The following is a 72,089-nucleotide window of genomic DNA, read 5'->3' as shown; positions in this document are numbered from 1 at the left end:
GTTGTGCCCGTATATTCCTGACGCCCACCAGCTGTAAGTCTGAGGTTGCAGTCAGACCGGCCGAGATCTCCTGAAGTAGGGGAGTTGGCTCTATACGGCGATGGGCCGACCTGAGTTCATGTTTGAGCTGTCAGCGGGTTAACTTCAACAGTTCGTCCGAAATTCAGTCCGGATTAAAATAAGTGACTAAATAAATTGAAACTCGTAAAAACATGCTTTTGTGATTAGTTTACAAAGGAGCATTTGTGAGCTGCAATGAGGAATTGCCAACACTGACGTCACAACAGTGAACCACGTGGGAGCTTGCGGGGATTTGGTTGGACAAGAGCACAGATGTACAGCTCCAGATTGCACTGCAGACAGGGCTCACGGCCCTCAATATAGGGACCCAATCAGAAAGAAGTAATAAGTTCTTTACACTGTTCCCTATCTGATTTTTTTTTCTTTTAATTCCCGACCAAGAGATAGAGGACTTTAAATTATGAAGATATTTCGGAGAGATAGTTTGAAAACCCTCTGGACACTGACGGGGCGTTTTAGAACGTTACATCAACGCTTCTGGCCAATCAGCTACGAGGTTCTTGAGTGATGTTTTATTTACCGTGCGGGTGGAGGCGAAATGGTCATCTGACGTTTCTATTTAATATGATCTGATAATGGTCAATGGACCTGCTGCCCCAGTGACCCGCGACCGGCTGCACTGTGGTGGCCCACCTCAGAGGAAAAGGTTTTGAAATGCTTTCTGATACAAAGCACACAATCCACGACATAGTCAATTAGTCTAGCTTTCCTAATTTCATTTGTAGGCTCCTTCCTGGCATCCTTGTAATTTTCTAGAGCTCTGACAGCACCCCGTTTCCTTTACGCTCCCCTTTCTACGTCCTTTGTACATCATGGTTGTTTAGCTGGACCATCCGTTCCCTGGCTCAATGCAACACTCCTCTGCAGAGTAAATGTTTCTTGAACATTTGCCACATTTCTGCCATGGATTCCCCTGAGAACACCTGCTCCCAATTTATGCTCCCAGGTTCCTGCCTGATAGCATCATATTTACCCCCTATCCCAATTACAAGTTTTCCCAAATTGTCTGCTCCAATCCGTCTCGAGCACAATGTCAAAGAGACAGAATTGTGATCACTAGCTCTAAAATGGTCTCCAACCGAGGGGTCTGACACCTCACAGTGTTAATATTCCAATACCAGGTCAGGTACAGCCTCTCCCCCAGTTAGCCTATCTACATATTGCGTCAGGAAAACTTCCCCAGCACATCCAACACACTGCATCTCATCTAAATGCCTTGCTCGAAGGAGACGCCAGTCAATATTAGGAAAGTTAAAATCTCCCATCAAAACAACCCCATTATTATTTTACTGCTCCACAATTTGTTTCTCTATTTGCTCCTCGATGCCCCTGTTCCGATTGGGGTGGGGGGTCTACAATAACAGCCAGTAGGGCATTTACCTCCCTCCTGTTTCTGCTTTCCACCCACACTGACTCAGTGGATAACCCTTCCATGAATTCCTCCTTTTCTGCAACCTAGACAATATCCCTGATTAGCAATGCCACGCCCTCATCTCTGTTGTTTCTGCTTTCCACCCACACTGACTCAGTGGATAATCCTTCCATGAATTCCTCCTTTTCTGCAACCCAGACAATATCCCTGATTAGCAATGCCACGCCCTCACCTCTTTTGCCTCCTTCCGTTTCTTTTTTCAAATGTCTAAAGCCCGGCACGCTCCACATTCCGGCCACTGAGATATCGACGTCTCTGTGACGGCCACATCGTCATAGACCTACGTATTGATCCGCGCTCTAAGTACATTCGCCTTGTGTATGATACTCCGTGCATGAAAATAGACGCATCTCAGACCATTAGGCTGAGTGAATCCCTGTTCTGTCATCAGCCAGTCCTCCCTCACAAACTCCCTGCATACTGTCTCCAGTTGTGCGCCAACCGCCCGATCCTCTGCCTCTTCTCTTTGCTCCCCCGCCCCTGCAAATGTAGCTTAAACCCTCCCCAATAGCATTAACAAACCACCCCGCCAGGATATTCATTGTACATGGTAATCGTAATTTGGAGGATTTGGGGTTGGACCGACTGTTCCAAACAGATGGCGGCCATGGAAGCATAGTTTCCATTCTCTCCGACTGAGAATCAGGGGAATTTCTCAAAGAAAAGAAAAGAAAAAAAAAAACACAGAAAAAATATGGAGTTAAATTGATTTACGATTAAATCATGAATCCAGAAATAAGAGCATCAACTACACTAGTTTGCTACAGGTTTCATTCAATCTCATGAGAAAAATGTAAAATCGACCAGATACAGTGTTCAGATAAAGTATTCACCCGCTTTCATGATCTATTGCTGTACAGCATTGAATCACAGTGGATTTATTTCGGCATTTTTTGACACAGATCAACAACAGCAATATATAAACCGATCTCCACAAAGCGATATTAATTAACAAGAAAGAAAAACACAAAATAATTGATTGCATGATTATTTCCCTCCCCCACCGTTAATGCGGCACTCCAAACACGCCAGTTCGTTTCAGAAGTCACAGAATTAGTTAAACGGAGATAAGTTTTTGGAGACCTCCATACAGTCCAGTTGTTTCAATTAATCGCTGAACAAATACACCTGCATCAGGAAGGTCCAGCTGCTGTTAGAATGGACCCCGGCAAAAAATTACACCAGGAGGACAAATGAACACTCCAAACAGGTCCACGGAAAGGAGATGGAAAAGCACATGCCAGGAATGGGTTCCAAGTCACTGAATATTCCTTGGAGTGCCCTTAAGTCAAACATCACGAAGTGGAAAGAATATGGCACAGCTGTAAATCTGCCTAGATCAGGCCGTCCTTACAAACGCAGTGACCGCGCAAGAAGGGGACAAGGGAGAGACCACCAAGAAACATATGGCAAGTCTGGAGGAGTTGCATCCTTCAGTGTCTGAGATGGGAGAGAATGCTCACACAACAACTGTTACCCAGGTGCTTCACCGGTCGCAGCTCTATGGGGCAGAGACACAGAGAAAACCACTGTTGAAAAAGAAGACATAGCCACAGGAAATCGCACATAGAGCTGCCAGAAGGTATGTGGGAGACTCTAACGTCAGCTGGAGGAGGGTTCTATGGTCTGATGAAACCAAAACTGGGCTTTTTTGCCCATCAGACCTAATGCTGTGTTTTCCGAAAGCCAAACTCCGCACATCATCAAAAATGCACCATCCCTACCGTGAAGCATGGTGGTCGCTATATTACGCTGTTGGGATGTCTCTCTGCAGCGCGCCATGAAAGGCTTATGAAGTTAGTGGGTCAAATGAATGCAGGGAAATGCAGGGAGGTGTTGCCTCAGCGACACCTGCTGGTTGAGTGATGTCACAGCAGCAGTCTGGTACTTTGTGTCAGGAAGAACAAAAAGATTGCGGAATTCAGAAAGGGTAGGATGAGGGAACACGGGCCAATTCTCAGGGAGGGATCAGAAGTGGAGAGAGTCAGCAATTTCAAATCCCTTGGAGTCAACAAGTCTGTGGGTCTAACCTGGTCCCAACACATTGATGCGGCTATATTTTTATAAGGAGTTTGAGGATATTTGGTTTGTTGCATAAAACACTGGAAAAGTTCCACAGATGTGCCGTGGTGAGGATTCTGAAAGGCTGCAGTGCCATATCGGGGGTGGTGGAGGGATGATTGCAAACTGCGGAGGGTCGTAAGAAGGTACAGGAAGTTGTAAAATCATCATGGACACCAGCCTCCGCAGTCTCCAAGATATCTTCAAGGAGCGGTGCCGCAGAAAGGGGGCGCCCATCGGAAAGGAAACCAGGCCCAAGGACCCAAGGCATCCCCTCCTCTCACTGCTGTCATCTGTTAGGAGGTTCAGAAGCCTGAAGTCATACACTGATTCTTCCCCTCGGCAAGACAATTACTAATTGGACATTGAACCCATGAACATTACCTCACTTTTTAAATTATTTGTGTTTTTCTATAATTTTAATTTATATATATATATATATATAATGTCTGTAATTATTTATCTTCATGTATTTTTTTCTATATCATAATGCATTGCATTGTACTGCTGCCGCTAAGATACAAACTTTCACGACGTATGCTGGAGGGGTGTTTCTTTTCTGTAATTCTCAAAACAAAACACATGAGCTCCACCTGCAATCTGCTTCGGAGCTACCTAGAACCGCCTGCACACAGCAAACACTCCTCCCCTGTTACTAAGCTTAATTACCCTCCCGCCTGTGACTCCATCTTGCATTACACACACACACACACACACACTAAACCAAAGGTTCCACACATCCATTGTGATACATTGTGAAACGTCCTGTTGCAGATGTTCAGATCCAAGAGTCGAGCTTATAAACATATGTCAGTATCATTTAGACTCAGCTTTCTGTCCGCACCTGTTCCCCCATAAAGTTCCGCTTTCCACACAAGTACAAAATAATATGCGCCAACCTCCTCAGCTATTTGCCGCCTTCCTCATTTTACTGTTGTATTCTCTTTTAACCTTTGTCAGTCTTTTCTAAGCATTCACAATTGCAAACCTGGCTTTTGTTGAAGGCAGCACAGTTTATATAGATTGGTAATCTTTAGAACTTTATCTGCAGGGGAATTTTTTTTTCAGTGTGGTCTCTCTCAAACTAGAACATGGAAACTCTCTGAGTAAACAAGTTCTGGTTCACATCCAAGAGTCGTGCTTATAAATATATGTTAATTTCCTTCAGAGTCTGCTTTCTCTCCGCACCTGTTCTCCCACAAGTGCAAAATAATATTCGCCAACTTCCTGTGTCATTTGCTTTCTTCTTCAATTTACCTCTGTGAACTCGTTTAACCCTTGACAATGTCTTCTAAATATTCATATTTGCAAAGCTGCCTTTCATTGAATGCAAGCACTGATTACACAGATTGGGAATCTCAGAACAGATTTTTTTTTGTTTCAGTGTGGTGTCTCTTAGACGGGAGCAGAGAAACTCCACGTAAACGAGTTCTGGTTCACGTCTCCAATTCACTTCTGCAAGCTGCCAAAGATATGGCAGTTACGGTGTCAGTTATCACAGAGTGCAGTCGTGTCCGTCCGTTTCCGATGCCCACCAACTGTAAGTCTGAGGTTGCAGTCTGATCGGCCGAGATCTCCTGACGCAGGGGAACAGGCCCTATCTGCCGACTGGCCGACCTGAGTTCACTTTGGAAATGTAAGTCCGTTAACTTCAACAGTCCGCCCGATATCCTTTATGGATTAAAGTAAGTCATTAATGAAATTGCAACTCGTAAATACGTGTTTTGGGAACAATTAATTGATGAGTATTTGTCAGCTGCAGTTAGGATTTGCCAATGATGACGTCACCACAGTGAACCACGTGGTGACTTGCGGGGACTTGGTTGGACAAGAGCACAGATGGACAGGTCCTGATTGCACTGCAGACAGGGTTCACGGCTCTCAGCACAGGGAGTCAGTCAGAAAGAAGGAACACGTTCCTTAGACCGTCTGTTGCCAATCTTTTTTCTTTTAATTTCTGACGAAGAGATAGTGGGTTTGAAATTGAGACGATATTTAGGTCGGATAGTTTGAAAGAACTTTGGACACTAAGGGGAGAGGTTGGAAAATAGCATCGAAGCTTCGGGCCAATCAGGAACTTCTGGCGTGGTTTTTGAGTGGTGGGTTAGTCAAGGTGCGGGGGAAATGGTGATCTGAAGTTTCTGTTCAATATGATCTGACAATGGCCAGTTAACTGCGACCAGCTGCGCTATGGTGGAGCATCTGAGTTGCATAGGATTTAACATGTTTTCTGATGCAAAATATATAATCCAGGACAGAATCAATTGATCAGATAGCAACCATGAACGCGTAAAGGGAAGGCGATTCTAACTCGGAGCCATTTTACCTGAGTGCCCTTGACACATCCATTCACCAGCCGCTTATACTGCAAGAGAATAACAGCGTTGAAGAGACACGTGTTCAACAACAAAGGATGCACCTTCTGCAATCCCACCAGACATCCGCGCGTTTATTCAATCACCGACCGAGTGTTGCATTTTGTCAATATTTCAGACACCTCATACACGTCATCTTAGTATTAATGTTTTACTCACGGTCACGGTCTGGGTCAGGATTTGATAATTCACTGTGTATTGGTCACCACAATGTGTTATTATACTTCCCAAGACTCCCTGATTACGCTACATTGTTGTTTATTTCACAAACCCGACCGCTAATTCTGCACTTCCCAGTGACTGGAAAATCCCTTCTACAAGCCCATGTTTGAACCCCCCACACCCGCACCTCCCGCGCTGTCCAAATGCACCTTGTGCCTCTGTGACCGTGGTGTGCGGCGGAGGGCGAGAAAGTGGTTCCTGGCAACTGCTGGCTGTAGAAACGGGCATCGGGGTGGCCACTCCCGTCAAGGTGGGAAAATGTTCGCACCTCTTCTTCCCTGATTAGGGAGAGAACCTGTGGAATATCGAATACCGGGTGAAAGGCGAAGTCTTCGGGGTAACTGCAAGTCTGTGTCTTTGCTGTTGATCGGTGATCGGTGGGGGTGCCGATGGCATTTTTGCCGGTGGGGGCGGAGAGGGGATGGTTGCGCGCTGCCGCTTATGAGGGGGTGGGGGGGAGAGCTGGGGGAGGGGGCTTTGGAGTGCTAACATTTAACTCTCGTTCATTCTTTGTGGGCCGAAGGGCCTGCAATGCGCTGTAGGTTTTCTGTGTATCAATGTTTCTATATCGCAGGGCAAAGTTGAGAGGGCGAATGTGGGTGGAAGCATGAGGGTGGTGAACCCATGAGGGTGACGTCATTGGATGTAGCAGTCTGGATTGAGGTGAGAGAACTCAGCGGCTTCGATACAAAATGAGTCTCGATCTTCAGTGATATCCCGGAGTGAAGATGTGACACCTGGCAGACATGTGGGGGAGTCATGGACAACGGTTGTAAATGTAACCCTCACGCAATCGGCTGGTGTATGTCCCGGGGAAATTCCGTCCACCCACCAAAACGGGCCTCCCGTGTACGTGGATGCTGTGACGTGCACCTGAGCAAAATCTCGCACACACACTATCAAACCGCACACCAGGTACTTTCACAGAATACCCTTTATATATCTTACTAGGACCAAGTGTTTAATAGCGATACAATATATATCAAAGAGAAGAAAGGAAAGAAAAATGTGCCAGAACTTATCAGGGTTCAGTGCACAGTCGTTGGAGCTCAACCATCGAAGACTGCGGTCCGCTATTCGATCCTCTCTGACCTCCACGACCCGCGCGCCTGGGACCACCCGCAGTGATCGACCACAGCGCCTCCAGACCGTCCGCCTTCCTCCCGATCTCCTCTCCAACTCCCCAAATACCGCGAAACCACAGCTCGCAGACCCACAAGAAACAATAACAGATATCCCAATTGGTTAACAAATGGATACCAGTCTCATGGTCAGTAACTATAACCCAAACTAGCTGCCAGAGAAAGCTCGCTCTCTGCAGTTACATAACAAAGAAGCCATTTTGATTAACATACGCAGTGACACACGAAACCCTCTACACACATAAAAAGTAAGAGATGTTTTGAGAGGTGGCTTCTTCAACGATGGTTGTCCTTCTCATGTGTGAATTCCCTGTCAACCGTCCTCTTCTATTCACCAGTGACGTCATCTGAGGAAACAATACACAATTCATGTGGATTACCTTTGCAACCAGAAGGAAATAAAGTTGGTGAGACCGAATACGGGCGAGATTTACTTATTCGGCGTCAGACATCGTGTCAATGAGAATTTGTAGACTGTTTATCTGTTTCATAAGGCCACAGGCCCATGACAGTTGTTCCTCTGAATACAATGACTTGCTGAATGTCGACACCTGTTACGTGTCTCACATCTGTTAATCACCGGGTAATTTGGAATTACCTGACGAAGGGTCTCGGCCGGGAACGTCGACAGTGCTTCTCCCTATAGCGATCACATCTCCGCTGCTTCTGACATTTCAAATACCCTAGAATGGTTTTCCGATTTAGTCTGAAGGTTATGGTACATTCAACTCGTTTTCAGAACTGACAAAACATGTCTTCCCACTGCCAGACCATAAGACCTCCTTCTAATCAGGCACTGATTTATCCATGCTGGAATTCTTCCTGTAATACCATGGGCTCCTAGCTTGCTAAGCAGCCTCGAGTGTGGCACATTGTCAGAGGTCTTTCGAAAATCCAAGTACCTAACATCAACTTATTCACCTCTCTCTAACCCGACTGTTATTTCTTCAAATAAAAATAGCCCAATATCCTGCTATTAATTCAATATGCCAGCAACAACCTCTGACAAATAAGAGACCCAGCGAGTTTAATTTTTCGAGTTCTTCCATCACTCACTGATGAAAAACGGTTGCTGTATGTGTAAAGTAAATGCGATATCAGGCAAATTCACCAGCAGGAAATGGTCTAAATTTCATATGATGGCGCTGTGATCCTGCAATTTGTTTCCAGTGAGTGAACAATAAACTGAAGGAGAAGGGCATCCATATCTTCCTGTCGACTTTGACCGGTTGTTATCTCTGGGAGATGGTAATCTCGGCACAACCGCTCCCCAATTGCCCATTTCCCAAAGGTAACAACTGCGGGCAACTGCTAAAGATGGCTTTTAAATGGGCCAACTTAAAATCAGTGCAGGTCCAGGCTACGGGGGCACAGTTAAATCTGGAGAAAGAGAATGTCCGCTGAGTAAAAGAGAACATTATTCCAAATGCATAATATTCCATCAGAGTTGAGAGCGCCCTTGCTTCTGCTCACTCTGTGCAATAAACCCACAGCGATCTTTGCCCTGAGCTGTCGCTGGGGTTTATAATCTGACAATAAACTGGTCCCAAGGTGAACAATAACTCCAAGCGACGGCACCAACCGAACGGAACCAGGATGCGGGTTATGATTCCTCTCTGGAGGTGGTAAAATGTCGCGCACTGAAGTATTAATTCTAGTTCGGACCACAAGTTAGAAAGACTCATTCAAGCAAGGTGAGTCTTTGTGTGGTTTAACACAAGCGTTGTGGAACAGGGTGTGGCGTTACATGCTGAATAGACTGAAGTTCTGGTTTATGAGCGTGTTATCAACTGAACATTGCTCAGGGTGTGTTCACTTACTGTTAGGGACAATAAAATTCAAATACTCGGATTCGCTGGAAACAGAATCAGGAGTCCTGCATCAGGTAGGAACATGGACTGTATTCGGGAATGTTATGGTGTTTTAATAAGCCTACTTCTAACGGCAGTATTTCTAATATTTCTACCATATCAATATTCCCATTGAAATCGCGCGGTTTTACGGATCTGTGCGCTCGATTATTCTGTATGTGTTTTTTCAGCGAAGACGAGGTAGATCTGACAGTGGAATTTATATTAACAAATAATGTGATAAATCTCACTAACCGTAGACCAAAATAGCAAATTCTACACTCAGTGGGCGCTTTACTATGTACCTACTGTACCTAATAATGTGGCCACTGAGTGCATGTCCGGGAGCATCTGCTGCTGTTACCCGTCCGCTTCAATGCTGACCTCTACTCTGTGTTCGCTGGAACTCGATTAAGACGGGGAGTTGATTGTATTCGCTGTCATTTAGATGAAGGTGAGGAGATTTTATCCCCTGGTGGTTACATAAATGAATTAAGCTTATGCTGGAGACATCGAACATCACCTGGATTCCGAACAGGAATGTGGGGAACATGTTTGCTGCTGTAAGGGGAAACAGTTATTTTTTCCACTGAGGTGGAGCTAGTGTCTCTTTTCCTCAAAGGGAAAGAGAAGAAGAGTTTTCTTTCACTGTGGTTAATTCGGCAGCGCACAGATCCTCGACAGGCAACGGAGTGAAGTGTTGCAGCCGGTCGCAGGGATGTGTCACTGAGATCACGGTCCAGCTGTGATCATAGAGAATGGCGGAACAGGACTGACGGGACGAATGTCCTGTTACTACTTCAATAGACCAGTGGCACATTCTGACAAATAAGAGACCCGGTTTATTTAACATTTGAAGTTTTTCCTTCGATCTCAGACGAGGAACGGTAGATGTATTTGTAAAATAAGTGCAATGCCTGCCAAATTGGACGGCGGGATATGGTCATAATTTCATCTGATTCTAGGTTGACATGGTAACTTGTTTCCAGTAAGTGAGCAATAATCTGAAGGGGAAGGGCGTTCATATCTCTCTGTTGACTTTGACCGGTTGGTATCTCTGGGAGATGGTTATCTCGGCACAGTTGCTCCACAATCGGCCCATTATTGTAATGGACCAACTGCGGACTTCTGTTAAAAATGGTTCTTTCTGAACAGGCTGACCTTCAAGTCAGCTCCAGGCAGCCGGGGCAGACTCAGGGAATGCCCAGTGTTCAAAAGGAAAAAAAAATATATATATATAAATGAATCCAAATGCATAATATTTTACAATCGCCCTTCCTTCTGCTCTCTCTGTGCAATAAACCCACAGCGATCTTTGTCCTGAGCTGTACCTGGAGTTTATAACCCGACAATAAACTGCTCCCAAGGCGAACCATAAATCAAAGGGACGACACCAACAGAACCGAACCAGGATACGGGTTGTGTTCCCTCCCTGGAGCAGATCAAATTTTCGAGAGAAAGGTAATCATTGCATCAGGCAGTGAAGTCGTACTCTTGGCTCGAACCACATGTTAGAAACGAGTTTTTGCGTTTTTCACTACAGGCGTTGTGGAACAAGGTGTGGCGTTACATGCTGAATAGACTGAAGCTCAGGTTTATGAGCGTGTTATCAACCGAACATTGCTCAGGGTGTGTTCACTTACTGTTAGGGACATAAAATTCAGATACTCGGATTCACTGAAACCAGACTCAGGAGTCCAGCATCAGGTAAGAACAGGGACTGTACTGGGCTGTGTTATGGTGTTTCAATAAGCCCACTTGTCACGGCAGGTATTTCTAGTTTTTCTACCGTATCAATACTATCAGTTGCTGTTCCAGGGGAAGCTGAAACAGGTGAAGATAGATGAGGTTATTTTTATGAGGTGGAACTGTTTTCAAAGGAAAAGAGAACCGGGGTTTGGTTTTTTCAATGTTTTAAATTCCGCAGGGCACAGATTCTGGACAGGCAAGGGAGTGAAGTGTTGCAGACGGTCGCAGGGATGTGTCACTGAGATCTCAGTCCAGCTGTGATCATAGAGAATGGCGGAACAGGACTGAGGGGACGAATGTCCTGTTACTAATTCCACACTCTGTGGTGGAACTTGTGTGTGTTTGGAATTCTCTTCCTCAAAGGAAACGAGAAGCAGGGATTATTTTCAGTGAGTTTAATTCCGCAGCGGAGAGATTTTTGACAGGCAAAGGAGCGAAGTGTTGCAGCCGGTCGCAGGGATGGGTCACTGAGATCTCAGTCCAGCTGTGATCATAGAGAATGACGGAACAGGACTGAGGGGGCGAATGTCCTGTTACTAATTCAACAAACCAGCAGCACACTCTGACAGAGAAGAAACGCAGTGAAATTAATGTTTTTACCCATCGTTCTCTGACGAGGAACGGTACAAGTTCCTTTAAAATAAATGCGAGGCTGGTGGATGTATGTGTGAAGTAAACGGGTTGCCAGGCAAATTCGCCAGCGGGATATGATGATAATTTCATATGATTGCTACTCTGATGTGGTAACCTGTTTCCAGTAAGTGAGCAATAAGCTGAAGGAGAAGGGCGTCCATATCTTGCTGTCGACATTGACCGGTGGTTATCTCTGGGAGATGGTTATCTCGGGACAGCTGCTCTCCAGTCGGCCCATTACTGCAATGGTCCAACTGCGGACAACTGTTAAAGATGGATCGTTATTAACAGGGTGACCTTGAAGTCTGCTCCAGGCAGAGGGGTCACAGTAAAATCTGGAGAAAAGGAATTCCTCCTGTTCAAAAGAGAACATTATTCCAAATACATAATATTCCATCAGAGTTGAGAGCGCCCTTCCTTCTACTGTCTCTGTGCAATAAACCCACAGCGATCTTTGCCCTGAGCTGTCGCTGGAGTTTATTATCTGACAATAAACTGGCCCTAACTGGTACAATAAATTGAAGTGACGACGCCAACCCAACCGGAACAGGATGCGGGTTGTGATTCCTCTCCAGAGCAGATCAAGTATTCTGGAGAGAGGAAATTACTGCACCGCTTGCACTGTAGTATTAATTCTGGTTCAGACCGCTTGTAAGAGTGACTTGTTCCTGCAAATTAAGCTTTTATGTGGTTTAACACAAGCGTTGTGGAACAGAGTGTGGCGTTACATGCTGAATAGACTGAAGATCAGGTTTATGAGCGTGTTATCAATTGAACATTGCTCAGGGTGTGTCCACTTACTGGTAGAGCCATAAAATTCAGATGTTCGGATTCGGTGGAAACAGAATCAGGAGCCCAGCACCAGGTAAGGACAGGATCATAGGGGAAATGCTATGGTGCTTTATTACGCCCACTGGTCGCCCTAGTAATGCTATTGTTTCTATCAGTTCAATATTGTCCTTAGGGTTGCGTGGATTAACGGATATGTGTGTTTTATTCTGTTTAGCAAAAACATTGTATATCTGGCAGTGATATTTCTGATAAAAATTCCTGTAATAAATCTCACTGACAGTTGATAAAAGTATGGAAGTCTACACTCAGGGGCACGTTTTTATGTAGCCCTGTACCTAATGATGTGACACTGAGTGAATGCTCGGGGTTTACTGCGGCTGCACCCCGTCCACATTCAAGGTTATGCGTTCAGTGACGCTCTTCTGCACGCCGCTGTTGGAGCGCATGCTTACTGGATTTCTTGCTGCCTTCCTGTCAGATTTAATCAGTCTGGCCAATCTCACTGAGCTATCTCATTAACGGGGCCTTTAGCCGCTCGCTGGATGTTCCTTTGATTTGTTTCCGGTCCATTCTCTGCAAACCGAGAGTTTTATACGTGAAAATCCAAGTAGCTGATCAGTTTCCGTAACACTCAGACCACCCAGTCTGGCACCAGCAATCACTCCACGGTCAACAGACAATAGACAATAGGTGCAGGAGTAGGCCGTACGGCCCTTCGAACCAGCACTGCCCTTCAATGTGATCATGGCTGATAATCTACCATCAGTACCCTGTTCCTGCCTGCTACCCATATCCCTTACCTCCGCTATCTTTAAGAGCTCTATCTAACTCTTTCTTGAAAGCATCCAGATAATTGGCCTCGATTGCCTTCTGAGGCAGAGCATTCCATAGATCCACAACTCTCCGGGTGAAAAGGTTTTTCCTCAACTCTGTTCTAAATGGCCTACCCCTTATCCTTAAACTGTGGCCTCTGATTCTGGGCTCCCCCAACATCGGGAACAATTTTCCTGCCTCTGGCGTGTCCAATCCCTTAATAATCTTATATGTTTCAATCAGATCCCCTCTCATCCTTCTAAATTCCAGTGTATATTCCGGTCAACGTCATTTACATCGCGTTTATTTCCTATTCAGTTTTTTGGCCTGAATAACAAGTGAACTCGTTGACCGTACCTGCATGTGTTTATGCTTTGAGCTGCAGGCAGATGATTAACAGATTCGTATTAATGAGCTGGTATAGAGTTGTACCTAACAAAGAGGCCATTTAGTGCATTTCCCATTTAGGCAAACCCTCGCCCATCTCGAATATGAACACGGATGAGATCTGGGCCTGATTATTGACGATTTGCATGTTTGTAACAACAGGCTGTCGCTGTCAAGGCAGTGGACAAAACAATGTTATAAGGTGGGGGTAATCTGGAGATAGAGACACGTCACTGTTCCCTCTAAACTGCGCGTCTGCGGAACCAAAATGCTCCCGCGAACGGAGCCTTTGTTGCAGCGCAGATGGAATTAACCACTGCCAGAAAAACGTTTACGAAATCTGACAGTTTTTCTTTTTTGTACTGAATTTTAATCCTATCCTTTAATTAATCATTAAATCAAATTAATGTTTCTTTCTTGTCAGTCTTCATTCTAAATATTCTTAGATACACATTACAAAAAAGATATATCTACGATGTTGTTCTTTTTTTGAGGCTGTGTGAAAATAAAAAAATGTTTTTCTCTTGTATGTCTTCATCCTTAAATATTCATAGATGCATTTTACAAAAGAGGACACATCTACGATGTTGTGCTTTTCTCAGTCCATGTGAAAATTTCCGGCTCAGAGCAATGGTTGATCCATGTAGATGCAAAAATAGTAATTAGAGAGAACATTGGAGACCGAACCACGTTACATTCTATGCATATTAATCACGATTGAATATGGTACATTATCGTGCTTCCTGTTATAGAGGAGATGTTAAAAGTCAATAGAGTGGACAAAGCAGTTTCACCGGGAGCCTCTCTGGTATCCAGGAAATAGTAATGAATAACGCAAGAAAAATTAATAATAATTTCGCCTTGTCCGTGGGAGCGGTCTGTGAGGCAATGAGGCTCAAGTGCTTAACAATACAGAACTAACGTTGAGCAGCGAATACATAGAAGGTCCATTTACTATAAATTCAAGAGCTTTTCGTTTTCGTTTCTCGAAATATCACTATTAATGCCCCGATAATCACTTTTACTACCTTTTCTGAACACTGGGTGTAGTACCTCCCCCATTATAGGTATGAGAAAGGATGAGATCTGGGCCAAATTGCGCAATTAAGCGTTCAGCATATCACGCATCATCCTGGATAATCCCAGTTCTGATACTGGGTCTTCCACAGTGCCTTGTTCCACAGATCCAATCTGATGTACCGAGTTTCCAGCACTTTATAAGAGGACGCAGGAATATGGCATTGGGGCAGAAAAAAAATCAGCCATGATTGAATGATGGAGGAGACTCGATGGACTGAATCACTTCATTCTGCTCTGATATCTTATCATGACTGAATGATGAGTCCTTCATATCCCGTATGAGGATTTGTGACGTGTGAGGGACAATTACAGATTTGTTCAATGAGATCTTTTTATTTGTCTTCAGCGTTTAAATTTCAGTGAGATTCGCTTTTGAAAAAATTGAGCAGAAATATTTTTTTTCCCTTTGTATTGTTAAGGTGCTTCATTATCTCTCTGGTTAAAGTTAGACCTGCGGTGAGAGATTTATTGGAAGAAAAGCCCACAGCTGGAAAGAAGCCACGAATGAGAACGAGGGAACAGCGACAAGTGAACCAGCCCGAGGACTGAGAGTACCAACTGAAGAGAACCCTCTGACTCAGAGTTTTCATTGATTCAGTCAGGAGAAGGTTTGGTGAGTCTCATTCACTCGAACACTGGTCCTGTAAACATTACATATGTGTACAAAGGAAGGTACGAAATAGGTGGAATTCCTCTGTCAGTCCCAGTTGCAATCGCTCCAGGTCTGGCAATGTGCTTTCAGAAGCCCAGCTCTTTACAGTCACTCACATTCTCTGAGTGTTTGCTCATTTCAAGGTGCTGCATCATCTGAAGAAGCTTTTGGTGAGTTCTGATGTTTCCTTGTTACGTTATAATCATCTTAAAATGCTTTGACAATTTCCTCCCTTTATAAGAAGCCCCAAGTGTGTCGTGTTGTAGTGATTGTAGAAATGTGGAATTACCATGAACTGCAGCAACATGCCCTTGATCCCATTGGCTATTGCAATCTGCAGTGATATACTTACCCTCGAATATATCGTCGCGTAGGCCTCTGCTGAGAACAGACCATTTAAAAAGCAAAATATCCCAACACTGCATTTTATTCAGTCCTAACTAGCACATGGCAACCCATAATTTACATTGACATACCTTGGCCTCATCAAGTACGTTTCTGCTAATTACATTGTCAGAACCTGTGAAGGTGACATTAAGCAGAGGTGGAAATTCAAAGTTATGTTCCAATGGACGTTGTGCATGGGACTTCAGTAAAGCCTTTGACAAGGTGTCACGTGGCAGCTTGGTCTCGATGATTAGGTCCCTTGCTGTCCGGAGAGAGCAAATTGGATGTATTCAAAATTAGCTTCAAGGTAGCAAGCAAAGAGTGCTGGTTGAAGGTTTCTCCTCGCAATGGAGGTGAGTAATTAGCGATATGCCGTGAGGCTACAAATTGGGATCTTTGAGATTCGTTATTTTATGGCAATGATTTGGATGCAATTACACAAGGATTACTTGACAGGTAAGTTCGCAGAATGCACAACGTTAGTAGTTGCTGTTCACAGAGAAGATTATCGTAGCATCTAGGGGATCTAAATGGACAGGGGCTGGTAAAGAGATTGCAAAGCCAATCTGATCAGCAGCGGATTCATGCAGATGTTGGGGATCATGTGGAGGAAACAGCCAGAGGAAGTGGATGAGGCAGGTGCAGTTGCATAATTCAAAAAGCAGTTGGGGTGTGTAGATGGAGTGAAGAGGCCAGAAGGGAGATGGCCCCATCACAGGAAATTGTGACCATCTCAGTGGGCACTGTGGTTGGCATTGTCTCGTTGGGCTGAACGCTCTGAATTTGGATTGGATTGCTCTATGACTCTGTCAGTAGATGCCCCAGGTATCAGTGGACAGATATGGTGTGGAAGTGGTTACTAACAGGGAATGTTTGGTCCCCATGCCAAATGCTGCAGGGGATGGAAATACTGTCATATTTGCAAAGTAGTCGTACTCTCTGACTCACTGTCTGCTTGTTGTGAAATTTAGAGCCTCACCAGCAGGTGGAGCTGTCCTGCAGAGCGACCAAAGTGTTATCAGACGACGACAATCAACAATCGCCACTCAGACTCAGAATGGACAAAGGTATGATCACAGGGATCTTTGAATTAAACTTTTGTCGCGTTTGTACGCAATAGTTCAGTTAAAAAAGCTGACATAGGTGTTAACAGGGCATAGAAATGTTTCATCCAGCAGTGTCATTTATCCCACTGGTAAAGCGGCCTTGAGCAATTGATCAACCCAACAGTTCCAGCGCAGGGACCTGACACCAGTAATGGTCGAATCACTCCGCTGATCATACAAAGCTTCAGTTTGGTGAAAGGAGCAGGGACTCCTGAGTCAGGTGGTCGTGAGTGAAACACAGACAGGAATGTGACAGCGAACTTGTCGTTTATGTGAATGTTCATGGACAGGGTCCGTTTCACCTCCAGACAGGCCCTGAGGAGTAAGACATCTTCAACTTTCATTGATAAAATTCAGAAGCAGATGATAGGAGCATTTCCGGGATTTCCGAGATTCTGTGATAACACAACATTTCAGGTTTTGGAAGGAAAGCTACCAACTCCCCCCCTGGTTTTTCTTGCCTGCTACGCAAAGGAGGAGGGGTGTCACCGAAATCTGTTTTCTGTAGCGGAGCGGAGATCATTGCCGGTGCTGGGAATGGCTGAGGATCAGGAGGCAGCTCATTGTAGATACATTTGTGATCTGCTTCGGAGTTTTAACACACCAGTGAATGTCTGGACTGTGGAGAAATGGTGAACCTGAGTTTCTAAATATTTCCCTCTTGATATGATCTTCCACATGAATTTAAATTCCTAGGATCTTGGCTGGGAAACCCGGCATAACCAATGACCAAATGTCTCTGTCACCTGTAGACATTGTGATTGTGCTCAAATTTGAGATTCCAGCTGGAATAAAAACGATGCTCCAGCCTGGAAACGGGTCCTTCGGCCCATATAATTCATGCTGATCTAAACGTCCCATTTTCCTGCCGTTTTCCCAAATTTCCCTCGTAAACGTCTTCTCCCCTTTTTCCTGCCCACATGCTCTCAATTTTGTAATTGTATTTGTGTTTGCGGCCTCCTCTGGATGCATGTAATTTATACCCATCAGCCACCACGTGAAAGAATGCCCCTTTGGTCCCTTTTAAATCTCTGCCCTCGAGTCCCAGACTCCCCTACCCGGGGAAAAAGACTATGACCATCTATCCTATCTGCGCCCCTGATTACTGTGTGTGTGTGTGTGTGTGTGTGTGTGTGTGTGTGTGTGTGTGTGTGTGTGTGTGTGTGTGTGTGTGTGTGTGTGTGTGTGTGTGTGTGTGTGTGTGTGTGTGTGTGTGTAAGGTTTCCCTTCAAGCTCCTGAGCTCCAGGGCAAGCTGTCCCAGCCCAACCATATAACACAAAAAACAACACCCTAGCCCAGTACCGTAGTGTTCATTCTTCACTACACACTTTCCAGCTTCATCACCTCCATCCTATAGATTAGCAACTGCAACTACACACAAAGCTCTATAACCAAGACTTTGCCAATGACATGCATAGTTGTTACATGATGATCAGCAGGTGGGGGATAAGAGGGGAACCAGGGGAGAGGTCAGCATTGATCTCAAGGGAATGCTCAGCCTGCGACCCAGGGGACTGGAGAAAGCAACTCCAGTCCCCTTGTCCAGTCTCCAGCCCCTCGTGTGACAAAGCAACTGGAGAATGTGTGATCCCGTTGTTGGTCTTTGTGTGACACAGACTACTGGACAGTTAGTGACCGAGGGAGATTTTAACTTGTGGAAGATAATCACAGTGATATTTCCCAGTATCACCGGACACCGGTGCATTATGATCCCGTGGTCATCCGTGCGTTCAACTGCTGTGATTAGTATTACTGTGCCGATCGTGCTATTTTACTGGGAGTAAATGTGTCCAGGCACCGGCTTATCGGGATGATCACCTGACAGGATGTACGGTTCACATTAACCAGCACAGTTCCACTCCAAATCTGGTCAGCCAGAGTATCGGCTCCATTGCAATCTGAATCAGTTTTGCTCAGGTCTAAATCATACTTGTATAACCTGCAACTCATCACTTATTTCAGGTGGGAAATTGAAACGAGCAGTGAAAAGACTGAAGAGGTTTTTAACAGGCGGATCATCGAGGGAAGATGATCTGGACAAGGCAAGCAAGGTACGAAAGCAGGGTCAGATTGAGAGCGATGTCCCAATGGAATGCGGTCCGGCCGCAGAGGAGGAGGAGCAAATTCAGCCCAGAGACAGTGACGTCAGAGACACTGATCCGGACCCTGGAACCAGCACAAGTGAGGCGACTGCCTGTCGGCTCGGAAGCTCATTGAACACAGAACTGTCAAATCCCCAAGAAGGAGCGGGTGAGTGAAATATGAGCGTGATGTGCTCACAGAATGCGGCAGGGTGGAGGGTAAAGGTGAGGCCTTGTTGGAGGGTTGGTCAGAGGAGAGGGAAAATGTGTGGGTGTGGTACATATGGTGCACTGGGCAGCCGTTACCCCACTACAGGAAATGTACTACCTGCTCTGAGGATTTCCAGGATGTGAATTGGAGGAGATGCAGCTGTCCAGATGAGGAGAGTATTTCCGGGATGTGTATCAGGGGAAATGTATTCGCCAGGATGGAGAGAGTATCTCTGGGAAGCGAATATTACCAACAGTCCCAACATTTATGCCCATCCAAATTTAAATAGGTGAATGGGTCGGATGGGGGATGGACTGGTTTATATTAAATGTGGTCCTTCTATTTCGTAATGCCTAGAACATTGTTGGGTAGGCTTTAAGGCAAGTGTTACATTCAAGTCAAGTCAAGTCACTTTTTTATTGCCATTTCGACCATAACTGCTGATACAGTACATAGTAAAAATGAGTCGTTTTTCAGGACCATGGTGTTGCATGACACATTTGACTGAACTACGTAAAAAAACAACAGAGGAAAAGAAAAAAAAAACACACAACAACTACACTAAACTACACACCTAACTAGGACTGCATAAAGTGCACAAAACAGTGCAGACATTACAATAAATAATATACGTGACAATCGGGCAGTAAGGTGTCAGGCCAGGCTCTGGGTACTGAGGAGTCTGATAGCTTGGGGGAAGAAACTGTTACATAGTTTGGCCGTGAGAGCCCGAATGCTTCGGTGCATTTTCCCAGATGGCAGGAGGGGGAAGAGATTGTATGAGGGGTTCATGGATCCTTTATAATGCTGCTGGCTTTACGGATGCAGCGTGTGGTGTAAATGTCCGTAATGGCGGGAAGAGAGACCACGATGGTCTTCTCAGCTGACCTCACTATCCGCTGCAGGGTCTTGCGATCCGGGACGGTGCAATTTCCGAACCAGGCAGTGATGCAGCTGCTCAGGATGCTCTCAATACAACCACCTTAGAATGTGAAGAGGATGGGGGGTGGGAGATGAACTTTCCTCAGCCTTCGCAGAAAGTGGAGACGCTGCTGGGCTTTCTTTGCTATGGAGCTGGTGTTGAGGGACCAGGTGAGATTCTCCGCTAGATGAACACCAAGACATTTGTTTTGTTTACATTCAGAGACAGGTTGTTGGCTCTGCACCAGTCCGTTAGCCGCTGCACTTCCTCTATGTAAGCTGACTCGTCGTTCTTGCTGTGTGTTGCAGCACAGTCGTGGGTCAACAGAGTGAACAGCAGTGGTCTGTGCACACAGCCGTAGGGGGACTCCGTGCTCAGTGTGATGGTGTTGGAGATGGATAATTAATCCAATTTTCTATCTGGAGGCAGGTTCAAGACACGATTTTTTGTTGAGTTGGGTGAGAGCGGTGGAGACGAGGGATATCTGAGTTCAAGCCTACATTTTCCTTTTTATATTTACAGAGCCAGAGTTTACAATCTCCGACCTCCTGGCACAGGGGGAGGAATATCGACTGTACCAACTGACGAAGTTCTACAGGGACAGACTCAAACAAGCAATTGAAGAAAAGGTTGAGAGACTGGGTTGGATGTTGACAAAGGAGGGACATTTCAGTAGAGAAGAAAATGAGGTGAGTGCAGTTCGTGCATTGTCACTGATCTGCTGGTATCAGAGGGAATAGTGATCAACATTAATCTCCTGCACGTTTTAGGAGATCGACTTGGGAATGGAGACTTTGATCTCTGACTTGTCTCTCGTCGATCTGGTCTCAGCTGTTAAGGTTGGGAGCACTGGGAACTGCAGGTTTAGCATCACCTTTTCTTGTATCACCTGCTGTATTTATCAGTGTGAAGTAAGAGCAGTGGCTGCATATCTGGACTTCCAAAAGGCATTCGGTCTGAAACTAATTTCAAATCTTTGCTGAACCGTCGGGTAGCTTCACGTCATCTCATTAATCCAGGATGAGTATTAAACTGTCAATTGGGCCAACCGGCTTCACTGCGGTACCTGAGGGAGGGAAACCAGCTAACCACAGCTTGTCTTGGTTCCGTGAGTTCCCAAACAATGTGTTTCTGACTTGTCATAGTCACAGCAAAGTACAGTGCAGAAACCGGCCTTTTGGCCCATCTATTCCTTGCCAGACTACAGAATCTACTTATTCCCATTGACCTGCACCGGGCCATGGCGCTCTATACGCTCATTACGCAAGCATCTGTTCAGAATTCTCTTATCCACTTGCCCTGCTAGCTAGTTTCGCACTCTCACCACCCTCTGAGTAAACAGGTTTCACCTTTGTACCCTTTGAACTTTTCACCTTTCACCCTTTAGTGATAACCTCTTGTTGTAGTACCTCTTTACCTCAGTACAAAATGCCTGCTTGCATTTATCCTATCTATATCCCAATGTAATTGTGTACACTTCTATCAAATCTCCGCTCAGTCTTTCATGTTCCAATGAATAAAGTCCTAATCAGTTCACTCTTTTCTTATAACTTAGGTCTTCCAGTCCAGGTAACATCCTTGTAATGTTTTTTCTGTAGTGTTTCAAATTTATTTCCATCTGTCTCTCCATAGGCCTCTCCAACGTCTTATACAACATCATATCGTACACGATATTTTCATTTACCAAGGTTAATGCGCTAAGAAACTTTCTTTCAGAGCCTATCAACATTTGCTGCCACTTTCAATGGCTTACGTACCTGTATTCCCAGATCACTTTGTTCTACCGGTCTCTCAGTAAGATCTACCCTGATTGGTCCATCCAAAGTGCAACATCTTGCACCTGTCTGCATTAAATTGCATCGGCCCCGTTTAAGCGCATTCTCCAGTTGGTCCAGACCTCACTGCAAGCTCGTGTAGTCTTCCTCTTTGTCCACTGCACCTTCCAAATGTTGGAGTCAACAGCAAATTTGCTGATGCTGTTAACCGTAATTTCATCCAGATCATTGATATAGATGACAAACAACAACAAGCACAGCACCGATCCCCGTGACACTGCACGAGCTACAGGCGCCAATCAGAAATGCAACAGTCTATAGTGACACTCCGGATTCTTTCCAAAAAGTTAGTGTCTAATCCAGTTTACTACTTTATCTTGAATGCTAAGCAACTGAATCTTCTAGACCAACCTCCTATACGGGACCTTGTCAAATACCGTGCTGAAGTCCATGTAGACAATATCCACAACCTTGCCTTCATCAACTTTCCTGGTAACTTCCTCGAAAAACTCTGAGATTGAATAGATGTGAAAGATCACGCACAAAGCTGATATCTTATGACCACAAACATCAATAGTTTGATCTAAAAGGGCAGAAGAAAGCACAAAACATAAAATAAATCTGGTGACTAGCTGATACCTCATGATCCCAAAAAATCAACAGGTTGTCCTGAAAGGGAAGAAGATCAATAGGATTTCCTGAAAGGGAAGGGGCAAACAAAAAAAAATCTGCTAACTTGCTGAATATCTGACTAATGAGAGACAGGGACACACCATTTCAGGTCACTCTCCTTCGAGGTCACAAACAGTGATTGTCTTGTCCTAGATCTGACCTATTCAGCCATGAGTGGTATTAGAAAATCAAGTGTGTTACACCCGTGAGTAACTCTGTTCTCGTTGGGATTCATTGGCGCTGTCTGTAATGGATCACACAGGCATCATCCAAAGGCAAGAGGTAATCTGTAAATATGATGCTGATCTATAAATTCATCATCTGGAGACGACTGCTTTACTGGTTAAATTTCTTTCACAACTTAACTCCTCAGACCTGGTAGCAGTGAAACTGAGGGATTATTTTACAGTGCAGTGGACCATCAGGGAATTATGCTGATTTATTTCATAATTGTTGTCCATTATTCGTGTTATGGAAAAGCTTTCCAATTCCCTTCTGGTAACTGTTCTAGGAGATCAATCATTCAGATCCAGGACATAGAACATAGCATAATTCAGCACAGTACAGGCCCTTCAGCCCACAATGTTGTGCCGACCCTTAAACGCTGCCTGACCCTTAAACCCTGCCTCTCTTATTTCTCAGAGCAATGTCCTAAGCCCATCCATATTCAGTTTCCTTAACTCCATCATAGGGGTATGTTGCTTGAAGACTATTCAATGTTTAATTCATAATTCCTCAGTTAATCAGGAAACCCATGCCTGCATTCAGGAAGTCATTACCATTTTACGGTATGAGTGCCAGGCAGTAACCATCTCCATTATAAGATAGCCGCACTGACATTCCTTAATCTTCTTTTGTCTTTACACATCATAAGACCATAAGGCATCAGAGCACAATTGGCCATTAGGCCCATCGATTCTGCTCCGCCATTACATCATGGGTGATGTACTATCCCTCTCAACCCCATTCTCCTGCCTTATCCCAGTGAACTTTGCTGACCAGACTAGTCAAGAACGTACCAACCTCTTTTGGAAGGAGACAGCGAGGCTTTGAGAGGAAGTGCGGCGGCGGCCATTTTCAAATTGCTTCTCAGATCGGAGTTCTGAGAGGCGGGACTGCGCAGGCGCGTGAAGGAGGCCTGGGAAGGAGGGAAGATATAAAAAGAACGCAGCCTTAAGCAGCGGGCAGCTTCGTTTGCGGGCAGCGGAGTGAGCCGGGAGCAGAGTGCAGGGCTTGGGCTCAGAGGGCTTAGGCTGAAGAGGGCACAGTAGGCTTATCTTTTAGTTCTCCTTGTTACTTTCAGTTATTCGGGAAGTATGAGTGTGAGGGCAGCTTGTTGTTCTCGGTGTCGGATGTGGGAGATCCTGGAGTCTCCGAGCCTCCCGGACGTCCACATCTGCACCAGGTGCGCCGAACTGCAGCTCCTGAGGGACCGAGTTAGGGAACTGGAGCTGCAGCTCGATGACCTTCGCCTGGTCAGGGAGAGTGAGGAGGTGATAGAGAGGAGTTACAGGCAGGTGGTCACTCCGGGGCCACGGGAGGCAGATAGGTGGGTCACGGTCAGGAAGGGGAAGGGGCAGGTACTAGAGAGTACCCCAGTGGCTGTACCCCTTGACAGTAAGTACTCATGTTTGAGTACTGTTGGGGGGGACAGCCTACCTGGAGGAAGTGACAGTGGCCGGGCCTCCGGCACAGAGGACGGCCCTGTAGCTCAGAAGGGTAGGGATAGAAGAAAGAGGACCATAGTAATGGGGGACTCGATAGTCAGGGGTTCAGACAGGCGGTTCTGTGGAGGTGATCGGGAGTCCCGGATGGTGGTTTGCCTCCCTGGTGCCAAGGTTCGGGACATTTCTGATCGCGTCCAAGATATCCTGAAGTGGGAGGGTGAGGAGCCAGAGGTCGTGGTACATGTAGGTACCAATGACATAGGTAGGAAAGGGGAAGAGGTCCTGAAACGAGAGTATAGGGAGTTAGGAAGGCAGTTAAGAAGAAGGACCGCAAAGGTAGTAATCTTGGGATTACTGCCTGTGCCACGTGACAGTGAGAGTAGGAATGGAATTAGGTGGAGGATGAATGCGTGGCTGAGGGATTGGAGCAGGGGGCAGGGATTCAAGTTTCTGGATCATTGGGACCTCTTCTGGGGCAGGCGTGACCTGTTCAAGAAGGACGGGTTACACTTGAATCCTGGGGGGACCAATATCCTAGTGGGGGGGTTTGCTAGGGCTACAGGGCAGACTTTAAACTAGTAAGATGGGGGGGCGGGAATCAATTTGAAGAAACTATGGGAGAGGAGGTTAGTTCACCAGTAGAGCAAGTAAGTAGACAGTGTGTGAGGGAGGAAAGGCAGGTGATGGGGAAGGGATGCGCTCAGCCCGAAGATGTAGGGGGGAAGAAAGAAAAGGATAATAAATTTGAATGCATTGTTAGGGATGAAAAGAGAGGAGGAGGTGGAGAGTATCTTAAATGTATCTATCTTAATGCTAGGAGCATTGTAAGAAAGGTGGATGAGCTTAAAGCATGGATTGATACCTGGAATTATGATGTTGTAGCTATTAGTGAAACATGGTTGCAGGAAGGGTGTGATTGGCAACTAAATATTCCTGGATTTAGTTGCTTCAGGTGTGATAGAGTAGGAGGGGCCAGAGGAGGAGGTGTTGCATTGCTTGTCCAAGAAAATCTTATGGCGGTGCTTTGGAAGGATAGATTAGAGAGCTCCTCTAGGGAGGCTATTTGGGTGGAATTGAGGAATGGGAAAGGTGTAGTAACACTGATAGGAGTGTATTATAGGCCACCTAATGGGGAGCGTGAGTTGGAAGAGCAAAAGTGTAAGGAGATAGCAGATATTTGTAGTAAACACAAGGTGGTGATTGTGGGAGATTTTAATTTTCCACACATAGATTGGGAAGCTCATTCTGTAAAAGGGCTGGATGGTTTAGAATTTGTGAAATGTGTGCAGGATAGTTTTTTGCAACAATACATAGAAGTACCGACTAGAGATGGGGCAGTGTTGGATCTCCTGTTAGGGAATGCGATAGGTCAGCTGACAGATGTATGTCTTGGGGAGCACTTCGGGTACAGTGATCACAATAGCATTAGCTTCAATATAATTATGGAGAAGGACAGGACTGGACCTAGAGTTGAGATTTTTGATTGGAGAAAGGCTAACTTTGAGGAGATGCGAAAGGATTTAGAAGGAGTGGATTGGGACAATTTGTTTTATGGGAAGGATGTAATAGAGAAATGGAGGTCATTTAAGGGTGAAATTATGAGGGTACAGAATCTTTATGTTCCTGTTAGGTTGAAAGGAAAAGTTAAAGGTTTGAAAGCGCCATGGTTTTCAAGGGATATTAGAAACTTGGTTCGGAAAAAGAGGGATGTCTACAATAGATATAGGCAGCATGGAGTAAAGGAATTGCTCGAGGAATATAAAGAATGTAAAAGGAATCTTAAGAAAGAGATTAGAAAAGCTAAAAGAAGATACAAGTTTGGTTTGGCAAATAAGGTGGAAGTAAATCCAAAAGGTTTCTACAGTTATATTAAAAGCAAGAGGATAGTGAGGGATAAAATTGGTCCCTTAGAGAATCAGGGTGGTCAGCTATGTGTGGAGCCGAGGGAGATGGGAGAGATTTTGAATGATTTCTTCTCTTTGGTATTCACTGAGAAGAAGGATATTGAATTGTGTAAGGTGTGGGAAACAAGGAAGTTATGGAACCTATGACAATTAAAGATGTGGAAGTACTGGCGCTTTTAAGAAATTTAAAAGTGGATAAATCTCCGGGTCCTGACCGGATATTCCCCAGGACCTTGAGGGAAGTTTGTGTAGAGATAGCAGGAGCTCTGACGGAGATCTTTCAGATGTCATTAGAAACGGGGATTGTGCAGGAGGATTGGCATATTGCTCATGTGGTTCCATTGTTTAAAAAGGGTTCTAGAAGTAAGCCTAGCAATTATAGACCTGTCAGTTTGACATCAGTGGTGGGTAAATTAATGGAAAGTATTCTTAGAGATAGTATTTATAATTATCTGGACAGACAGGATCTGATTAGGAGTAGCCAGCATCGATTTGTGCGTGGAAGGTCATGTTTGACAAACCTTATTGAATTTTTTGAAGAAGTTACGAGGAATGTTGACGAGGGTAAGGCAGTGGATGTAGTCTATATGGACTTCAGCAAGGCCTTTGACAAAGTTCCACATGGAAGGTTAGTTAAGAAGGTTCAGTCGTTAGGTATTAATGCTGGAGTAATAAAATGGATTCAACAGTGGCTAGATGGGAGATGCCAGAGAGTAGTGGTGGATAATTGTTTATCGGGATGGAGGCCGGTGACTAGCGGGGTGCCTCAGGGATCTGTTTTGGGCCCAATGTTGTTTGTAATATACATAAATGATCTGGATGATGGGGTGGTAAATTGGATTAGTAAGTATGCCGATGATACTAAGGTAGGAGGTGTTGTGGATAATGAGGTGGGTTTTCAAAGCTTGCAGGGAGATTTATGCCGGTTAGAAGAATGGGCTGAACGTTGGCAGATGGAGTTTAATGCTGAGAAGTGTGAGGTTCTACATTTTGGCAGAAATAATCCAAATAGAACATACGGGGTAAATGGTAGGGCATTGAGGAATGCAGTGGAACAGAGAGATCTAGGAATAACAGTGCATAGTTCCCTGAAGGTGGAGTCTCATGTAGATAGGGTGGTGAAGAAGGCTTTTGGAACGCTGGCCTTTATAAATCAGAGCATTGAGTACAGAAGTTGGGATGTAATGTTAAAATTGTACAAGGCATTGGTAAGGCCAAATTTGGAATATTGTGTACAGTTCTGGTCACCGAATTATAGGAAAGATATCAATAAATTAGAGAGAGTGCAGAGACGATTTACTCGGATGTTACCTGGGTTTCAGCACTTAAGTTACAGAGAAAGGTTGACAAGTTATGTTTCTATTCATTGGAGCGTAGAAGGTTGAGGGGGGATTTGATCGAGGTATTTAAAATGTTGAGAGGGATAGATAGAGTTGACGTGAATAGGCTGTTTCCATTGAGAGTAGGGGAGATTCAAACGAGAGGACATGATTTGAGAGTTAGGGGGCAAAAGTTTAAGGGAAACATGAGGGGGTATTTCTTTACTCAGAGAGTGATAGCTGTGTGGAATGAGCTTCCTGTAGAAGTAGTAGAGGCCAGTTCAGTTGTGTCATTTAAGGTAAAATTGGATAGGTATATGGACAGGAAAGGAGTGGAGGGTTATGGGCTGAGTGCGGGTAGGTGGGACTAGGTGAGGTTAAAAGTTTGGCACGGACTAGGAGGACCGGAATGGCCTGTTTCCGTGCTGTGATTGTTATATGGTTATATGTTATATGGATAAATATACCCAATGACCTGGTCTCCACAGCTGTCAGTGCCAATGAATTCTACAGATTCACTACTCCTCGGCTAAATAATCTCCTCATTTCTGTTCTAAATGGACGTCCCTCTAATCTGAGGCTGTTCCGTCTGGTTCTAGACTTCCCCACTTAGAAACATCATCTCCACGTCCTCTCAATGTCTTTCGATATTCCACAGGTTACAATTAGATTCCCCCTCATCCTTCCACACTCCAGCCAGTACAGGCGCATCCAGGATCCATTCCCCTCAAAATCTGGTTTAATATCACAGGTTCTGTTCGTTTAGATTCCTCTCTGGATTTTTCACAACGCCATCACATATTTTCTCTGATCAGGGGATCAAAATATGCGAGTGCGATCTGGCCAGTGCTTGTTCTTATATTCTGATCCTCTCGAAATGAATGCTAGCATTGTATTTGCCTTTCCGAACACCGACTCAACCTGCACGGAATCCTGCACCAGGTCGCCAGAGACTCTTTACAACTCCGATTTCTGAATTTTCTCCCAGATTCAAAAATAGTCTACGTCTTCATTATTTCTGCTAAAGTATACGGCCACGTACCTCACTATACTACATTCCAATTGCCACTGATGTGTCCATTTTTTCATAGGTCCATGTCCTCCCGCGAAATCCCTGCTTCCTCAACACTTCCCCTCCCTCCCCATATCTTCGTAACACCCACAATAATGGCCATAAAGCCTACAAATCATTGACATAACGGAAAAAGAAATTGTCCCAAAACCAACCACTGCAGAACACCACAGGTCACCAACATTCGACCAGAGAAAGCCCTATTTGTTCCCATTCTGTGCTTCCTGGCAGTCAGAAAAATCTGTCTGGAGAAAATCTTGGATCCTCTATCCATGCCAGTGCCTTCCTTGTCCTACTGTCAGCCCTTGTTAAACGGCGTCATGTGGGACACCTGGTCAAAGGTCCTCGGGAAGTCCAAGTAAACAACTTGCACTGACTCTCCGTTGTCGACCCAGCATGCTGTTCTCTCAAAAAATTCCAACAGTTCTGTCAGGCAAAATTCCCTTCATGGATGTTGGCCTTTTTCTTATCATGTGCGTCCGAATACCCCGAAACCTTATCCTCAATTACCGACTGCTGACATCTTCCCAAACGCTGATCAGACTAACTGGTCTATAGTTTAAAATGAACAGTCCTCCGGAACCATTCCAAAATCTAGTGATTCTTCAGTGATCATTACTAATGTCTCCACAATCTCTTCAGCCTCCTCTTTCAGAAGCAATCGGGTGAGTTGATCTGGACTCATCTATCTTCAGAACTTTCAGCTTTCCGAGCGCCTTCTCCGCAATAATTGCAAATACACTCACTTCTGCCACCAGACATTCTCAAATATCTGGCACGTTCTAGTGTTTTTACAGTGAGGACCGACGCAAAATGCCGACCAATATCTTCCGGCATTTCCTTGTCCCCTGACATTACCTCTCCACTGTCATTTTCAAGCAGCCCAATATCCACTTTCCTCTCTTTCAATCTTCATATATCAGACGGACGTTTTGGTAAGCTATTTTACATCATTCTCTAGCCTGCCTTCCTATTTCATTTTTTCTCTATTTACGGCTTTTTAATTGCCTTCTGTTGATTTGTAAAAACATCCCAGTCCTCCAGCTTTCTACTATATTTTGTAATATTCTGTGCCCTCTCCTTTGCTTTTGTGCTGCTTTGACTACCTCGTCAGCCACGGTTGATCATCCTCCCTTTAGAATAATTCTTCATCATTGTGATTGTTTGTCCTCCGAGAAACTTCAGCCATTCCTGCTCTGCTATTGTCCCTGTTAGTGTCATTTTCGAATTTATTATTTCCAGCACCTCTCTCATGCCGAAGTAATTCCTTTATTCTACTGTAGCACTGATACCTCTAACTTTACTTTCTCCCTTTCAACCTGCTCAGCTGAGTTCTGCTATTTTATGATCACCGCCTCTTAAGGGTTTATTTAGCTGAAGCTCCCTAATCAAATCTGGTTCAATACACAACACAGAATCCAGACCCGCCTTTCCTATACTGGGCTCAACCATAGGCTTCTCTCAAAAGCCATCTCATAGGCATTCTATATAAATTCCCTCACTTGGGATTCAGCACCGACCTGATTTTCCAAAGCTACCTGGATATTGAAACTCCCCGTGACAATTTTAGCATTGACCTTTTTCCATGCCTCTTCTCTCCCCCGTTGTAATATGTAGCCCACATCCTGGCTACTGTTAACATGCCTGTATATAATTTCCTTCAGGGTCATTTTATCTACGCAGTTTCTTAACATCCACATCGTCTAATCCGACATCACCTCTTTCTCAGGACTTTTCATGTTTAATGACAGCAGTTTCAACCCAACAGTTTCACCTACCTGCGTATCCTTTCGATTCAATATTTATCCTTGGATTTAAGCACCCAACTATAAACTTTTGTCAGCCACGATTCAGTGATGCCCGCCATCCATTTGTTTTTGCTCTCTCTCCCCCCTCTCTTCCGTTCTTGTTGTCACAGCTTGTTGATGTAATGCTGCACATTGACAGATCAAGGAAATTAATCACATTGCATCTACTGCAGGGTGTCAGTAAATCCTTATTCTTACACACTATTGATTTAGAATTTCCTTCAGTTACTGTTTCTCTGTTAATGACTGAACCCAGAGAGGATGAGGCAACAGCCCAGTGACTGCATCTGTTCTGAAGCTACCGGGGTCATGAACAGATACTTTCCTGCACATTCTCCATGTCTGTCTGTCTGCTCCACAATAAGTCCATTGTTTCCTTTTGTAGAAAGTCACTGAACTGACAGAGAAGGGAAACCGGGCAGAGAGTTCCAGACTCTTCCTCAGTTTGGTGAATGGCAAAGGCTCCCAGGCCCGGAGGGCGATGTGGGAATCCTTTCTGATGTGGAGGACTGAGTTACCGAAGTTGGACAGAATACTGAAGGAAATACAGGAACTCGGTATGTTAAAACCACGCACTGAACACAAAGGCACGTTGAGATAAACATTTTAGTTATTTTAATTATTTTAGCTCTGTTTCCATGGATTTTTTTAAATATTTAAACAGGTCCTGATCCACAGGAATACATGAACATCGGCCAAGGTTTATCTGAATTACCCACTCAGCTGATAGGTGAGTGATCAAATGCACAGTTCAAACCACATCTCAAGTGTTAGTTAGTGACTTGGCAAAACCCGGGAATCAAAATTCGCCATTAATCATTCGTTGATCTCTGGATTCAAGTAACAATTCAACGAATCTCTCTTTGCAGCCTGAATATTCTACAATATATTTTTCTATTAATCCAGCTGTTGGTTCTGATGAAGCCTTCACTCCAGGTCCTAACGCTCTGGGAATCCCAACACACCCTAGGCAGGCTCCTGATACACTCTATGACCCAGTCCAGGTGACTTTTCTATCTGCAGACCTTTCATCTTCCAAGCCCCTTTTCCTTTGTAATAGCACTACACGCAATTCTGTTTGCTGATTATCTTTACCTTTTGGAATTCTGCTAGTGACTTGCACAGAGTTTGTCTGGCATTTCCTTTTCACCCGTTACTGCAACTACAACAGCAGTTTCTAGTGGTCCGATGTTGACCCTCTCCCTTTTTTCACTCTTTATATATCCGGGAAAGAAAAAAAATATACTTTGGTATCCTTTCTTATATTATTGACCATTTCCTTGCATTTCCTGCACATTCATGAATAACTAGGAGCATCTATAACATAGTTGCCTCCGACATGACCCTAGTCACTAGACTCTAGACACTAGAATACTACAGCACAATACAGGCTCTTCCGCCCTGGATGTTGTGCCGACCCATGTATTCCTTTAAAAAGTGTACTAAACCCACACTACTCCGTGACCCTCTATTTTTCTTTCATCCATGTGTCTGTCCAAGAGGTTCTTAAATACCCTTAATGTTTTAGCCTCCACCACCATCCCTGGCAAGTTGTTCCAGGCACCCACAACCCTTTGTAAAAAACTTACCCCTGATGTCTCCCCTAAACTTCCCTCCTTTAACTTTGTACATATGCCCTCTAGTGTTTGCTATTGGTGCTCTGGGAAACAGGTACTAGCAATCCACCCTTATCTATGCCTCTCATAATTTTTTAGACCTCTATCAAGTGCCCTCTCATCCTTCTACGCTCCAAAGAGAAAAGTCCCAGCTCCGCTAACCTTGTTTCACATTACTTGTTCTCCAAACCAGGCAACATCCTAGTAAATCTCCTCTGCACCCTCTCCATAGCTTCACATCCTTCCTATAATGAGGTGACTAGAATTGAATACAATACTCTAAGTGCGGTCTCACCAGAGATTTGTAGATTTGCAACTTGGCCTCTCTACTCTTGAACTCAATCCCCCTATTAATGAAACCTAGCATCCCATAGGAGTTCTTAACTATCCTATCAACCCGTGCAGTGACTTTAAGGGATGTATGGATTTGAACCCCAAGGTCCCTCTGTTCATTCACACTCTTAAGTAACCAACGATTAAACTTGTAGTCAGCATTCTGGTTTGTCCTTCCAAAATGCATCACCTCACACTTATCCGGATTGAACCCCATCTGCCACTTTTCTGCCCAAATCTGCACCCTGTCTATATCATCTTGTAACCTTCGACAATCTACAGCCCCATCCACAACTCCTCCAATCTTCATGTCATCCACAAATTCACTCACCCATTCTTCCACCTCTACATCCAGGTCATTTATAAAAATCACAAATAGCAGGGGTCCCAGGACAGATCCCTGCGGCACTCCACTAGTCACCGACCCACAGGCAGAATACTTTCATTCCACTACTACCCTCTGCTTTCTTCCTGTAAGCCAATTATTTATCCAAACAGCCAAGGTTCCACTTATCCCGTGCCTCATGATTTTCTGGATGAGTCTCTCGTGAGGGACCTTGTCAAATGCCTTGCTAAAACCCATGTAGTCCACATCTACTACCGTACCTTCATCAATTGCTTTTTGTAACCTCTTCAAAAAACTCAATTAGCCTCGTGAGGCACGACCTTCCCTTCACAAAGCCATGTTGACCGAGACAGTAAATTCTAGGCACCCAGAACTCTGTTAAAAAACTACCCACAATTGCTGTAAATTTACCCCATCTCACCTTAACCAAATGCCCTCTGGTACCAGACACCAGTCATATGTATAAAAAAACAAACAAAATACAGGCTGTCGACCCAGACTCATATCTCTCAAACTTGTACACCTCAGTCAGATCTCTATTCTAACTCCAGAATAAACAAACCAAGTTTATCAAACTTCTACTTGTAGCACATGCCACCGAACCCAGGCAACATCCTGATGAACCTGTTCTGCACCCTCTCCAATCCTTCCAAGAGCCGGACAATCAGAAGTGAACACAATACTGCATATCAACCTGCATTTTAAATATATCCAATGAAGGGTCTTCCTCAGCCGTCTATGACAATAATTTCACAGATTCACCACCCGCCAGCCAAGACATTTCTCCCAGTTTGTGTCCCCGGCAGCCAGGACAATTCCCCACAGTTCTCAAACATGTTAATATTCTGTATGAGCCTCCCATGTGGGACTTTGTCAAACACTCTACCAATATACAAGTAGACAATATCCATGTGTAACTGCATCCATCTCCTTTGTCACCTCCTGGAGGAACTCAATCAAGCTGGCAAGACACAAACCCGAACCAAAGCCTTGCTACTGAACCCCAAACCACCTCATACATCCTCTCTGTCATACTCCCATGGGGCAGAACATATAGAAGGCTGAAGGCATGTACCACCAGTCTCAATGACAGCTTTATTCTGCATTTATAAGACTACTAAATATTCACCTACTATGTTATTATTGGCTCTTATTATAAGACAATTTTATATCTAAAATTATAGCATCGTACATCTCGTAACTAATAAAAACTCAGATAACAACTTAGATAACCACAATATACTCACAGGAGAGCAGACAGAATACCATTCGGGTTTGAACAACAGATAACAGATTATGTAATTCTATTTCAAACCCTGTGGAAAGCAGAAAACTTTCAGTGTTATATTGTCAAAAAAAAAAAACACATCTGATTCTGTTCCTCGTGTGATTAAAAGAAGTTCCAAATATATATAAAATTCATACAATACTTGTGAAATTTCTACAACTGATGAAACATTCGCGTACAATAATCGTCCTATTAACAACCACAGCGGAACAACGACCATTATCAAAATAAATGGAGGGATTTTCCAGAGCGACTCACTTACCCAACTATGGTTTTGTCTAGCTTTAAGCCCACTCATAATTTACTGAAACAGATAAAAATCAGGTATCTAATCAGAAAAAATACGAATTATACCTTGATACAGCTATACATTGATGATTTGAAATTATTTGCTCTTGCATCAGTAAAGCTGAAACAAACAATTGAAATACTGGAACTAATTTCCAAATATATAAGCATGAACTTTAGACTAGGAAAGTACAGAACATGATTAAACATAAAGAAAGGAGCAATAGAGCCGGTAGAATATCAAACAGAGCATCAGGATGCAATGCAACAGAATATGAAACGGATATTTAGGATATCAATAAGCAAAGAAAATAGATAATAGTGTGATAAAGGAAAACCTTCCAACAAAATTTACTTCAAGGCTGAAGAAAATCTGAATTTACTGCTAGGCTGAACAAACTTTGAATTTACATCAAGGATCAGGAAAATCTGCCAAACAGAGCTGAACAGTAAAAATATAACAAAGGTAGTAAACACTCACTGTGCCCATATTGACGTATAATTTTGGTAAAATATCCTGGTCTGAAACAGATCTGGAAAATATGCAAAAAAATAAGAACTTAAATAGCAATTTCTGGAAAACCCCATGTGCACTGGAGCGCACTTGAATTGATATCAACGAGGACAGTATGAGGATGATGAATAACAGATCTAAAAAAATGAGACAGCAGCCAGATAAAAATTTACAGGATCAGGGTTAATATCATGGACACACGTCGTGAAAATTGTTTTTCTGTGCCAGCAGCACGATTACAGTAAAGTGTGTGCAGTGAGTCTGTATTTATGTATACAATTGTGGAAATAGAATTGTATCAGCGTGAATTAATCAGTCTGATGGCCTGGTGGAAGAAGCTGTCACGGAGCCTGTTGGTCCTGGCTTTTACGCTGCGGTACCATTTTCCGGATGGTAGCAGCTGGAACAGTTTGTGCTTGGTGAGACTTGGGTCCAGAATGATCCTTCGGGCACTTTTTACCCCCTATCTCTGAAATGACCTGAATAGTAGGAAGTTCACATCTACAGATGCACTGGGCTGTCCGCACCACTCTCTGCAGAGTCCTGCGATTGAGAGAAGTACAGTTCCCATACCAGGCAGTGATGCAGCCAGTCAGGATGCACAAAATTGTGCTCCTATAGAAAATCGTTAACATTTAGGGGCCCATCCCAAACGTCCTCAACCATCTCAACCATCTGTTTTTCTGTTTTTCTTTTTTTTTTTGTTCAGACTAGAGAATTTGCCAGGCAGGATGTCGGAATGCTCCTCTTGCAGGATGTGGGAAGTCAGGGAGACATCCGGTGTCCCTGACAACGATCCCTGCAAAAAGTGTATCCAGCTGCAGCTCCTAACAGACCGGATTAGGGAACTGGAGCAGGAGCTGGATGACCTCCGGATCATTCGGAAGAGTGAGCAGATTATAGATAGTAGCTTCCGGGAGGTAGTTACATCTAAGGAATAGGGCACAGGTAATTGGGTTACCATCAGGCGAGCGAAGGAGAAAGGACAGTTAATGTAGGGTTCTTCTGTGGCCATTCCCCTCCAAAATAGGTATACCAATTTGGATACTGTTGGGGGGGGGGGGGAATGGCTTACCTGGGACAAGCTGCGGCAGCCAGATCTCTGGCACTGAGTCTGGTTCTGCAGTGCAGAACGGAGGGAGGAGTAAGAGGAGAGCGGTAGTGATAGGGGACTCCATAGTCAGGGGTTCAGACAGGAGATACTGTGGTCGTGACAGAGACTCCCGGATGGTTTGTTGCCTCCCGGGTGCCATGGTCAGTGATGTCTCTGATCGCCTGCACAGCATTCTGAGGTGGGAGGGTGATCAGCCAGATGTCGTGGTACACATCGGTACCAATGACATAGGTAGAAAGAGTCAGGATGTCCTGAAGAGTAAGTACAGAGAGCTTGGTAGGAAGTTGAAAAACAGGACATAGAGGGTAGTAATCTCCGGATTGCTGCCTGTGCCACGTGCCAGTGAGGGTAAGAGTGCGATGCTCTGGCAGATGAACACGTGGCTGAGAAACTGGTGTAGGGGGCAGGGTTTCAGATTTCTAGATCATCGGGACCTCTTCAGGGGCAGGTGGGACCTGTACAAGAGAGACAGGTTACACCTGAACTACAAGGGGACCAATATACTTGCAGGGAGGTTTGCTAGTGTTATTGGGGAGGGTTTAAACTAGATGGGAACCAGATGCCAGAGTAGATAGTGGAACGGGGGTAAAAATAAATGATGTTGGTAATTCATGCAAAGTCACAAATAGCAAGGTTGTGTGTGGTGGTAATAATCTTCTGAGGTGTGTATATTTCAAAGCGTGGAGTATTGTGGGAAAGGCAGACGAGCTGAGGGCCTGGATTGACACATGGAATTATGACATCATAGCCATTACTGAAACTTGGCTACAGGAGGGGCTGGACTGGCAGCTCAGTGTTCCACGGTTCCGATGTTTCAGACGTGATAGAGACAGAGGGATGAAGGGTGGGTGGTGGCTTTGCTAGTCAGGGAAAATGTTACAGCAGTGCTTCGGCAGGACAGATTAGATGGCTTGTCTACTGAGGCCATATGGGTGGAGCTGAGAAACAGGAAGGTATGACCACATTAATAGGGTTGTATTACGGATTACCCAATAGTCAGCGAGAATTGGAGGAGCAAATCTGCAAAGAGATAACAGACAACTGCAGGAGACAGAAATCTGTGATTGTAGAGGATTTTAATTTTCCACACATTGATTGGGACTCCCATACTGTTAAACGTCTAGATGGGTTAGAGTTTGTAAAATGTGTTCAGGAAAGTTTTCTAAATCAATATATAGATGTACCAACTAGGGAGGATGCAATATTAGATCTCCTATTAGGAAATGAGTTAGGGCAGGTGACGGAAGTGTGTGTAGGGGATCACTTTGGTTCCAGTGATCATAACATCATTAGTTTCAACTTGATCATGGATAAAGATAGATCTGGTCCTCGGGTTGACGTTCTAAGCCTGAAAAGGGCCAAATTTGAAGAAATGAGAAGGGATCTAAAAATCGTAGATTGGGACAGGTTGTTCTCTGGCAAGGATGTGATTGGTAAGTGGGAGACCTTCAAAGGAGAAATTTTGAGAGTGCAGAGTTTGTATGTTCCTGTCAGGGTTAAAGGCAAAATGAATAAGAATAAGGAGCCTTGGCTATCGAGGGATATTGGAACTCTGATAAAGAAGAAGAGAGAGATGTATAACATGTATAGCAACAGGGAGGAAATAAGATGCTTGAGGAGTATAAAAAGAGTAAGAAAATACTTAAGAAAGAAATCAGGAGGGCTAAAAGAAGACATGAGGTTGCTTTGGCAGTCAGGGTGAACGATAATTTTAAGAGCTTCTACAGGTATGTTAAGAGCAAAATGATAGTAAGGGATAAAATTGGTCCTCTTGAAGATCAGAGTGGTCGGTTATGTATGGAACCAAAAGAAAAGGGGGGAGATCTTAAATGGGTTTTTTGCATCTGTATTTACTAGAGAAACTGGAAACAAGGCAAACAAATAGGGAGGTCATGAACTTATACTGATTAAAGAGGAGGAGGTGCTTGCTGTCTTGAGGCAAATCAGAGTAGATAAATCCCCGGGACCTGACAGGGTATTCCCTCGGACCTTGAAGGAGACTAATGTTGAAATTGCAGTGGCCCTGGCATAAATATTATGTCGATATCCACGGATCGGGTGCCAGAGGATTGGAGAATAGCTCATGTGGTTCCGTTGTTTAAAAAAGGCTCAAAAAGTAAGTCGTGAAATTATAGGCCGGTATGTTTGACATCGGTAGTAGGTAAATTATTGGAAGGAATACTAAGAGATAGGATCTCCAGGTATTTGGATAGACAGGGACTTATTAGAAAAAGTCAATATGGCTTTGTGCGTGGTAGGTCATGTTTAACCAATCTATTAGAGTTTATCGAGGAAGTTACCAGGAAAGTGGATGAAGGGAAGGCAGTGGATGTTGTATACATGGACTTCAGTAAGGCCTTTGACAAGGTCTCACATGGGAGGTTAGTTAGAAAGATTCAGTCGCTAGGTATACATGGAGAGGTAGTAAATTGGATTAGAGATTGGCTCAATGGAAGAAGCCAGAGAGTGGTAGTGGAGGATTGCTACTCTGAGTGGAGGCCTGTGACTAGTGATGTGCCACGGGGATAAGTGCTGGGTCCATTGTTATTTGTCATCTATCTCAATGATCTGGATGAGAATGTGGTAAATTGGATCAGCAAATTTGCTGATGATACAAAGATTGGAGGTGTAGTGGACAGTGAGGAAGGTTTTCAAAGCTTGCAGAGGGATTTGGACCAGTTGGAGGAATGGGCTGAAAAATGGCAGACAGAGTTTAATGCGGACACGTGTGAGGTATTTCACTTCGGAAGGTCAAACCAAGTTAGAACCTACAAGGTAAATGGTAGGACACTGAGGAGGGCAGTAGAACAGAGGGATCTGGGAGTATAGATACATAATTCCCTAAAAGTGGCGTCACAAGTAGATAGGGTCGTAAAGAGAGCTTTTGGTACATTGGCCTTTATAAATCAAAGTACTGAGTATAAGAGTTGGAATGTAATGGTAAGGTTGTATAAGACATTGGTGATACCGAATTTGGAGTATTGTATGCAGTTTTGGTCACCTAATTACAGGAAGGATATTAATAAGGTTGAAAGAGTGCAGAGAAGTTTTACAAAGATGTTGCCGGGACTTGAGAAACTGAGTTACAGGGGAAGTTTGAATAGGTTAGGACTTTATTCCCTGGCATGTAGGAGAATGAGAGGTGATTTGATAGAGGTGTATAAAATTATGATGGGTATAGATAGAGGGAATGCAAGCAGTCGTTTTCCACTGAGGCGAGGGGAGAAAAAAAAACAGGTCATGGGTTAAGGGTGACGGGGGAAAAGTTTAAAGGGAACATTGGGGAAGGTGCTTCTTCACGCACAGAGTGGTGGGAGTGTGGAATGAGCTGCCAGATGAAGTGGTGAATGCGGTTTCACTTTTGACATTTAAGAAAAACTTGGACAGGTACATGGATGAGAGGGGTTTGGAGGGATATGGGCCAGGTGCAGGTCAGTGGGACTAAGCAGAAAAATGGTTCGGCTCAGCCAAGAAGGGCCAAAAGGCCTGTTTCTGTGCTGTAATGTTCTCTGGTTCTATCTGAGGTGAAAGAGGTGCTGTTGTCCCTTTTTTCACCACACAATTGATCTGTACAGACCACGTGAGGTCCTCAGTGATGTGAATGCCGAGGAACTTAAAGCTGTTCACTCTCTCAACCCCAGATCCATTGATGTCAATAGGGGTTAGCCTATCTCCATTCCTCTTGTCTTTGCGACATTGCATCCAGCTCCTTTGTTTTTGCGACATTGAGGGAGAAGTTGTTTTCTTGTCACCACTGTGTCAGGGTGATGACTTCTTCTGTGTAGGCTGCCTCGTTATTATTTGAGATTTGGCCAATAAATGTAGTATCCTCAGCAAATTTAACTAGCAGATTGGAGCTGTGGGTAGCGACACAGTCATGTGCATACAGAGAGTAAAGGAGGGTGCTTAGGACACAGCCCAGAGGGGCTCCTGTGTTGAGGGTCAGAGGGACAGAGGTGAGGGAGCCCACTCTTACCACTTGCTGGTGATCTGACAGGAAATCCAGGACCCAGCTGCACAAGGCAGGGTGAAGGCCGAGGTCTCTGAGCTTCTTGTCAAGCCTGGAGGGAATGATGGTATTGAATGCTGAACTGTAGTCTAATAACATCATTCTCACATAAGCATCCCTCTTCTCCAGATGTTTAAGGAGGTGTGCAGAGCAGTGGCTATTGTGTCATCTGTTGATCGGTTGTGTCGGTAGGTGAATTGTAGGGGGTCCAGTGTGGGTGGTAACAAGCTGCAGATGCAGTCCTTGACCAGTCTCTCAAAGCATTTGCTTATTATTGAGGTGAGTGCGACAGGACGCCAGACGTTCAGGCATGTTGCCTTAGTTGCTTTAGGTACAGGAACAATGGTGGATGATTTGAAGCAGGAGGGAACTCTACACTAGGAGAGGGTGAGATTAAAAATATCCGTAAATAGACCTGCCAGTTGTGCCGCGCGCATCCTGAGTACCCGCCCTGGGATGCCGTCCGGTCCCGCAGGCTTGCGACTGTCCACTCGTTGGAAACACCTGCGAACTTCAGCCTCAGAGATGACCAATGTGCAGGTCGCTTTGTCGGCTCTCCTCGGGGTCTCAGTGTTGGCGATATCGAACCGAGCGTAAAGAGACTTAGATCCTCTGGGAGACAGGCAGCGATGTTGGCAGCACCACTGCACTTAGCTCTGAAGTCTGCATTGGGGTGCAGAGCTTGCCATAAGCTGTGTGTGTTGTTGGTGGAGAGCTGTGCCTGAATACGATCTCTGTATTGTCGTTTCGCTGCCTGGATGACTTTGCACAGATCACAGCTGAATTTCTTGAGCTCCTGCTGATCACCGGCAATGTAAGCAGTCGGTCACACGGCAAGTGCTGTTCACACAGAACTGTTGATACAAATTTTGTGGTTTGGGAAGTCCTGACCGATTTCTGAAGGAAATCATCTCCCCTCTGTGACAATAACACACAACTGGGGGATGTTGTTATTACACAACTGTGATAATAACAGCCGGGAACTCTCTTGGCAGCCGGAAAAGTTTACACAGCAGCACCAGGTACTCCAGATCGGGGGAACAAAAGGGTTTGAGGGCATGGACATTCCGGGGTTCCAGTTCCACCAAGCATTAATGATCATGAAACATTCCCTAAATCCTGTTCTCTTCCCAAATAGGGTGTGTGTGTGTGTGTGTGTGTGTGTGTGTGTGTGTGTGTGTGTGTGTGTGTGTGTGTGTGTGTGTGTGTGTGTGTGTGTGTGTGTCTGTGTCTGTCTGTGAGGGGGGTGGTGGTACTGGATGACGACACGATTGTTGGTGACGGTAGGGGCCAATTCTGGATCTGTGGACTCGGGAGCAGTTGGGACAGAGGGACAGCTGGGATGCAGGCACTTGGGTAGTTGGATCCTTCTTGCATCCCCTCTTCTTTTCAGCAGTCGCTCTTCTGGGTTCCTCAGAATTCCTGGCTTTTCCGTGGATCGGCGGCTGCCACCCGTTGACCATATTTACCTGAGAGAGCCTCTGCTTAATTTGGTCCTTGTACCTCCTGCGCGGGGCACCACGATCTCTCTTGCCCTGAGAGAGTTCTCCGTAGAGTACTGCTTTCGGTAACCTGGAGTTATCCATCCGAGACATGTGGCCTGTCAGACGGTGGATCTGGCTGAGCAGCGAAGTGGCTTCAGGGCCTGGAAGTTGAACATATATAGCTGTGCATGTCTGTGTGATTATATGAAATATTAAACTAAATAAGTAGTGCAGAAATAGAAATTTAAAAAGAGATTAGTGAGTCACTATCGATGGGTTCAATGTCCATTCGGAAACTGCATGGTAGAGGAGAAGTTGTTCTGAATCGTTGAGTGTGCGCCTTACTCCGTTTCTCGTGAACCAGATGGTGATGCAGCCAGTTACAATGCTCTGCAAGTCACACCTGTAGAAATATTCGAGTGATGCTGGAAACTCTGGATGAAATATAGCCACTGTTGTGCCTTCTTTGTAGCTGCATCGATATATTGGGTCCAGGTTAGATACTCGGAGATATTGACAGCCAGGAATTTGGAATTGCTCACTCCTTCCACATCAGATCCCTCTGTGAGGACTGGTGTGTCGTGTTCCCTCAGCTTGCCTTTTCTGAAATCCACAATTAGCTCTATTGACACACTTTCATAACGCAAGCAGGATTCAGCACTCCATACAAGCATATGCAAATCTGATAAGGGGTACACATCACTGAACGTAAATGAAAGCATAACCCATAAAAGTGAAGAAACTATCATAATAGTAGACAACGTTAACCAATGGAAGGGTCTGACTCCCCACGGAGGACATCCACACGATCTGAGTCGATTAGATGTCGACAAGGAAGCGTCGAGCCCCTGTCTCAGAGTTGGAGACCTCTTCCCAGAAACAGAAGAGATCATTGTAGCAATACAGGACAAGGTTGTTGACACATGTAGTTATCAATAATACAGAATAAATGACCAATAGATTCAGGACGATAAATGCTGAAAATTACAAGAGAAACCAGAAACAATCCAACACTTTACAACATCCTGCAATAATTTAACTGAATCTCATGACTTGCACAAGCACAATCAAGTGGTGGACAACATTTCCAAAAAGCTTGCTTGAACTACAACTGATGAAAAACACGATAACTTACAATAATTACAAGCCTGCTCCACTTTAGAGTTAGAGTCCTTCATATCATACTGCGTCTGATCATTATTTCAGATAGGATAATCCATGATATGCGTTCGGATGTAATTTTACAGGATAAACAAGGAAAAGCAACTTTTTAAATGTATATAGCCATTCCAAACACACATAACTTACAGAAATGAACTAGTAAAAAACAATACCAGAAATATGTTGAATTGAGAGGGCAAAATGAAAGACTATGGAACACGAACAGGGTATTATTTATCCCAATCGTAATATCGATAACTGGTATCGTCCTAAAGGCTTTACAGAATAGTATTAATAAATTAGGCCCACACGGCGATACTTGTGTAAATCTTCGAAAACCCATAACACTATACACCACGAGAATAGTCTGAAATCTCCTATCAATTGAGACATGAGTGTGCTTGGCTATGCCAGTACCTCAAGTTTTATCAGTTTAGGCTACGATAATAATAATAATAATAATAATAATAATAATAATAATAATAATAATAATAATAATAATAATAATAATAATAATAATAATAATTTATTTATAAAGCACCTTTCATCCAGACGATGCTGTTCAAACCGCATCACAACGGGATAAAGTGCAAACTAGAAAATAAAAGACAAAATGTGTCAGTCCTAATATACACCTCAGACTTCTGCACAGTACTGTAGTTTAAGGTGTTGAGTTCAACATTTAGGAACATAGTCCCAAAAAAACTCAACGCTGACCTCCCAATGATCCTTTGGCCTTCTACCTTATCGTCTGCCTGCACTGCATTTTCTCAGCAACTGAAACACTGTTTCCCTGAACTATTCTGTTCCATTTTTCCTTGTACAACCTCATTGCACCGATGTGATGTAATGATCTATTTGGATCGCATGCAGAAAAGTTTTCCATTTTACAGTGGTGCATGTCACAATAATAAATCAATTTACCGATTCATTGTCAATAATACAGAGCCCCTTGGTTGCTTAAGATAGTTATAACCGGGGGTGGGGTAGGGGGGGGGTGACAGTGCGGATGAGCTGCCGCGACCTATTAAATGCTCCCAGTGGCGAGTAGCCTCTGTCCAGCTCTTGGCCTTCACGTGTGGTTCAGCCACTAATCCCGGTGGAAGCGTTTCTTCCCACAGGAGAAGGGGCAGAGGTGGGTTACTGGTGCCTTACAACCAGTCGCTTTGGGCAGATGGGGCTTGTCGGCTGTGATTGGCAGCTCACCCAGGAACAAGAAAACTCTGATCTCAAAACTCCACTGCCTTGTAACTGTACCCCTCATGGGGAAGAGTTTGGGAGTAAACCCAATGGGAAAAGCCTGGAGCTGGAGTCCCTGAGTCAGTGTTAAATGGTGTTCAACGCAGACTGGCATCTCCTGCGACACCTCTGGTGCCAAGCTGTGTCAGTCTATGTCGTTCCTTTGTGTACATCAGATGCATGGAGAGAGGGAGCTTGCTACATCGGCAGAAGCTTCCTCTCCATATCGGAGTGTCCCGGCTTGCAGGGGCAGGGCATCCATGGTCGACTCTGACAGACGGAGGCCTCATTAGACAGAGCCCCACACCCCCACAGCAAGACTGATGAGTAGCAGTTGCCAAGACTTCACCACCCTCTCCCACAGACATGATGTACATCACTGAGACAGACGCTTGTGGCTTCTTCCATTAACACAGATTCCATCTTTCCACCAATCCTCCATCACTGCGATTGAAAACTACCCATTTTCATTCTTGTCATTCCGATGGGTTATCGATCCGCAACTTCACTCTGATTCTCCCCCAGACGTTGCCCGACTTGGAGTATTTCCCGCGTATTCTGCTCCTGTTTTGATGCAAGAGCAGTGGACACCTGTGACTCCCCAGTGTGCAGCCTTGCCAAAATGCACAGTGTCCTGCTCTCCATAGTTCCACACCAGATCAACATTAACATCCTCTGTTAATGAGGCAAACAATGCTTTAAATATAGTGAAATGTTGTTGTAACGGGAGTGCAGTCAGGATTGCAATAGGATATTCAAGATTCAAAAACTTTATTGTCGTTCCAACCGTACATCAGTTCTGCAGGGTAGAATGAGACAACGTTTCCCAGGAGCAGTGCAATCATAACATAACAAACGCAACACTAAATAATAAACACAACAATAAATAATAAAACACAACAGCCACATGTCGCTTTAAATCAAGTTGTAAGTGTCCGGTGCAAGTTAAAAGTGTCCAAAGCAGAGTCAGTTAGAGCAGCTATTTAGCAGTCTGACTGCCTGTGGGAGGAAGCTGTTTAGTAGCCTTGTGGTTTTAGTTTTGATGCTCCTGTAACGTTTACCTGATGGCAGAAGAACAAACAGTTCATGGAGAGGGTGTGAGGGGTGTTTAATGATGTACCGTGTCTTCTGGAGGCATCAACGTTGAAAGAGGTCTTGGAAGAAGGTAGGGATACCCCAATAACCTTCTCTGCTCCCCTAACCACCCCCTGCAAGGCTTTTTTGTCGGCAGCACTGCAGCTGGAGTACCAGGTTGTGATGCAAAAGGTCAGCACACTCTCAACCACGCCTCTGTACAATGTAGTTAAGATGTTAGTGGGGAGTGATGCTTGTTTAAGCTTCCTCAGAAAGTGCAATCAGGGGAATGTTCACCTTCACAAATAACTAGAACCAGAACATGAGGATTGGACATTTTCAGGGACATCCATTGCTGTCAATTCCGTGTCTGTGAACAGAATTTTACTTTCTGTCCTAATATCCAAGGAAGCATTGAATTTATTCATGTAATCTCAAACACTGAATGCTGAAATACTGTTCTAAAGTTCTTTGTCAGATGAGCCGTTTAACGTTTTGAATATGTTCTCTGTTCCCATGGAAGATGTTCAACAGAAACACAAGGAGACTCTACGGGCACAAACTGAAACCCTGAGAGTGAACACGATCCTGATGACGGAGAAGGTGAAGGTTTTCCAGCTGGCTGATCGATACGCTGAGCTCACGGTCATTTCTACTGTTCGAGATCGGACACTGGTGGAACATGAGCTGCTGGCAAGAGGCAGAGACCATGAGGTTTATAGAGTGGAACAACTCCGCAGACAGCTGGAAAAAATCCGTACTGATCAGTTATTCCAGAGCAGCTTTTCCCGGAGTAAATCCAAATCTGGGAGTTCAGCAGCAGTGGCCGGAGTCCCGGGGATCGGGAAAACAACGATGGTACAAAAGATTGTTTATGACTGGGCCATGGGGAAAATATACCAACAATTCCAATTTGTCTTCAGTTTCAAATTCCGAGATTTAAACACCATTAATTGTAGAATAAACCTGAAGGAACTGATTCTGGATCAGTATCCTTACTTTGGGAATATCCTGAGAGAAGTCTGGAAGAACCCAAAGGGATTACTGTTTATATTCGATGGGTTAGATGAATTCAAACACAAAATCGATTTTGCGGACAGTCGGAGAGATACAGATCCCAAGCACCAGTGCCCAGATCCCGAGCGGAAGTGTGAAGTGTCTGACATTGTGTACAGTTTAATCCAGGGCAAGCTGCTCCCAGGGTGTTCAGTGCTGGTGACCACCCGTCCCACTGTGTTACATTTATTGGAAAAGGCGGATATCAGTGTCTGGGCTGAAATCCTGGGATTTGTTGATGAGGAACGGAAGGAATATTTCATCAGACATTTTGAAGATCAGACGGTGGCGGAAGCTGTTTTCAAACACGTGAAGGAGAACGAGATCCTGTACACCATGAGCTACAACCCCTCCTACTGCTGGATCCTCGCTCTGACACTGGGCCCCTTATTCACACAAAGAGTCAGGGACCCACAGCAAGTTCCCAAGACCATCACCCAACTGTACTCCTACTATATTTACAACATCCTGAAAAACCACGGCCGTGAGATTGAGAATCCCCGTGATGTGTTACTCAGTGTTGGTCAGATGGCCTTCAGAGGAGTGTTCGAGAAGAAGATTGTGTTTACAGATGGAGATTTGATCAACTACAATCTGCAGCCTTCCCAGTTCCTGTCCGGGTTCCTGATGGAGCTTTTGGAGAGAGAGGATTCTGCCCAAAGCGTGGTGTACACATTCCCACACCTCACCATCCAAGAGTTTGTAGCTGCAGTCGCACAATTCCTGACTATACATCCTGGGGAAATTCTGAAATTCCTCACTGATGCCCACAACACGACAGATGGAAAATTTGAGGTATTTCTCCGTTTTGTTGCTGGTCTCTCCAACCCAATGACAGCTCGGGGCCTGGAGGAGTTTCTGGGTCCATTTCCTCATCAAACAATCTGCCGGGTGATTGACTGGGTGAAGGAGGAGGTTAAACAACAGAGTGGAAACACAGGGAGTGAAGCTGGTAAAAGGAGACTCCTGAACACATTGCACTACCTGTTTGAGTCTCAGAATCGTGGACTGGCTCAGGCCGCACTGGGATCTGCGGAAACACTTTCATTCAGTAGAATAACACTGACCCCGATTGACTGTGCGGTCCTGTCTCATGCCATCGGACTCTGTGATACAATAAAACATCTCGACCTGGAGAACTGCCACATTCAGTGTGAAGGAATCCAGCGGCTGGGACCCGGGCTGCACAAGTGCCAGGAGTTGAGGTAACTTGATTTATCTCTCACTCTGACTTGTGAAACTGTTCTATTGTGTCATTTCAATGTAAAGAGATTTGGGTTAAACTGTGATAAATCAGATTGTGAAGAATTGTGACAAATGCCCAGGGGATCGGTCAGTAATTCCCCAAGGACGGGAGGGTTCTGTGGTTCCTTGTGAAGGGAAGTTGGAGACTTCATCAGATCAGTGAACAACGACCATTGGTTTAATGGTAGTAAATCACAGGAATCGCCGTGTTTCCTGCTGCTTGTGACACGTCCATTGAAAATGTTCCTTCTCACTGTTACTGACACCCAGACCGACACTGACTGCAGCAGGTGGGTCAGAGATTCACACCCCCTTCCCGGTGAGGGACAAGAGACCGTCTGCAGACTGTCCCAGTGAGAAGGAAAGAAATACCATTGTGAGATTGTCCTCCCCTGCCCTTGATAGTGTGTGACTTTGCTCACTACCAGATACACAGAGAGCGAGGCCGCACCTCCTCTGGGTCTCTGTTCAGACCCAACACACACGTACAAAATTTTTCTGCATCCTCTCATCTTGTAGGATTATCGTTTACCCTTGGAATCCCCCTGTGGGACTTTTTATCCCAATCCCCCGTCGATTCTTAGGGATCTCGTCCCCATCCCCATTCCTCCTGTGGGCTCTCTATTACCCTTTCCTCATCCTCCAGAGGAATGTCTTTTCCCCACCCCCCTTCCTGCGGGATCTTTCTTCCCCATTCCCCTTCCTCCTGTGGGTTCTCTCTTCCCCATTTCCTTCCCTCCAGAGGTATCCCTTCCCATCCCCCTTCCTCCTGTGGGATCTCTCTTCCCCATTCCCCTTCCTCCTGTGGGATCTCTTTTCCATCCGCCCTTCCTCCTGTCAGATCTCTTTTCCCCATCCCCTATCCGCCTATGGGATCTCTCTTCGCAAACCCCCTTCATCCTGTGTGATCTATCTTCCCCATCCCTCTTCCTCCTGTGGGATCTCTCTACCCCATCCCCCTTCCTCCTGTGGGATCTCCCTTCCACATCCCACTTCTTCCTGTGGGATCTATCTCCCCCATCCCCCTTCCTCCTGTGGGATCTCTCTTCCCCTTCCCCTTTCTTCCTGTGGGAACTGACCTCCCCATATTCCTTCATAGAATTGTAAAATCATAGAACACTACAGCACAGAAAACAAACCATTCGGCCCATCTGCTCTGTGCCAAAACTTTATTCCGCTAGTCCCATTGACCTGCACCCAGTCCATAACCCTCCAGACCTCTCCCAGCCATGCATCTATCAGATTTATTCTTAAAACTTAAGAGTGTGTCCGCATTTTCCACATCAGATGGCAGCTCGTTCCACACTCTCACAACTCTCTGAGTGAGGACGTTCCCCCTAAACCTTTCCCCTTTCACCCTTAAGCAAAGTCCTTTTGTAATTTATCTCTCCTAATCCGTGTGGAAAGAGCCCATTCGCATCTACCCTGTCTATACCCTCGTAATTGTGTATACTTCTATCAAATCTCCCCTCATTCTTCTGCGCTCCAAGGAATAAAGTCCTAACCTGTTCAATCTTTCCTTGTAACTCAACTCCTGAAGAGCCGGCAACATCCTCGCAGATCTTTTCTGCACACTTTCAGTCTTACTGATATCCGTCCTATAGTTCAGTGACCAGAACTGCACACAATACTCCAAATTTGGCCTCACCAATGTCTTATACAACCTCACCATAACATTCCAACTCCTATACTCACCTTTGATTTATGAATGCCAGGATGCCAAAAGCCTTCTTTACAACCCTGTCTCCCTGTGACGCCACTTTCAGGGAATTATGTATCTGAACTCCCAGATCCCTTTCTTCCTGCGCACTCCTCAGTGCCCTACCATTTACCGTGTATGTCCTACCTTGATTTGTCCTTACAAAATGGAACACCTCACACTTGTCTGCATTAAATTCCATCTGCAACTTTCTGGACCATGTTGCCAGTTGGTCCAGATCCCTCTGCAAGCTTTGAAAGCCTTCCTCGCTGTCCACAACGCCTCCAATCGTAGTGTCATCAACAATCTTGCTGATCCAATTTATCACATTATCATCTAGATCATTGATATAGACAACAAACAACAATGGTCCCAGCACAGATCCCTGAGACACACCACTTGTCACAGGCTTCCAGTCTGAGAAGCAATGATCCACTACCACTCTCTGTCTTCTCACACACAGCCAATTTTGAATCCAATCTACAACCTCTCCATGGATACCTACTGTCTGAACCTTCTGAACTAACCTCCCATGTGGGACCTTGTCAAAAGCCTTACTAAAGTTCATGTAGACAACATCCACAGCCTTTCCTTCATGTGCATTCTTGGTAACCTCCTCGAAAAACACTACAGGATTCATTAAACACGATCTGCCATGAACAAAGCCATTCTGACTATCTTTAATCAGCCCTTGGTTGTCCAAATCCTTGTATATCCGATCTCTCAGAACACCTTCCAATAATTTACCTAATACCGATGTCAGGCTCACTGGCCTGTAATTACCTGGTGTACTTTTGGAGCCTTTTTCAAACAACGGAACAACATGAGCTTCCCTCCAATCCTCTGGCACCGCACTTGTGGCGAAGGACATTTTAAATATTTCTGCCAGGACCCCTGCAATTTCTACACTAGTCTCTCTCAAGGTCCGAGAAAATATCATGTCAGGACTGGGGGATTTATTTACCTTTATTTGCTGTAAGGCAGTAAGCACCTCCTCCTCTTTAATCTCTATATGTTCCATAAAACACAGAATAGTACAGCACATTACAGGCCCTTCGGCCCACAATGTTGTGCCGACCCTCAAACCCTGCCTGCCATATAACCCCTCACCTTAAATTCCTCCATATGCCTGTCTAGAAGTCTCTTAAACTTCACTAGTGTATCTGCCTCCACCACTGACTCAGGCAGTGCATTCCACGCACCAACCACTCTCTGAGTGAAAATCTTTCCTCTAATATCCCCCTTGAACTTCCCTCCCCTTACCTTAAAGCCATGTCCTCTTGTACTGAGCAGTGGTGCCCTGGGGAAGAGGCACTGGCTGTCCACTCTGTCTATTCCTCTTAATATCTTGTACACCTCTATCATGTCACCTCTCATCCTCCTTCTTTCCAAAGAGTAAAGCCCTAGCTCCCTTCATCTCTGATCATAATCCATACTCTCTAAACCAGGCAGAATCCTGGTAAATCTCCTCTGTACCCTTTCCAATGCTTCCACATCCTTCCTATAGTGAGGTGACCAGAACTGGACACAGTACTCCAAGTGTGGCCTAACTAGAGTTTTATAGAGCTGCATCATTACATTGCGTCTCTTAAACACTATCCCTTGACTTATGAAGGCTAACACCCCATAAGCTTTCTTAACTACCCTATCTACATGTGAGGCAACTTTCAGGGATCTGTGGACATGTATCCCCTGATCCCTCTGCTCCTCCACACTACCAACTATCCTGCCATTTACTTTGTACTTTGCCTTGGAGTTTGTCCTTCCGAAGTGTCCCACCTCACACTTCTCTGGGTTGAACTCCATCTGCCACTTCTCATCCTATCAATGTCTCTCTGCAATCTTCGACAATCCTCTACACTGTTTACAACACCACCAACCTTTGTGTCGTCTGCAAACTTGCCAACCCACCCTTCTAACCCCATATCCACGTCGTTAATAAAAATCACAAAAAGAAGAGGTCCCAGAACAGATCGTTGCGGGACACCACTAGTCACAACCCTCCAATCTGAATGTTCTACCTCCGCCATGACCATCTGACTTCTGCAGGCAAGCCAATTCTGAATCCACCTGGCCAAACTTCCCTGGATCCTATGCCTTCTGACTTTCTGAGTAAGCCTACCGTGTGGAACCTTGTCAAATGCCTTACTAAAATTCTTGTAGATCATATCCACTGCACTAGCCTCATCTATAGGCCTGGTCACCTCCTCAAAGAACTCTATCAGGCTTGTTAGGCACGATCTGCCCTTCACAAATCCATGCTGACTGTCCCTGATCAGACCATGATACTCTAAATGCCCATAGATCCTATCTCTAAGAATCTTTCCCAACAGCTTTCCCACCACAGATGTAAGGCTCACTGATCTATAATTACCTGGACTATCCCTACTACCTTTTTTGAACAAGGGGACAGCATTCGCCTCCCTCCAATCCTCCCGTACCATTCCCGTGGACAACGAGAACATAAAGTTCCTAGCCAGAGGTTCAGCAATCTCTTCCCTTGCCTCGTGGAGCAGCCTGGGGAATATTCCGGCAGTCCACGGGGACTTATCCGTCCTAACAACTCCAACACCTCCTCTCCCTTAATATCAACATGCTCCAGAACATCAACCTCACTCATATTGTCCTCATCGTCATCAAGGTCCCTCTCATTGGTGAATACCAAAGAGAAGTATTCATTGAGAACCTCGCTCACTTCCACAGCCTCCAGGCACATCTTCCCACTTTTATCTCTAATCGGTCCGACCATCATTCCTGTCATCCTATTGTTCCTCACATAATTGAAGAATGCCTTGGGGTTTTCCTTTACCAAACTCGCCAAGACATTCTCATGCCCCCTTCTTGCTCTTCTTAGCCCCTTCTTAAGCTCCTTTCTTGCTACCCCATATTCCTCAATAGACCCATCTGATCCTTGCTTCCTAAACCTCGTGTACGCTGCCTTCTTCCACCTGACTAGATTTTCCACTTCACTTGTCACCCATGGTTCCTTCACCCTACCATTCTTTATCTTCCTCAGCGGGACAAATTAATCCCTAACATCCTGCAAGAGAGCCTTAAACATCGACCACATGTCCATAGTACATTTCCCTGCAAAAACATCATCCCAATTCACACCCGCAAGTTCTAGTCTTATAGCCTCATAATTTGCCCTTCCCCAATTAAAAATGTTCCTGTCCTCTCTGATTCTATCCTTTTCCATGATAATGCTAAAGGTCAGGGAGCAGTGGGCACACACCCCCAGATGCTCACCCACTGACAGATCTGTGACCTGACCCGTTTTGTTACCTAATACTAGATCTAGTATGGCATTCCCGCTAGTCGGCCTGTCAACATACTGAGACAGGAATCCAAACAGGACTCACTTAACAAACTCTGCCCCATCTAAACCCTTGGAACTAATCAAGTGCCAATCAATATTAGGGAAGTTAAAGTCACCCATGATAACAACCCTGTTATTTTTGCACCTTTCCAAAATCTGCCTCCCAATCTGCTCCTCGGTATCTCTGCTGCAACTAGGGGGCCTATAGGATACCCCCGTAGAGTATCTGCTCCCTTCCAGTTCCTGACTTCCACCCATACTGACTCAAAAGAGGATACTGCTACATTACCCACCCTTTCTGCAGCTGTAATAGTACCCCTGACCAGTAATGCCACCCGTCCTCCCCTTTTCCCCCTTCTCGATCCTATTTAAAGTACTGAAATCCAGGAATATTGAGAATCCATTCCTGTCCTGGTGCCAGCCAAGTCTCCGTAATGGCCACTACATCATAATTCCATTTATGTATCCAAGCTCTCAGTTCATCACCTTTGTTCCTGATGCTTCTTGTATTGAAGTACACGCACTTTAGCCCTTCTACCTTTATACCCTTTATTCTGCTGCTCTTTCCTCAAAGCCTCTCTATGTGTCAGATCTGGCTTTACTCTATGCACTTCTTTCACTGCTTTATCGCTCTGGGTCCTATCCCCCTTGTAAATTAGTTTAAACCCTCCCGAACCATGCTAGCAAACCTACCTGCAAGGATATTGCTCCCCCTCGAGTTCAGGTGCAACCCATCCAATCTGTACAGGTCCCACCTTCCCCAGAAGAGATCCCAATGATCTAAAAATCTAAAACCCTGTCCCATGCAGCAACTCCTCAGCCACGCATTCAACTGCCATCTCCTCCAATTCTTACCATCACTATCACGTAGCACTGGCAACAATCCTGAGAACGCCACCCTTGAGGTCCTGTTCTTCAGCCTTCTGCCTAGTTCCCGAAACTCATCCTTCAGGACCTCATCCCTCTTCCTGCCTATGTCGTTGGTACCGATATGTATCACGACTTCTGGTTGCTTTCCCTCTCATACCAGGATGTCATGTACCCGGTGAGACACATCCCGGACCCTGGCACCCGGGAGGAAACAAACCATGCGGGTTTCCTTCTCACGTCCACAAAATCTCCCGTCTGCTCCCCTGACTTTAGAGTCTCCAATGATGACAGCTCTCCTCCTCTCCGTCCCACCCTTCTGCACCACAGGGTCAGAATCAGTGACAGAGGCCCTGCCACCGTGGCTCACACCTGGTCGGTCGTCCTCACCAACAGCATCCAGGACGGTAAACTTATTATTCAGGGGAATGGCTACAGGGGTGCTCTGCACTACCTGTCTACTCTCCTTCGCTTTCCCCCCTCGGACTGTCACCCAACGACCTGCTTCCGGCAGCCTAGGTGTGACTACCTCCCTGTAGCTCTCATCTATGACTGCCTCATTCTCCCTTATGAGTCGAAGGTCATCCAGCTGCTGCTCCAGATTCCTCACACGGTCTTCCAGATCGCCCAGCCGCAAGCACTTCTGGCAGATGTGACTCTGCGGGAGAGGGGAGTTCCCCCAAGACTGCCGCATCTCACAGGAGAGGCACATCACCGTCTCAGGAGGCATTGTAAAGACCTGTCAAAGCCTCAAATCTCCACTCACTCACTGGCCGCTTTCCACGGCCGCTCAGCTTGAGCTACCCCTCTATTTATTTGTTTGAGCTTTTCAAACTGCTTGGTCAATCAGCTGATTTCTGCTGAGTCTGAGCTATTCAAATCTTGATTTGCACAGTCCAACTGCCAAAATCAGTTGGATTTGCACAGTCCAACTGCCAAAACTGCCAGAATCTCTCGAGTCAAAGCCTCAAATTTCCACTCCTTCACTGGCCGACTCACTCACTGGCCGCATTCCATGACACTACTGTTTGTTTCCTTTAATTCCATATCCGCTATTCCAGTTTCCTGAGTAGACACTGACGCAAAAAAACTGTTTAAGATCTTCCCCATCTCGTGATGCTCCACACATAGACCACATAGACAACCACTCTGATCTTCTAGGGGACCAATTTTGTCCTTTACTATCCTTTTACTCTTAATATACTCGTAGAAACCCTTCAGGTTTACCTTCACATTATCTGCCAACACAACCTCATTTCTTATTTTTGCCTTCCTGATTTCCTTCTTTAGTATTCCCTTACATTCTCTATACTCTTCAAGTATCTCATTTGTTCCTTGTTGCCTGTACCTGCTAAACACCTACTTAACCAGATCGCCAATATCCCTTGAAAAACATGGTTCCCTATCCCTGTTAACTTTGCCTTTAATCCTGGCAGGAACATGCAAACTCCGGATGTAAGCGCAGTTCAGTAACTCCACTTACTGAATACATCATTGCCAGAAAACAACTTATCCCAATCCACTCTTCCCAGATCCTCTCTCATTTCCACAAAATTGGCCCTTCTCCAATTCAGAACCTTAACTGGTGGACCATTCCTATCCTTATCCATAATTATCTTGAAACTAATGACATTATGGTCACTGGACCCAAAATGTTCGCTTACACATACTTCTGTCACCTGATCTGTCTGATTCCCTAATAGGAGATCAGGTACTGCACCCTCTCTCGTTGGTACCTCAATATATTGATTTAGAAAACTTTCCTGAACACATTTGACAAACTCCACGCCATCTAACCCTTTCACAGAGTGGGAGTCCAGGTCAATATGTGGGAAGTTAAAATCCCCTATGATTACAACTTTCTGTTTCTTACATTGGTGTGCTAACTCTCTACAGATTTGCTCCCCCAATTCTCTCTGCCTATTGGGCCGTATATAATAATACCCTATTCGTGTGGTCACACCTTTCCCGTTCCTCAGCTCCACCCATACGGCCTCTGTAGACGAGCCCTCCGGACTGTCCCGTCTACGCACAGCTGTGAGATACTCCCTGACTAGTAATGCCACTCCTCCCCCTTTCATCCCTCCCCCTCTATCACGTCTGAAACAAAGTAACCTCGGAACATGAAGCTGCCAGTCCTGTCCCTCCTGCAAACCAAGTCTTACTAATAGCAATAATGTCGAAATCATCATTTGCCAATCCACGCCCTAAACTCATCTGCCTTACTTACAATACTCCTTGCATTGAAATAGATGCACCTGAGAACATTTCTATCACGTACAAACCATTGATATCTGTCTATACAGGCAGTCCTCGCATGACCATTATTCCCCTCCACATCACTATCTGCTCTAACACTCTGCCCCCACCCCCTGCAAACTTGTTTAAAACCCCCGGAGCAGAACTTGCTAACCTACCGGCAAGGATGTTAGTCCCCCTCTAGTTCAGGTGCAAACTGCCCAATTCGAACAATTGTCCAGAAACATGAACCCCTCCCTCATGCACCATCTTCTCAGCCACGTATTTAGCTGCATTATTTCTAGCCTCACTAGCACGTGGCACGGGCAGCAATCCTCCTGTGGGATCTCACTTTCCCATCCTCCATTCATCCTCTGGGCTCTCTGTTCCCAGTCCCCCAACCTGCTGTTGGATCTCTCCTCAGCATCCACCTTCCCCCCGTGGGATCTCTCTCCCCCATCCCCCTTCTTTCTGTGCGATCTCTCTTCCCTATCCCCCTTCCTCCTGTGTGATCTCTCTCCCCCATCCCCCTTCCTCCTGTGGGATCTCTCTACCCCATCCCACTTCCTCCTGTGGGATCTCTCTTCACCATCCCCCTTCCTCATGTGGGATCTCTCTTCCCCATCCCCCTTCCTCATGTGGGATCGCTCTCCCACATCCCCCATCCTCTTGTGGGATCTCTCTCCCCCATCCACCGTCCTCCAGCGGGATCTCTCTCCCGCATCCCCCTTTCTCCTGTGGGATCTCTCTCCCCCATCCCCCTTCCTCTTGTGGGATCTCTCTTCCCCATCCCACTTCCTCCAGTGGGATCTCTCTTCCCCATCCCCCTTCCTTCTGTTGGATCTCTCTTCCCCATCCCCCTTCCTCTTGTGGGGATCTCTATTCCCCATCCCCCTTCCTCCTGTGGGATCTCTCTAAACCATCCCCCTTCCGCCTGTGGGATCTCTCTCCCCCATCCCCCTTTCTTCTGTTGGATCTCTCTTCCCCATCCACCTTCCTCCTGCGGGATCTCTCTAACCCATCCCCCTTCCGACTGTGGGATCTCTCTCCCCCATCCCCCTTCCTCTTGTGGGATGTTTCTCCCCCATCCCCCATCCTCCTGCGGCAACTCTCTCCCCCATTCCCCTTCCTCCTGCGGCACCTCTCTCCCCCATCCCCCTTCCTCCTGTGGGCTCACTCTACCCCATCCCCCTTCCTCCTGTGGGATCTCTATTCCCCATCCCTCTTCCTCCTGCGGGATCTCTCTCCCCCATCCCCCTTCCTCCTGCGGCATCTCTCTCCCCCGTCCCCCTTCCTCCTGTGGGATCTCTCTCCCCCATCCCCCTTTCTCCTGCGGCATCTCTCTCCCCCGTCCCCCTTCCTCCTGTGGGATCTCTCTCCCCCGTCCCCATTCCTCCTGTGGGATCACTCCCCCCCATCCCCCTTCCTCCTGTGGGATCTCTCACCCCCATCGCCCTTCCTCCTGTGGGATCTCTCTCCCCCATCCCTCTTCCTCCTGCGGGAGCACTCGCCCCCATCCTCCTTCCTCCTGTGGCACCTCCCTCCCCCATCCCCCTTCCTACTGTGGGATCTCTCTCCCCCATCCCCCTTCCTCCTGCGGCACCTCGCTCACCCATCCCCTTTCCACATGCGGCACCTTTCTCCCCCATCCCCCTTCCTCCTGCGGTATCTCTCACCAACATCCCCCTTCCTCCTGTGGGATCTCTCTCGCCCGTCCCCCATCCTCCTGTGGGATCTCTCTCCCCCGTCCGCCTTCCTCCTCTGGGATCTCTCTACCCCTTCCCCCTTTCTCCTCTGGGATCTCTCTTCCCCATCCCCCTTCCTCCTGCAGGAGCACTCGCCCCATCCCCCTTACTCCTGTGGGATCTCTCTCCCCCATCTCCCTTCCTCCTGCGGCATCTCTCTCACCCATACCATTTCCTCCTGTGGGATCTCTCTCCCCCATCCCCCTTCCTCCTGCGGCATCTCTCTCCACCATCCCCCTTCCTCCTGCGGGAGCACTCGCCCCATCCCCCTTACTCCTGTGGGATCTCTCTCCCCCATCTCCCTTCCTCCTGCGGCATCTCTCTCCCCCATACCATTTCCTCCTGTGGGATCTGTCTCCCCCCATCCCCCTTCCTCCTGCGGCATCTCTCTCCCCCCATCCCCCTTCCTCCTGTGGGATCTCTCTACCCCATCCCCCTTCCTCCTGCGGGATCTCTCTCCCCCCATCCCCCTTCCTCCTGTGGGATCCCTCTCCCTCATCCCCCTTCCTCCTGTGGGATCACTCTCCCCCATCCCCCTTCCTCCTGCGGGATCCCTCTCCCCCATCCCCCTTCCACCTGCGGCATCTCTCTCACCCATCCCCCTTCCTCCTGCGGCATCTCTCTCCCCCCATCCCCCTTCCTCCTGTGGGATCTCTCTCCCCCATCCCCCTTCCTCCAGCGGGATCGCTCTCCCCCATCCCCCTTTCTCCTGTGGGATCTCTCTCCCCCATCTCCCTTCCTACTGCGGCATCTCTCTCCCCCCATACCATTTCCTCCTGTGGGATCTGTCTCCCCCATCCCCCTTCCTCCTGCGGCATCTCTCTCCCCCCATCCCCCTTCCTCCTGTGGGATCTCTCTACCCCCATCCCCCTTCCTCCTGCGGGATCTCTCTCCCCCATCCCCCTTCCTCCTGTGGGATCCCTCTCCCATCATCCCCCTTCCTCCTGTGGGATCACTCTCCCCCATCCCCCTTCCTCCTGCGGGATCCCTCTCCCCCATCCCCCTTCCACCTGCGGCATCTCTCTCACCCATCCCCCTTCCTCCTGCGGCATCTCTCTCCCCATCCCCCTTCCTCCTGTGGGATCTCTCTCCCCCATCCCCCTTCCTCCAGCGGGATCGCTCTCCCCCCATCCCCCTTTCTCCTGCGGCATCTCTCTCCCCCCATCCCCCTTCCTCCTGTGGGATCACTCTCCACCATCCCCATTCCTCCTGTGGGAACTCTCTTACCCATCCCCCTTCCTCCTGTGGGATCTCTCTCCCCCATCCCCCTTCCTCCTGTGGGAACTCTCTTACCCATCCACCTTCCTCCTGCGGGATCGCTCTCCACCATCCCCCTTCCTCCTGCGGCATCTCTCTCCACCATCCCCCTTCCTCCTGTGGGATCACTCTCCACCATCCCCCTTCCTCCTGTGCGATCACTCTCCACCATCCCCCTTCCTCCTGTGGGAACTCTCTTACCCATCCCCCTTCCTCCTGTGGGATCTCTCTTCCCCATACCCCTTCCTCCTGTGGGATCTCTCTTCCCCATCCCCCTTACTCCTGCGGGATCTCTCTCCCCCCATCCCCCTTCCTCCTTCGGCATCTCTCTCCCCGATCCCCCTTCCTCCTGTGGGTTCTCTCTCCCCCATCCCTCTTCCTCCTGCGGCATCTCTCTCACCCATCCCCATTCCTCCTGCGGGAGCACACGCCCCCCATCCCCCTTCCTCCTGTGGGATCTCTCTCCCGCATTCCGCTTCCTCCTGCGGGATATCTCTCCCCAATCCCTCTTCCTCCTGCGGCATCTCTCTCCCCCATCCCCTTCCTCCTGCGGCACCTCTCTCCCCCATCCCCCTTCCTCCTGCGGCACCTCTCTCACCCATCCCCCTTCCACATGCGGCACCTCTCTCCCCCATCCCCCTTCCTCCGGCGGTATCTCTCACCACCATCCCCCTTCCTCCTGTGGGATCTCTCTCGCCCGACCCCATCCTCCTGTGGGATCTCTCTCCCCCGTCCGCCTTCCTCCTCTGGGATCTCTCTACCCCTTCCCCCTTTCTCCTCTGGGATCTCTCTTCCCCATACCCTCTCCTCCTGTGGGATCTCTATCCCCCATCCCCCTTCCTCCTGCGGCATCTCTCTCCACCATCCCCCTTCCTACTGCGGGAGCACTCGCCCCATCCCCCTTACTCCTGTGGGATCTCTCTCCCCCATCTCCCTTCCTCCTGCGGCATCTCTCTCCCCCATACCATTTCCTCCTGTGGGATCTGTCTCCCCCATCCCCCTTCCTCCTGCATCTCTCTCCCCCATCCCCCTTCCTCCTGTGGGAACTCTCTACCCCATCCCCCTTCCTCCTGCGGGATCTCTCTCCCCCATCCCCCTTCCTCCTGCGGTATCTCTCTCCACCATCCCCCTTCCTCCTGTGGGATCACTCTCCACCATCCCCCCTTCCTCCTGTGGGAACTCTCTTACCCATCCCCCCTTCCTCCTGTGGGATATCTTTTCCCCATACCCCCTTCCTCCGGTGGGATCTCTCTTCCCCATCCCGCTTCCTCCTGCGGCATCTCTCTCCCACGTCCCCCTTCCTCCTGCGGGAGCACTCGCCCTATCCCCCTTACTCCTGCGGGATCTCTCTCCCCCATCCCCCTTCCTCCTTCGGCATCTCTCTCCCCCCATCCCCCTTCCTCCTGAGGGATATCTCTCCCCAATCCCTCTTCCTCCTGCGGCATCTCTCTCCCCCATCCCCTTCCTCCTGCGGCACCACTCTCCCCCATCCCTCTTCCTCCTGCGGCATCTCTCTCCCCCATCCCCCTTCTTCCAGCGGGAGCACACGCCCCCATCCCCCTTCCTCCTGTGGGATCTATCTCCCGCATTCCGCTTCCTACTGCGGGATATCTCTCCCCAATCCCTCTTCCTCCTGCGGCATCTCTCTCCCCCATCCCCTTCCTCCTGCGGCACCCTCTCTCCCCCATCCCCCTTCCTCCTGCGGCACCTCTCTGACCCCATCCCCCTTCCACATGCGGCACCTCTCTCCCCCATCCCCCTTCCTCCTGCGGTATCTCTCACCACCATCCCCCTTCCTCCTGTGGGATCTCTCTCGCCCGTCCCCCATCCTCTTGTGGGATCTCTCTCCCCCGTCCGCCTTCCCCCTCTGTGATCTCTCTACCCCTTCCCCCTTTCTCCTCTGGGATCTCTCTTCCCCATACCCTCTCCACCTGTGGGATCTCTATCCCCCATCCCCCTTCCTCCTGCGGCATCTCTCTCCACCATCCCCCTTCCTCCTGCGGGAGCACTCGCCCCCCATCCCCCTTACTCCTGTGGGATCTCTCTCCCCCATCTCCCTTCCTCCAGCGGCATCTCTCTCCCCCATCCCCCTTCCTCCTGTGGGAACTCTCTACCCCATCCCCCCTTTCTCCTGCGGGATCTCTCTCCCCCATCCCCCTTCCTCCTGTGGGATCCCTCTCCCTCATCCCCCTTCCTCCTGTGGGATCACTCTCTCCCATCCCCCTTCCTCCTGCGGGATCGCTCTCCCCCCATCCCCCTTCCTCCTGCGGCATCTCTCTCACCCATCCCCCTTCCTCCTGCGGCATCTCTCTACCCCATCCCCCCTTCCTCCTGTGGGATCTCTCTCCCGCATCCCCCTTCCTCCTGCGGGATCGCTCTCCCCCCATCCCCCTTCCTCCTGCGGCATCTCTCTCCCCCATCCCCCTTCCTCCTGTGGGATCACTCTCCACCATCCCCCTTCCTCCCGTGGGAACTCTCTCCCCCATCCCCCTTACTCCTGCGGCACCTCTCTACCCCATCCCCCTTCCTCCTGCGGCAGCTCTCACCACCATTCCCCTTCCTCCTGTGGGATCTCTCTCCCCCATCCGCCTTCCTCCTGCGGGATCTCTCTCCCCCATCCGCCTTCTTACTGCGGCATCTCTCTCCCCCGTCCTCCTTCCACCTGCGGCATCTCTCTCCCCCCGTCCCCCTTCCTCCTGCGGCATCTCTCTCCCCCGTCCCCCTTCCTCCTGTGGGATCTCTCTCCCCCGTCCCCCTTCCTCCTGTGGGATCTCTCTCCCCCGGATCTCTCTCCCCCGTCCCCCCTTCCTCCTGTGGGATCTCTCTCCCCCCGTCCCCCTTCCTCCTGTGGGATCTCTCTCTCCCATCCCCCTTCCTCCTGTGGGATCGCTCTCCCCCCGTCCCCCTTCCTCCTGTGGGATCTCTGTCCCCCGTCCCCCTTCCTCCTGCGGTATCTCTCTCCCCCAGTCACCCTTCCTCCTGCGGCATCTCTCTTCCCCGTCCCCCCTTCCTCCTGTGGGATCTCTGTCCCCCGTCCCCCTTCCTCCTCTGGGATCTCTCTTCCCCGACCCCCTCCCTCCTGCGGCATCTCTCCTCTCCTCCGTTCCCCTTCCTCCTGTGGGATCTCTCTCCCATGTCCCCCCTTCCTCTTGTGGGATCTCACTCCCCCGTCCCCCTTCCTCCTGTGGGATCTCTATCCTCCGTCCCTCTTCCTCCTGCGGGAGCACTCGCACCCATCCCCCTTCCTCCTGCGGGATCTCTCACCCCCCATCCCCCTTCCTCCTGCGGCATCTCTCTCCCCCATTCCCCTTCCTCCTGCGGCACCTCTCTCCCCCCCATCACCCTTCCTCCTGTGGGATATCTCTCCCCCATCCCCCTTACCCCTATGGGATCTCTCTCCCCCCGTCCCCCTTCCTCCCGCGGCATCTCTCTCCCATGTCACCCTTCCTCCTGTGGGATCTCTCTTCCCCATCCCCCTTCCCCCTGTGGGATCTCTCTCCCATGTCACCCTTCCTCCTGTGGGATCTCTCTTCCCCATCCCCCTTCCCCGTGTGGGATCTCTCTCCCCCGTCCCCCTTCCTCCTGCGGCATCTCTCTCCCCATGTCACCCTTCCTCCTGTGGGATCTCTCTTCCCCATCCCCCTTCCTCCTGTGAGATCTCTCTCCATCATCCCCCTTCCTCCAGCGGCATCTCTCTCCCCCCATCCCCCTTCCTCCTGTGGGAACTCTCTACCCCATCCCCCTTTCTCCTGCGGGATCTCTCTCCCCCATCCCCCTTCCTCCTGTGGGATCCCTCTCCCCTCATCCCCCTTCCTCCTGTGGGATCACTCTCCCCCATCCCCCTTCCTCCTGCGGGAACGCTCTCCCCCATCCCCCTTCCTCCTGCGGCATCTCTCTCACCCATCCCCCTTCCTCCTGCGGCATCTCTCTACCCCATCCCCCTTCCTCCTGTGGGATCTCTCTCCCGCATCCCCCTTCCTCCTGCGGGATCGCTCTCCCCCATCCCCCTTCCTCCTGCGGCATCTCTCTCCCCCCATCCCCCCTTCCTCCTGTGGGATCACTCTCCACCATCCCCCTTCCTCCTGTGGGAACTCTCTCCCCCATCCCCCTTACTCCTGCGGCACCTCTCTACCACATCCCCCTTCCTCCTGCGGCAGCTCTCACCACCATTCCCCTTCCTCCTGTGGGATCTCTCTCCCCCATCCGCCTTCCTCCTGCGGGATCTCTCTCCCCCATCCGCCTTCTTACTGCGGCATCTCTCTCCCCCGTCCTCCTTCCTCCTGCGGCATCTCTCTCCCCCGTCCCCCTTCCTCCTGCGGCATCTCTCTCCCCCGTCCCCCTTCCTCCTGTGGGATCTCTCTCCCCGTCCCCCTTCCTCCTGTGGGATCTCTCTCCCCCGGATCTCTCTCCCCCGTCCCCCTTCCTCCTGTGGGATCTCTCTCCCCCCGTCCCCCCCCTTCCTCCTGTGGGATCTCTCTCCCCCATCCCCCTTCCTCCTGTGGGAACGCTCGCCCCCGTCCCCCTTCCTCCTGTGGGATCTCTGTCCCCCGTCCCCCTTCCTCCTGCGGTATCTCTCTCCCCAGTCACCCTTCCTCCTGCGGCATCTCTCTTCCCCGTCCCCCTTCCTCCTGTGGGATATCTGTCCCCCGTCCCCCTTCCTCCTCTGGGATCTCTCTTCCCCGACCCCCCTCCCTCCTGCGGCATCTCTCTCCTCCGTTCCCCTTCCTCCTGTGGGATCTCTCTCCCCCGTCCCCCTTCCTCTTGTGGGATCTCACTCCCCCGTCCCCCTTCCTCCTGTGGGATCTCTATCCCCCGTCCCTCTTCCTCCTGCGGGAGCACTCGCACCCATCCCCCTTTCCTCCTGCGGGATCTCTCACCCCCATCCCCCTTCCTCCTGCGGCATCTCTCTCCCCCATTTCCCCTTCCTCCTGCGGCACCTCTCTCCCCCATCACCCTTCCTCCTGTGGGATATCTCTCCCCCATCCCCCTTACCCCTATGGGATCTCTCTCCCCCGTCCCCCTTCCTCCCGCGGCATCTCTCTCCCATGTCACCCTTCCTACTGTGGGATCTCTCTTCCCCATCCCCCTTCCCCCTGTGGGATCTCTCTCCCATGTCACCCTTCCTCCTGTGGGATCTCTCTTCCCCATCCCCCTTCCCCGTGTGGGATCTCTCTCCCCCGTCCCCCTTCCTCCTGCGGCATCTCTCTCCCATGTCACCCTTCCTCCTGTGGGATCTCTCTTCCCCATCCCCCTTCCTCCTGTGAGATCTCTCTCCATCATCCCCCTTCCTCCTGTGGGATCTCTCTCCACCATCCCCCTTCCTCCTGTGGGATTTCGCTTCCCCATCCCCTTCCTCCTGTGGGATCTCTCTCCCACATCCCCCTTCCTCCTGCCGCACCTATCTCCCCCATCCCCCTTTCTCCTGCGGCATCTCTCCTCCCCCATCCCCCTTCCACATGCGGCACCACTCTCCCCCATCCCCCGTACACATGCGGCACCTCTCTCCCCCATCCCCTTCCTCCTGCGGTATCTCTCACCACCATCCCCCTTCCTCCTGTGGGATCTCTCTCCCCCATCCGCCCGTGGGACCTCTCTCCCCCATCCCCCTTCCTCCTGTGGGATCTCTCTCCCCCATCCGCCCGTGGGACCTCTCTCCCCCATCCCCCTTCCTCCTGTGGGATCTTTCTCACCCATCACCCTTCCTCCTGTGGGATCTCTCTCCCCCATCACCCATCCTCCTGTGGAATCTCTCTTCCCCATTCCCCTTCCTCCTGCGGCACCTCTCTCCCCCATCACCCTTCCTCCTGTGGGATATCTCTCCCCCATCCCCCTTACCCCTATGGGATCTCTCTCCCCCGTCCCCCTACCTCCCGCGGCATCTCTCTCCCATGTCACCCCTTCCTACTGTGGGATCTCTCTTCCCCATCCCCCTTCCCCCTGTGGGATCTCTCTCCCATGTCACCCTTCCTCCTGTGGGATCTCTCTTCCCCATCCCCCTTCCCCGTGTGGGATCTCTCTCCCCCCGTCCCCCTTCCTCCTGCGGCATCTCTCTCCCATGTCACCCTTCCTCCTGTGGGATCTCTCTTCCCCATCCCCCTTCCTCCTGTGAGATCTCTCTCCATCATCCCCCTTCCTCCTGTGGGATCTCTCTCCACCATCCCCCTTCCTCCTGTGGGATTTCGCTTCCCCATCCCCCCTTCCTCCTGTGGGATCTCTCTCCCACATCCCCCGTCCTCCTGCCGCACCTATCTCCCCCATCCCCCTTTCTCCTGCGGCATCTCTCTCCCACATCCCCCTTCCACATGCGGCACCACTCTCCCCCATCCCCCGTACACATGCGGCACCTCTCTCCCCCATCCCCCTTCCTCCTGCGGTATCTCTCACCACCATCCCCCTTCCTCCTGTGGGATCTCTCTCCCCCATCCGCCCGTGGGACCTCTCTCCCCCATCCCCCTTCCTCCTGTGGGATCTCTCTCCCCCATCCGCCCGTGGGACCTCTCTCCCCCATCCCCCCTTCCTCCTGTGGGATCTTTCTCACCCATCACCCTTCCTCCTGTGGGATCTCTCTCCCCCATCACCCATCCTCCTGTGGAAACTCTCTTCCCCATCCCACTTCCTCCTGTGGGATCTCTCTCCCCCCGTCCCCCTACATCCTGCGGCATCTCTCTCCCATGTCCCCCTTCCTCCTGTGGGATCTCTACTCCCCGACCCCCTTCCTCCTGTGGGATCTCCCTCCCCCTTCCCCCTTCCTCCTCTGGGATCTCTCTCCCCCTTCCCCCTTCCTCCTCTGGGATCTCTCTTCCCCATCCCCCTTCCTCCGGTGGAATCTCTCTCCACCATCCGCCTTCCTCTTGCGGCATCTCTCTCCCCAGTCACCCTTCCTCCTGCGTCATCTCTCTTCCCCCGTCCCCCTTCCTCCTGTGGGATCTCTGTCCCCCGTCCCCCTTCCTCCTCTGGGATCTCTTTTCCCTGACCCCCTCCCTTCTGCGGCATCTCTCTCCTCCTTTCCCCCTTCCTCCTGTGGGATCTCTCTCCCCCGTCCCCCTTCCTCTTGTGGGATCTCACTCCCCCGTCCCCCTTCCTCCTGTGGGATCTCTCTCCCCCGTCCCACTTCCTCCTGCGGGAGCACTCGCACCCATCCCCCTTCCTCCTGCGGGATCTCTCTCCCCCATCCCCCTTCCTCCTGCGGCATCTCTCTCCCCCCATTCCCCTTCCTCCTGCGGCACCTCTCTCCCCCATCACCCTTCCTCCTGTGGGATATCTCTCCCCCATCCCCCTTACCCCTATGGGATCTCTCTCCCCCGTCCCCCTTCCTCCCGCGGCATCTCTCTCCCATGTCACCCTTCCTCCTGTGGGATCTCTCTTCCCCATCCCCCTTCCCCCTGTGGGATCTCTCTCCCCCCGTCCCCCTTCCTCCTGCGGCATCTCTCTCCCATGTCACCCTTCCTCCTGTGGGATCTCTCTTCCCCATCCCCCTTCCTCCTGTGAGATCTCTCTCCATCATCCCCCTTCCTCCTGTGGGATCTCTCTCCACCATCCCCCTTCCTCCTGTGGGATTTCGCTTCCCCATCCCCCTTCCTCCTGTGGGATCTCTCTCCCACATCCCCCCTTCCTCCTGCCGCACCTATCTCCCCCATCCCCCTTTCTCCTGCGGCATCTCTCTCTCCCCCATCCCCCTTCCACATGCGGCACCACTCTCCCCCATCCCCCGTACACATGCGGCACCTCTCTCCCCCATCCCCCTTCCTCCTGCGGTATCTCTCACCACCATCCCCCTTCCTCCTGTGGGATCTCTCTCCCCCATCCGCCCGTGGGACCTCTCTCCCACATCCCCCTTCCTCCTGTGGGATCTTTCTCACCCATCACCCTTCCTCCTGTGGGATCTCTCTCCCCCCATCACCCATCCTCCTGTGGGATCTCTCTTCCCCATCCCCCTTCCTCCTGTGGGATCTCTCTCCCCCGTCCCCCTACATCGTGCGGCATCTCTCTCCCATGTCCCCCTTCCTCCTGTGGGATCTCTACTCCCCGACCCCCTTCCTCCTGTGGGATCTCCCTCCCCCTTCCCCCTTCCTCCTCTGGGATCTCTCTCCCCCTTCCCCCTTCCTCCTCTGGGATCTCTCTTCCCCATCCCCCTTCCTCCGGTGGAATCTCTCTCCACCATCCGCCTTCCTCTTGCGGCATCTCTCTCCCCCATCCCCCTTCCTACTGTGGGATCTGTCCTCCCCCATCCCCCTTCCTGCTGCGGCATCTCTCTCCCCCATCGCCCTTCCTCCTGTGGGATCTGTCTCCCCCATCCCCCTTCCTCCTGCGGCATCTCTCTCCCCCATCCCCCTTCCTCCTGCGGCATCTCTCTCCCCCATCCCCCTTCCTCCTGCGGCATCTCTCTCCCCCATCCTCCTTCCTCCTGTGGGATCACTCTCCACCATCCCCCTTCCTCCTGTGGGAACTCTCTTACCCATCCCCCTTCCTCCTGTGGGATCACACTCCCCCATCCCCCTTCCTCCTGCGGCATCTCTCTCCCCCATCCCCCTTCCTACTGTGGCATCTCTCTGCCCCATCCCCCTTCCTCCTGCGGGAGCACTCGCCCCCATCCCCCTTCCTCCTGCGGGAGCACTCGCCCCCCACCCCCTTCCTCCTCTGGAAACTCTCTTACCCATTCCCCTTCCTCCTGCGGCACCTCTCTCCCATGTCACCCTTCCTCCTGTGGGATCTCTCTTCCCCCATCCCCCTTCCCCCTGTGGGATCTCTCTCCCATGTCACCCTTCCTCCTGTGGGATCTCTCTTCCCCATCCCCCTTCCCCCTGTGGGATCTCTCTCCCCCGTCCCCCTTCCTCCTGCGGCATCTCTCTCCCATGTCACCCTTCCTCCTGTGGGATCTCTCTTCCCCATCCCCCTTCCTCCTGTGAGATCTCTCTCCATCATCCCCCTTCCCCTGTGGGATCTCTCTCCCCCGTCCCCCTTCCTCCTGCGGCATCTCTCTCCCATGTCACCCTTCCTCCTGTGGGATCTCTCTTCCCCATCCCCCTTACTCCTGTGGGATTTCGCTTCCCCATCCCCCTTCCTCCTGTGGGATCTCTCTCCCACATCCCCCTTCCTCCTGCCGCACCTATCTCCCCCATCCCCCTTTCTCCTGCGGCATCTCTCTCCCCCATCCCCCTTCCACATGCGGCACCACTCTCCCCCATCCCCCTTCCTCCTGCCGCACCTATCTCCCCCATCCCCCTTTCTCCTGCGGCATCTCTCTTCCCCATCCCCCCTTCCACATGCGGCACCACTCTCCCCCATCCCCCGTACACATGCGGCACCTCTCTCCCCCCATCCCCCTTCCTCCTGCGGTATCTCTCACCACCATCCCCCTTCCTCCTGTGGGATCGCTCTCCCCCATCCGCCCGTGGGACCTCTCTCCCCCAGCCCCCTTCCTCCTGTGGGATCTCTCTCCCCCGTCCCCCTACATCCTGCGGCATCTCTCTCCCATGTCCCCCTTCCTCCTGTGGGATCTCTACTCCCCGACCCCCTTCCTCCTGTGGGATCTCCCTCCCCCTTCCCCCCCTTCCTCCTCTGGGATCTCTCTCCCCCTTCCCCCTTCCTCCTCTGGGATCACTCTTCCCCATCCCCTTTCCTCCGGTGGAATCTCTCTCCACCATCCGCCTTCCTCTTGCGGCATCTCTCTCCCCAGTCACCCTTCCTCCTGCGGCATCTCTCTTCCCCGTCCCCCTTCCTCCTGTGGGATCTCTGTCCCCCGTCCCCCTTCCTCCTCTGGGATCTCTCTTCCCCGACCCCCTCCCTCCTGCGGCATCTCTCTCCTCCGTTCCCCTTCCTCCTGTGGGATCTCTCTCCCCCGTCCCCCCTTCCTCTTGTGGGATCTCACTCCCCCGTCCCCCTTCCTCCTGTGGGATCTCTCTCCCCCCGTCCCACTTCCTCCTGCGGGAGCACTCGCACCCATCCCCCCTTCCTCCTGCGGGATCTCTCTCCCCCATCCCCCTTCCTCCTGCGGCATCTCTCTCTCTCCATTCCCCTTCCTCCTGCGGCACCTCTCTCCCCATCACCCTTCCTCCTGTGGGATATCTCTCCCCCATCCCCCTTACCCCTATGGGATCTCTCTCCCCCGTCCCCCTTCCTCCCTCGGCATCTCTCTCCCATGTCACCCTTCCTCCTGTGGGATCTCTCTTCCCCATCCCCCTTCCCCCTGTGGGATCTCTCTCCCCCGTCCCCCTTCCTCCTGCGGCATCTCTCTCCCATGTCACCCTTCTCCTGTGGGATCTCTCTTCCCCATCCCCCTTCCTCCTGTGAGATCTCTCTCCATCATCCCCCCTTCCTCCTGTGGGATCTCTCTCCACCATCCCCCTTCCTCCTGTGGGATTTCGCTTCCCCATCCCCCCTTCCTCCTGTGGGATCTCTCTCCCACATCCCCCTTCCTCCTGCCGCACCTATATCCCCCATCCCCCCTTTCTCCTGCGGCATCTCTCTCCCCCATCCCCCTTCCACATGCGGCACCACTCTCCCCCATCCCCCGCACACATGCGGCACCTCTCTCCCCCCATCCCCCCTTCCTCCTGCGGTATCTCTCACCACCATCCCCCTTCCTCCTGTGGGATCTCTCTCCCCCATCCGCCCGTGGGACCTCTCTCCCCCATCCCCCCTTCCTCCTGTGGGATCTTCCTCACCCATCACCCTTCCTCCTGTGGGATCTCTCTCCCCCATCACCCATCCTCCTGTGGGATCTCTCTTCCCCCATCCCCCTTCCTCCTGTGGGATCTCTCTCCCCCATCCCCCTTCCTCCTGTGGGATCTCTCTCCCCCGTCCCCCTACATCCTGCGGCATCTCTCTCCCATGTCCCCCTTCCTCCTGTGGGATCTCTACTCCCCGACCCCCTTCCTCCTGTGGGATCTCCCTCCCCCTTCCCCCCTTCCTCCTCTGGGATCTCTCTCCCCCTTCCCCCTTCCTCCTCTGGGATCTCTCTTCCCCATCCCCCTTCCTCCGGTGGAATCTCTCTCCACCATCCGCCTTCCTCTTGCGGCATCTCTCTCCCCCATCCCCCTTCCTACTGTGGGATCTGTCTCCCCCATCCCCTTTCCTCCTGCGGCATCTCTCTCCCCCATCCCCCTTCCTCCTGCGGTATCTCTCTCCCCCATCGCCCTTCCTCCTGTGGGATATGTCTCCCCCATTCCCCTTCCTCCTGCGGCATCTCTATCCCCCATCCCCCTTCCTCCTGCGGCATTCTCTCCCCCATCCTCCTTCCTCCTGTGGGATCACTCTCCACCATCCCCCTTCCTCCTGTGGGAACTCTCTTACCCATCCCCCTTCCTCCTGTGGGATCACTCCCCCATCCCCCTTCCTCCTGCGGCATCTCTCTCCCCCATCCCCCTTCCTACTGCGGCATCTCTCTGCCCCATCCCCCTTCCTTTCTGCGGGAGCACTCGCCCCCATCCCCCTTCCTCCTGCGGGAGCACTCGCCCCCACCCCCCCCTTCCTACTCTGGAAACTCTCTTACCCATCCCCCTTTCTCCTGTGGCATCTTTCTACGCCATCCCCCTTCCTCCTGTGGGATCACTCTCCACCATCCCCCTTCCTCCTGTGGGATCTCTCTCCCCCATCCCCCTTCCTCCTGCTGCATCTCTCTCCCCCATCCTCCTTCCTCCTGCGGCATCACTCTCCCCCATCCCCCTTCCTCCTGCGGCATCTCTCTCTCCCATCCCCCTTCCTCCTGTTGGATCACTCTCCACCATCCCCCTTCCTCCTGCGGCACCTCTCTCCCCCATCCCCCCTTCCTCCTGCGGCACCTCTCTGACCCATCCCTCTTCCACATGCGGCACCTCTCTCCCCCCATCCCCCTTCCTCCTGCGGTATCTCTCACCACCATCCCCCTTCCTCCTGTGGGATCTCTCTCGCCCGTCCCCCATCCTCTTGTGGGATCTCTCTCCCCCGTCCGCCTTCCTCCTCTGTGATCTCTCTACCCCTTCCCCCTTTCTCCTCTGGGATCTCTCTTCCCCATAACCCTCTCCACCTGTGGGATCTCTATCCCCCATCCCCCTTCCTCCTGCGGCATCTCTCTCCACCATCCCCTTCCTCCTGCGGGAGCACTCGCCCCATCCCCCCTTACTCCTGTGGGATCTCTCTCCCCCATCTCCCTTCCTCCTGCGGCATCTCTCTCCCACATACCATTTCCTCCTGTGGGATCTGTCTCCCCCATCCCCCTTCCTCCAGCGGCATCTCTCTCCCCCATCCCCCTTCCTCCTGTGGGAACTCTCTACCCCATCCCCCTTCCTCCTGTGGGATCTCTGTCCCCCGTCCCCCTTCCTCCTCTGGGATCTCTCTTCCCCGACCCCCTCCCTCCTGCGGCATCTCTCTCCTCCGTTCCCCTTCCTCCTGTGGGATCTCTCTCCCCCCGTCCCCCTTCCTCTTGTGGGATCTCACTCCCCCGTCCCCCCTTCCTCCTGTGGGATCTCTCTCCCCCGTCCCACTTCCTCCTGCGGGAGCACTCGCACCCATCCCCCTTCCTCCTGCGGGATCTCTCTCCCCCATCCCCCTTCCTCCTGCGGCATCTCTCTCTCCCATTCCCCTTCCTCCTGCGGCACCTCTCTCCCCCATCACCCTTCCTCCTGTGGGATATCTCTCCCCCATCCCCCTTACCCCTATGGGATCTCTCCTCCCCCGTCCCCCTTCCTCCCTCGGCATCTCTCTCCCATGTCACCCTTCCTCCTGTGGGATCTCTCTTCCCCATCCCCCTTCCCCCTGTGGGATCTCTCTCCCCCGTCCCCCTTCCTCCTGCGGCATCTCTCTCCCATGTCACCCTTCCTCCTGTGGGATCTCTCTTCCCCATCCCCCTTCCTCCTGTGAGATCTCTCTCCATCATCCCCCTTCCTCCTGTGCGATCTCTCTCCACCATCCCCCTTCCTCCTGTGGGATTTCGCTTCCCCATCCCCCTTCCTCCTGTGGGATCTCTCTCCCACATCCCCCTTCCTCCTGCCGCACCTATATCCCCCATCCCCCTTTCTCCTGCGGCATCTCTCTCCCCCATCCCCCTTCCACATGCGGCACCACTCTCCCCCATCCCCCGTACACATGCGGCACCTCTCTCCCCCATCCCCCTTCCTCCTGCGGTATCTCTCACCACCATCCCCCTTCCTCCTGTGGGATCTCTCTCCCCCATCCGCCCGTGGGACCTCTCTCCCCCATCCCCCTTCCTCCTGTGGGATCTTCCTCACCCATCACCCTTCCTCCTGTGGGATCTCTCTCCCCCCATCACCCATCCTCCTGTGGGATCTCTCTTCCCCCATCCCCCTTCCTCCTGTGGGATCTCTCTCCCCCCGTCCCCCTACATCCTGCGGCATCTCTCTCCCATGTCCCCCTTCCTCCTGTGGGATCTCTACTCCCCGACCCCCTTCCTCCTGTGGGATCTCCCTCCCCCTTCCCCCTTCCTCCTCTGGGATCTCTCTCCCCCTTCCCCCCTTCCTCCTCTGGGATCTCTCTTCCCCATCCCCCTTCCTCCGGTGGAATCTCTCTCCACCATCCGCCTTCCTCTTGCGGCATCTCTCTCCCCCATCCCCCTTCCTACTGTGGGATCTGTCTCCCCCATCCCCTTTCCTCCTGCGGCATCTCTCTCCCCCCATCCCCCTTCCTCCTGCGGTATCTCTCTCCCCCATCGCCCTTCCTCCTGTGGGATATGTCTCCCCCCATTCCCCTTCCTCCTGCGGCATCTCTATCCCCCATCCCCCTTCCTCCTGCGGCATTCTCTCCCCCATCCTCCTTCCTCCTGTGGGATCACTCTCCACCATCCCCCTTCCTCCTGTGGGAACTCTCTTACCCATCCCCCTTCCTCCTGTGGGATCACTCCCCCATCCCCCTTCCTCCTGCGGCATCTCTCTCCCCCATCCCCCTTCCTACTGCGGCATCTCTCTGCCCCATCCCCCTTCCTTTCTGCGGGAGCACTCGCCCCCATCCCCCTTCCTCCTGCGGGAGCACTCGCCCCCCACCCCCCTTCCTCCTCTGGAAACTCTCTTACC

General features: G+C 49.2%; 1 protein-coding gene across 1 annotated transcript; it reads left to right on the top strand.

The window, feature by feature from the left end:
* Positions 1-15,061: 15,061 nt before the first annotated feature.
* Positions 15,062-46,925, top strand: LOC140721194 (NACHT, LRR and PYD domains-containing protein 3-like). Its single transcript, XM_073036053.1, has 7 exons — positions 15,062-15,230; positions 16,628-16,723; positions 18,726-19,013; positions 20,500-20,666; positions 30,580-30,751; positions 30,859-30,924; positions 45,184-46,925. The coding sequence occupies exons 2-7, from the start codon at positions 16,714-16,716 to the stop codon at positions 46,923-46,925; spliced, it is 2,445 nt and encodes an 814-aa protein (XP_072892154.1). The 5' UTR covers positions 15,062-15,230; positions 16,628-16,713.
* The last annotated feature ends 25,164 nt before the right edge of the window (positions 46,926-72,089 follow it).

This window comes from Hemitrygon akajei, unplaced genomic scaffold, assembly GCF_048418815.1.
Source record: "Hemitrygon akajei unplaced genomic scaffold, sHemAka1.3 Scf000052, whole genome shotgun sequence".
Classification (NCBI taxonomy): Eukaryota; Metazoa; Chordata; class Chondrichthyes; order Myliobatiformes; family Dasyatidae; genus Hemitrygon; species Hemitrygon akajei.
Note: the sequence above shows the minus strand (reverse complement) of the source record. Positions and strands in the feature narration are given on the sequence as shown.

Bases quoted from the DNA above. Each gene is read 5' to 3' on its own strand.
- LOC140721194 (XM_073036053.1), top strand. The intron at 19,014-20,499 runs GTGAGTGAAATA...TTATATTTACAG, and splicing joins AAATCCCCAAGAAGGAGCGG to AGCCAGAGTTTACAATCTCC. The intron at 30,925-45,183 runs GTGAGTGATCAA...TTCCCATGGAAG, and splicing joins ATTACCCACTCAGCTGATAG to ATGTTCAACAGAAACACAAG.